The sequence below is a fragment of the Cupressus sempervirens genome, chromosome 11, assembly GCF_028749045.1.
Source record: "Cupressus sempervirens isolate cs-2001-9-10 chromosome 11, ASM2874904v1, whole genome shotgun sequence".
Taxonomy (NCBI): Eukaryota; Viridiplantae; Streptophyta; class Pinopsida; order Cupressales; family Cupressaceae; genus Cupressus; species Cupressus sempervirens.
Window position 1 is genome coordinate 770,429,613 of NC_143128.1, and position 72,089 is coordinate 770,501,701.

Sequence of the window (72,089 nt, forward strand, 5' to 3'; positions counted from 1 at the left end):
CACAAAGATGAAACATTGAACCTTCTTACTCTCTATATATCGAAGAACAAACTTAAAGAAGCCGTTTAAAAAGGCCTAATGTTCTTGCACCCTTTTTATGATGGTTTGCATTTTTCTAATTGGTCCCATAAGCTACTTTAGCCTCACGACATTATTAAAATCTTTGTTTCTGGAAGATTCTCTCTAATCAAATCCATCTTCCATTAGTATTTATGAGGGGACTTTCCTAGAGGGCCCTATTCGTCCATTTTGGAAGGGGAAAAAGTGGGGAAATCATGTAATGATATATATGATCAAATAGATGATCAATTCTAAAACTTGATTTCTAGATTTATATATCAACAATATGATCAAATAGATGATCGTATTTCAAAATATACTAGATAGGCTTCATGTTAAAAGAATTCACGCTGATTCTGATATACGTAGCTTTGCAGGCTTCCTGATACTGGTAGACACATTTTATTTGATTGTATTTTTGCTAAAGAGATTTGGAAAATGTTTGTTATTATTTATCCTATTAATATTACTATTATTGACATTGTTACTGGTCATATCTCTGGTCTTCATAAGGATTTAAATCTTTTTTGGAATATGTTGTCCTCTAACATCCTCTGGTGGATCTGGAAATGCAAGAATAAGGAGAGGTACCAAGGTAAGCCGAGGCTTCTTACTAAGTTTTTTTGGAAACTCACACATTTTAAAATTTTCTTACAGGTCAGGCCACCATGTTGATTGAGAAAGACAAGTTGAAGAGATTCTTGGAAGATGGTCATGTTACCTTCCTCTACTATGAGCTAAAACATGGATATCAATGGAGAAGAACGTTGGATGACCTGCATGCTATTGATCAGGTGTGTAATAGACTGAATAGGGAGATCAGGAAGAATGTTAATGCCAGAAAAGAAGAGCTGCTCATATTAACTCAAAGTCAAGAGCGCAAAAACATTGTTTGGATGGAGGGTCCGCTTGGCTGGACTGCCTAGATGGATATTCATTTTGATATTCTACATTAGTTGGTTGTTCCCCATGTTTTGATGTCATTGTACATTTGATACTCTGTTGTCAGTTGGAGGCTAGGCCTCCTTGTTGATACTCTATAAACTCTCCGGTTCTATTATTTTTTGATCCTCTTGTATTTAATAGAAACAAATATACAACCCTCTTCACACCTAGTTTTAATTTAACATATTTTAATTTCAATCTTAATCAACGACTAACATTTATATTAATATTAGTTCCTGCCATAGGCAGGAATACTTATGCATTCATGTCACTCCTAATATGACATTAACACTGACCAATCAAATCAAAGAATTTAAAACATTATATGAAACTTCAAATGTCTATCATTTTCTAATTTTTCATTATTTTATAAATCACATTTTTCATCCATTCTATTGGTGCATACTATTTTTGGTGGAGGAGAAAATTAATTTTCTTCCACAAAAATACAAATATTTTCTAACTTCATCTTGCATTAATGAATGCATTAATTACAACTTTATCTTTCCACATTTGTTGATAAAAAAAAAAATTCAATCATTTTATTTTCCACCTCACACAACATGTTTAATCAATATTAATTCTCATAACAATATAATTTCAATATGTTATATCTTTGTATTTAAATTTCTAATTTTTTTAAAACTTTGATTTTTTAATAAAAGTAGTTAAATTATTACTATTATTTTACTTTTGTAAAAATAAATTAAGCAATATTATTTTTTAATTATATTTTATAATAGTGTTTGTAATATGTATAATTGATAAGTGTTACAATTTGTAAATTATATCATTTATTATTATTAATATTTTATATTTAAATAATTTATCATTTAGTTTAAATATATTTAAAACTTAAATATATATTTTAATATTAAATTAATAATTATATTTTACATCAAAAAAATATACTAAAGAAAATAACTACAAAAAAGAAATAATTCAATTCTAAAAAATATGCAAATTATTATTAAGTTTTTATAAACTATGTATTAAAATTAAATAGTTATATTCTATTTCTTATTTATTACATCATATTTATTCAACATCAAATTTATATGTATTGATCGTTGAGGGAGTTTTTCCAACTACTTATGGTTATCTAGTAGCATGCATAACATGCTTAAACATATAATGTGATACTCCAAATGCTTCATCACTTCTTCAAGTTCTATAATTCAGATATTGGTATGGATAACTTTCCTCATTGCACATATTTTAAGTTGTCAATGTAGAAGGTGCAAATTTGTCTAAAGCATATGTATTGATCATAGTATGATATTAGGTAGTTAGTGCCATATTGGGTACTTTGGCCTGTTATTCTTGGGCTTAAATACCCAAATATATAATAATATAACATGAGAACTTAATAACAAAATATGAGTCATTCTATCAGATCACAAGTGCATTTCTAGGCAAAAATTAATGCATTCACAATGTTAATTTAGAACTATTTAACCTTATTCTCACTCATCTACACCTCTACAACCATTATGCGTTAGGCAGGAACCATGATGCATCGCGTCTCTTGTTTCAATTAGTTTTAATTAAATTAATTAAGCTGATAGGTTTATATGTGGGAGCTTTGTTCCCGAATTTTACAATTTTTCGTCGAAAAATTGTCAGCCTTTATTGGAATTCATATTTTTCTGACAATGGATCTTTCCTTTAGCAATTTCTATTTTCGACTCCTAAAAACTATCACTTTTATTTCTAATTTAGTCTCTAATTTCTATTTTCTATTCAACTCTTCATTTAATATATTTTGTTTAACATTTGTTTATAAAAACAAACTTTTCAATCAAAGTAGAATAGTTAAATTTTGTGTGTGAAGGTTTTTCTATGGTGTGAGGAGGGTTTCACCTATTTTCAACTATTTCAATTTATAGGTGCAATAATGTTCAAAAATCCTTATAGCCTCATTTATTAGTTTAATAGTGCTGATTTTTCTTGGTTTTTTAATAGATTTTTGAGTTTTATATTGTGATAAATTCTGTGAATCAATTAATCATTTTCTTTACACCATATTTTTAAAAATATGTAGTACAAAAAAATTAGTCAATCATTGAATCATTGGTGCTGGAAAGAAGGTAAAAGAATGTCTGAGGACTGCATATAATTTTTGTGATAGATTATTCATTTTCAATTAGGAAAGAATCTTTTTTATGTTAATTTTTTAAATCAAGAGAGCTATATTTCGACGCTTTATTCTATTTGGATACCATCATTTGATTCAAGTCTATTGAGAATCTACTTTTATTGATTATTTGTGATTATATATATAACAACAATTAAAATTGGGGTGTGTTACTTATATATGCAAGCAATAAGATTTAATAATAAGAGCTTTACTGAAATACATATTACATAGATTTGATATTGAAGACCTTGAATAAGAAAAATCATTTAAAAATCTTCACAAGAGAGAAGTTCAAAAATAAAATGATAAATATAGAAAATAAGAAAAATATACATTTTTTTAAATAAAGAATGACTTAGATTAAAATAGAAAAAAATATAGAAAGTATTTATGCATCTAAATTTTACTTTACTATTTCTTGAAATTAAAATTTAATTTAATTTTTGAATATACATTGATTTGCATGAGGTTTATATTGACATTTTAGAAATAATTTAATTTAGATTAACTTTCTAATATGAAGCGATTTAAAGTTAAAAAGATGAATAAAATAGAAAGATTGCTATATTGTTCATATATCTAAATATTAATTTCTATTCTATTTTAAAATTATAATTAAAATATATTTATAAATATAATATAATTTATTTCTATTTGATAACTATTATAATTAAATTGATAATTTAACATTTCATAATAAATATTTTCCAAATTTAAAAAGCTTGATTTTAATTTAATGAGGATTACATTTTATTAATTTAAAAAGTTTGATTTTAATTTAATGAGGATTCACCTTAGTTCAATTAGAAATAGATAAAATGAACAACTATGAAAATTTATAATTAAACAAATAAAAATTTATACAAATTATATTTTGAAATATTTTTAATTATACTTTAGCAAAAATAAATATATAGAAATGTTTTGTTGCATAAAAAAAATATAGGCTTGCATATGTCTAGATATTATAAATTAAAAAAATTAGTTAAAAATATTAGATTAAAAAGTGTAGATTCATTTTTAAAAAAGTGCAAGTTTTTCATTTGATTTTTATATGAATATTAAAAAATTGTCCTCTCTAATTCACTTTTTTTTTTGGTTTCTTAAATCTTTATTAAACCAAAATCTTAACTTAGATTATTTCTATTAATATTTCTTAAAAAATCTTAAGCTACATTACTTCTATATGGTGGTTAGATATTTTAAATATCTTGTATAATAGATTCTTTCTATTTTCTTGAAGTTTCTTAAATTAATACAAATAATATTTATTAAAGATTTTTTTAAAATAAAAGCTTTTGTGAGTTTGTTGAGTTAAAATCTATTTGCAAACTATGAAATTAAATTTATAAAATAAATTTCCAACATTTGTACAAAGATTATGTTTCTTGCAACATGGTTTTCCTCATGGACTTAATTGACTTTGTAGTTTGCATTTTCATTACTGATTTCAATATAACTTTTTGAAATTTGTGTATGGATGTTAGGAAAATAATCATAAATAGATTATGTTAATTGAAATGAAGTTTACATATATTTTTATTGTCATGAAAAAAATTTATATGCAGAGATTTATATTACATTTAACAAAGCTAGATTGTTACTATGCAAAACAAATATAGTCAAGGTAAACTATGAAATGGTTAGATATAAAAAAAATAAAACATTGTATTTAATGATACAAGGTATTTATAACATTTATTTCATTGTATTTAGATGGAATTATTGATTAAAAAAAATTTAACTACTTATATATTTTTTATTTAGTACATTTTAAATTTTATCTAATTAATTGTAAAAATGAAATATTTTCTATCGGCGCATCGTTGCATGCACAAAAGCATGCGACTGCTAGTTTTATTCAATTATGATATTATTATACAATTTATAATTTTTGAATCAAATCCATTGATCCATGTTTCGTGAATGAAGAGTTTAGAAGTACCTAGTCTCTTATGAAAATGAATGATCTCAATTGCATCTAATCATATTCACGAAAAGGAACATTGTATCTTCCAAAAATTACTATCTATTTATTATATTATTTAATAAACCACTTGTAAATGAATCCATCTTCCATTAGTATTTATGGACTTTATGAACTTTCCTAGAGGGCCCTATTGAAAAGGGCAAAAAGAGTGGATATCTTGTAGTGACAAGTTTCTCATTGGCGAGGTATCATTATCTACACTGCATTATTTTGGTAACTTTTCCCTCGACCCCACATTTAGATGTCGTTCCTTAGTTTCAGAAATTTCAGAGAATAGGCGGTCAATTCCAATTGCTGGATGACACAAAATGAAAACCCACTTTCCCCTAGAAAGCACAAATGTAATTGGATGGTCCGCTGTTAGATGTCAAAACAATTAGGGAGGAACAGACTTCCAAGGTCACGTGGAACCCACGCAGCAGATTTTTCATGATTGGTCATTATCACTCGCAGGGAAAATCAGATCTAAAAATACATGTCACAACTGCCCTCTCTCAATCTGGTGACTAATCAAAAAGGCCAAAAAATTATATATTATTTTTATTTTTACAAGATGTAAACGGTTGTGTGCCTTGTTTAATCATCCAATTTGTCTGGTCTCGGGAGGTCCATCGTCATCTGCTTTACAGCAAAATCCTGGCCAAACTCGCATTAACCCATTTACCAATTAGTGGTACGAAGATTCCGCCTCATCTGCCAATTTGGCCAGGTGTCCCTGTAGTTTGACATGCCTTAAAATTTTTTGTGTTTTCGGTTTTTGGCAAAATCTTCATTGGGGACATGTGAATAGCAGTTTCCGTCATATAGACCCATTTGTTATAGGCATCAGTTTAGTGAAGATCCACTATATATGTTTCAATACACTGGTTTTTAATTTTATCATATCCATTTTCTGACAAGGTCTCAGTACAGATGATTCCTATTATCCCCAGTTTTTGAAACGTTTTGTAAAATTTGGATTCTGATGATACCCATGTCACAAGTTTCGGTATACTAAGGTTTTTTTGGGGATTCTGTCCAAGGATATTGGAAATACCCATTTCTAGGAGGTAAGCCTCGGTGAAGTTAAGGTTTTCTTAACACCAATCTGTAAGGAGGTTTAGTATGCTTGTGATTCTATTATTAGGGAGTCCCTGTAAGAGTATGATTTTGATAATAGCCACTCCCAGTTCTCAGTACAGTTAGAATTTTGGTAAATTTTGTGTTAGGGGGTTCAGAAATTTTCATGTCTGATGACGAGGATGAGGCTTATTCCGCGTTTTGGATACCCACGCCTTTCTGGGTCAGGGCCCTTTCACTGGGATTTGTAACCGAGATTTTCAATTCAGATATGGAGTCGGTGAGCTCATTTTGGCAAGGGATACCAGGGTGATTATAAGTGGGGAAAATAACTTCAGCGTCTACAAGGAAAGGTGAGTTTGTGTCATTTTGTTCTTTTGCGTGTTGGATTGCGAAGCAGATTGAAGCTGCAGTCTTAAGCAAACAAGTTGTTTTTATGGGGTTATTGGTTTTGTAAACATGGGATGATGACAGGCTTAATGCAGAGTAGGAAGCAAAAAACGGTTGTTTTGCGGGGATAGTAATTTTTAAACGTAGGATTATGATAAACTGTATTGAAGGGCAAAGCAGATTTAAAAACCTCCAGGTTTAAAGAAATCTAAAGAACATTCGTAACGTTTTTTATGGTGACATTGGATAATGTCAGGATTAATGCAGACTGAGAAGGAAGATGACTTTTTCGAGAGGGGTATTGGCTTTTAAAGTTTGCATTATAGTAGGATTATAAAGGGAAAGCTGATCTCAGAATCTTGAGGTTGAAAATAATTCTAAAGAACACGGCCCATTTGTTTTATTTGAACGTTATAATGTTAAAAGTTTTCCCTTTTCTTTGATATCCTAATGACGACAAACATGCCTTTGTCTAGAACATGTACGAGGGGTTCGTCTATGTATTCTGGCATCTGCCAAAGTCATCTGTGGCCTGTCACCTTTTGTTTCAACTAATATATCTCCTTTAATATAATCTTCAAACCATAGTCGCCATTAGATATGTGGGTACGGCTATTGAAGGACATGTGAGATGGGGTATATGAATAAATGTATGGCTATCTCACATCTAAATACAGTCCCAGAAGGGATAGAGGGGTATGGAGATGGGGTCCTCGTCTCCGAACTTTAAGGGTCTTTAGTGACTACGGTCAAGATTCTACTGCTACGTGATATAATTGACCCTCAAGTTTAATTGATGGTGAAACCCAGGGCAAGCCCACTAACGTATACTTCAACTATGAACCAAGACACTGCAACTGGCCTGTACCATCTCATAGAAATTTTTCTTCTAAAGCAAGCTAAATGCATTTGAAATGTAAACCTTATTTCTCGAATGGATCTTTATGATTACACATGCTATGTGTATGCAAGAATGAAGGATAATACTTGCTGTCACTGAAAAATGAATGCCTCTTGATGATAGTAAATCTTTACAGGACAAACACATTTTCTGAAAAAATCAATATACAGACAAACATCCTTTTGTCTAGACCATCTATGAGGAGTTGATAGGGAAAACTCTCATATATATTTCCTTGCCAAACATAGTAGAGAGCCATCTATATTTCTGCACAACCTGAACATATAATTTAACAAGATGTGAATCGTGAGTAATAATGCAAAATTTAGTCCCCTTTAAGAGATAAGATGTGTGTCCAAACCTCTGTAGTAGGAATATGGCGTATCTCTATGATAAAAACAAACAGGTAGAGAAAATTCTTATCTGCAAAAGATTCTGTTATATTTAATCTAAATGTCATATTCTTTGAGTGACAGAAGGTGCATCTACTAAAGCAGTATGCTGGAATTTCAATCTTTTCAGAAGTAGAGAAGAGGGCCTGATCTCTAGAGCATGCATCTGATGTCAACAAAATTATAAATCACACTTGGACTCAAACATAAGTTTCACAGAGTATGTTGTGCCTAGGCTCTACCCTTCCAACCTTTGTAAAATTATCCAAGGTCAATTGTGTTCCTTATTCTATTAACTCAGCACCTCTTTGCCTCAGCACCTACTTCCTAGTTACTTAATGATTTCGTAGGCATTTGAGTAGATTTATCATGTTTGAGATCTCCAGATTTTTCAGTTTTTATTTCTTGTTTTTACTTCAATTCTCTAGTTTACCTGCATTCTCTTTGAGGTTGTCTTCATGCTTTCTTACTTTTGGTTGCTTGTCTATGTCACATTTGCCATCTTGCAATTGGAATTAATTTTCCTCTTGGTTTTGAGAGCTAAGGCCCCTATACAATATTTGTTTACTGATTCTAGCTCAACATCTTCTATGATTGAAAATGTTGCGATTTTTATCCTTATCTAAATACTTATTTCCCAACTTCCCCCTTTTGCTGTCTTTTTCTGCATGAAATATATTTAAAATATTATGTCTTTGATCCAAAAATTGTCTCAGTAATCTTGAAGGAGACCCTATATGTTGGAATCAAAAATCTTATACGGTACAATAAATCTGAAGGTATGGTGATATTTGGTAAGTATTGTAAGACTCTCTGTTGTATTTGGTTGCTGCTTAGAGTCACGATTCCAATTCAAAATCTCTATTTACTTTCAGCAGAGTATCAGAGTTTAAACAAAATATCTTCCCAGTTCAATGCAATTACTGTAGTGTGTTTTCTCTTATGATGAAGTAAATTTAATAGTAGGGTACAATGTATTTGATAAGTACTGTATCTCTTTTTGTTTTCTTTGCGTGCTGTTTGGAGTCATTTGGCTCCAACTTTATTCTCTCTTAACTTGCAGCAAAGTACAAAGTGTTAAGCAAAAACACTTGCCAGCTTTATGATTTTTATTAAATTTTTTATAAAGGAGGCTACATCTTTGTTTGGAGTTTGTGCATGCTCAAAAGTTTGCTACTTTTTAATTTCAAATTTATGGAACCATTGGCTTGTGTTTTGACTTTTTGCAAATGCTACTATGCTTATGAACCAACAACTGACTTTTTGAGGCTACGATTGACATATTATCAATTCATAAATTGTAATGAGCATCTAATGGGTTTCACTATCTGCTTGTAGCATTTATTGATTTTTTAAAAAAAATTTTGGATCGATAATGGGCCGAAGCCTAGATTAATTATTAATTATTATTATTTTTGTAATTAATTATTATTATGTGTTTAATTCGAGTAGATTCGAACCCAAGAACTCCCACATGTGAGGCTCACAAGTTACCGTTGTGTTGTAGGCTCTTGCCTAGCATTTATTGAAAGTTACAGTTGACCAGCAGGCTGAATATCTGTTGTAGATTGTGGAAATTAAAAGTTGTACCTCAAAATTTTTAAATTTTTAAAGCTGCATTGAGCATTTTTCTCCTTTCTTTTGGCTCAATTTGGCTTCTTTTCTCTGCTGGAACATTTTATTGCTTTTAATTGCCATAATTAATGAAACAACATGGCAATATATAATGCTCTTCTTATTTTAGAGGACCTTGATATGCTTGATAATTGATTAATGGTTGTGTATTTCTTTGAGAACAATTATCACATTCATTACTTTGTGAGCTTTCTATTACCCTTTAATTGGTGATTGTTAAGGAGTGAAGATTGCAGTAGCTTCTTAAGGTACCATATTTTGTTAGCGGTGCATTACTCATCTTTTTAGATTATTCTTTGATAAACAATTATCAAGGGTGCAATCTTTTTGAGATGTATGTTGGTGGTAACAGTACTTTGTACTTTGTAGTATTCTATTGGGCTGCATATTTATTTTAGGGGTCCACTTAATTTGCAAGTTTACATATCATATCCCTTAACATCAAAGATGCCATTTTGTTATGAACATTGAAATGCATGAGTTAAGGGATTATTTCTTATCTTCCTCAGAAGTATGATGAACATGTTGACAGTTTGATTCACAGTATTAATGAGGTGGAAGAAAGTCTAATGTTTTTCCTTTCAGGATTTCACGGATTTCTAATGTTTTAAATTCCTTTGGTTGTCAGTGGTGAGAAACCTTCTTCCTATGATGGCAGTTTGATAAGCATATTAAGAAATTAGTTCCAAGTTAAGTTTCAAGAAATGGTTTATACGAACAGTGGATCTAGTAAACAATTACAGCGTATTCCTACTCCCAAGATGAAACTCAAGCAAACAAGACTTGGCTTACTTGGTTCTTGATGAACACTTGATAATAACCATAATTCTCTTCTTAGTACTGGCTATGAAGAAATAGATCTTGCCACATCATATGATCCCTCTTCCGTTTTCTCTTGAAGGAAAATATCTATCATTCGTATCTTAACCAGAATGCCATTATCAATTTGCAAGTAAGGGTATTTTTGATGCCAGTGTCTTAATATTCTAGTCACCAAATATTACTACTGCAACATATACTCCCGTAGATTGATATTGAAGGCTAGAAGATAGATTCGTGGATTGGTATTCATTATCAGGACTACTTGTGGATGGGTGGATGGTTGTCCCAGCAATACTTGTGGTCTTGTTTGACAATGTGTGTTGATGGGAAGAGTCTTTTTGTTGCATGGGATTTGTTTGAGCACTTGTTTAGTCTTTGATCCACTTTTCTAAAAAAATCACTTGGCCAAGTCCCATTGTTTTCTGTCTTGGAGTACTCTAGTTGATCTTTACACTTTCTACTTTGCAGTGTCATTTTTAAAATTTTATCACAATTTGCTGCACCCTACAATTATGTATTGTTGTCATCATTCTCATCTTTGGAGATGACATAATGCATACTTCCTTACTATTCAAGTCAAATTTAATTGACTTTTCTATCATTGAACTTTGTACTGCAGTATGTGGGGTTTTAAGTGGCAGTAAGCTTTCATTGACCATGAGTAACTAAGTTTTCTCCCCGATGTCTGTATATGTGAAACATTGATTTATGTTACTTGCTCCCACAGATTGTTCACCTTAAACAAACTGGTTCAGTAAATCTAAATTTATGTAGATAGCATAATTGCGGCGTGGGAAGGCATGGAGTGGGCTAGCTAGCAACCCATCGCTCTCCTTACTGTCTTCTACAAGATGATTGTCAAAGCCTTGGCTATAAATATTTGTCACTTGCTTCCACAGATTGTTCACCTTAAAGAAACTGGTTTAATTAAATCTAAATTTATGTAGATAACATACTTTTGGTGTGGGAAGGCATGGAGTGGGCTAGCTATTCCAAACAAAACACCATTTTTTGTCAAAATTTATTTTGCCAAAGTCTACAACCAAATAGATTGGCCTTTTTGTCACCATGTTTGGGGCTCTTGATTTTGGTCCATATTTTATTCAGTCTGTAAAAATGCTTTTTGGGGATGCTTTGGCTTGTATTGCTATCAATAACCATCATTCTTTAGCCATCGGGTTATATAGATTTGTTCACCAGTGTTTCCCTCTAGTCCTCTCGTTGTATGTTTTGGGTGTTGAGGGCTTTGGTTATCTTTTGGCAAACACCATCTTAGTTGGGCAGGTTAGAGGTATTTCCTTGCCCAAAACACATTCTCAACTTGTTAATCGCCACTTTGTAGATGCTTCTTTTCTCGTCATCATTAAAGATGGGCTTAATGTTTGGGAGGCACTTGAGGGCCTTGATATGTTGTGCTCATCATCTAGGTCGATGTTTCAATGGCATAAAACCTAGTGGTACAAGCAATCCTTTGTCTCTACTCTACCTTGGATCCCTTAAATTTGGTTGAAAGGGATTGGATATGGTGAAGTCTTTCAATTCCTAGTATTGCGTTTTCTTATAGGGCTCTCTTGTGGATCTTTGGAATACGGTCCTTGCCAGAATCTACTCTACTCTACCTTGGATCCCTTAAATTTGGTTGAAAGGGATTGGATATGGTGAAGTCTTTCAATTCCTAGTATCGCGTTTTCTTATAGGGCTCTCTTGTGGATCTTTGGAACATGGTCCTTGCCAGAATCCATAAGAAGTTGGCCTGCTAAATTGCGAAATTGCTTTCACTTGTTAGCAATTTCAGAATTTGCTCAAGGATTCTCTTGACCACCCATGCATATTGTTCTTGTTAGACTCCTTTGAAAGCTTCTCACAATAAATGGGAGAAGCTTCTCAACAACTTTTTGTGGGCTTTTATTGTTGATCATCATGACTTCCATAGAGTTTCCTAGGAGTTCTATTGTCTGCCCAAGAATATGGAGGGTTTGGGCTTCTCTGTAGCTAGTAGCAGGGTGTAGCTCTGTGCGGTAAGTGGGTTATTCGGTTATTTCTAGCAATGAGGCTTTGAAAATTATCCTCAGGCATTGTATTTCGTCTAGATATCCATCTAATACACCTTCTTGAAGGGGATTGACTTTCAAAACCTTCTAATATGAAATATGTTGTCATATTGAATGCACTTGTGTTTTCGAAAGCATTTGGCGTGCTTGAAAGATATCAAACCTTGCCTTTGGTGGCTTGGCTTTGGCTTTAGGGAACACTATTTTTTTTAGCTAATACAATATTTGTTGGTCTTCGCTTGTCCAAATTCAAGGGTTATCGTCGGACTGTATACCTATCATAAGACTGTTGGCCTAGGGTTTTTTCTTTGTGCTTTCATAGCCATGGTATTTGCACTCCTCGAGACTAATTTTCTAGAGTTACCATGAATCTTTGCTCTTAGGAAGATATGCAAACCTAGGTTTGTCTCATTTGACAAAATCGATAGATTTTCGACATGGTTGTGTCAGCCTTTTCTATGAATATGCTATGCAAGTTGGGCATCTATGTGGTCAAGCCACGGTGGAAAGATTGGTGTTGGTTTCCTAATACCTCTTTTCTCTTTTTGTAGTTGGAAACCCAAGCTTTGATATAGTTGGTTTGCTACTCATTTGTTTGTGGTGCTAACTTTGAAATTATGGTGGCACTTGTAGTCATCTTAGGTCATTTGGTGTCATAGGTTCCAAACATAGTAACACGGGGATGCATCCCCCCCTTTTTGCCCTATGTCCAGGAGATGGGGACGTACGGGGGACTTGGGGACTCTGTTCCCTTGTCCCCAGCGATGCCACTAGATTCTGCCACCTCCACTGAGGATGGGGGATGCCCCGGTGTTGACTATTTACGTTCAATGTTCAATGTTCCAATTCAATGCAATGTTCAAGTATTTACTCTTTTACATCTTTATATCTTATATTGCAATTTGATTGCAATACATCTTATAACAACTAGCATTTTAAGTACCATATGTATCGTATATACTATATACAAACCCTTGGTTCCCTGCCATCCTCCGTCGTTGTTCCCAAATTAAGGCCCCTTTGACCCCCTATCTCGGCAACTTGTCCCCCTGTTCCATTGCCCCTCATCCCCTAGGGAGGTGTAACTATGGTTCCAAACTATATGCTTTTCCATTCTAGAGACTAAGTTGGCTCATTTTGCCTTGTGTATTCTTTTTCCAAGGCTTGTTGTTGGGCTCTGTCCTATAGCATTTTTGTTCCAAATCAATGTTGCCCTTTCTGCATGCAACCAAAAACTTTTATACACCTCTTATGATTTTGTTGTCATGCTTAGCACTTGTGGAATTCGATTCATGATTTTTTTTTTGGTCATTTCGGTTGAAGCCCTTTTCTTGGCATATGTTTCTATTGGGTGATTGGCCTTGTATCCCCTTCAAATTTACCCAAATTTGGCATGCTTTCAAGGTTCATATTATGGAATAATAGAAATGATATTTTATTTTCTTGAAGTTCAATTGATGTTAATTTTTCAAACTTTCACATTTTAAGAACGCATGTATATGTAATAATGTGTTGCTATAGATTCAAGTGCAAGCCAATATGGTTGTGTTGGAGTTGACCCACTTGCAATATCTTTTAAAGCATTGGGGAAATGCTCCTTGTATAGTTGTTAGGGTGACTCCTGACTCTTCTACTTCGCGTCATTGGTCTATCCCTCATGGCCATCGATACAATCATAGTTCCTCAGTGCAGTCTCTCTTAGACCTCACCATTCCTTCTTGTCAATCTGGTAGTGGAAAAGCTTTTCAAATGTGTCACTCCACCTCTTCGCCACAGGGGTGCTTAGGCTTTGGGTTGGGTACAACAGGTGCGAGCCCTTCTACTAAATGTGGTAGTAGCTAGCCAAATGCACGAAGTGATAGGGGCTTTCTTAGTGCGGTCTCTTGTAGACCTCATGGTTTGAGGCTCCTTGTTGTCAATTTGGTAGTGTCAAAGCTTTTAAAAGGTGTCACTCCACCTCTTCGCCATAGGGTGCTGCCTTTGGGTGGGGTATGGTAGGTGCAAGCCCTTCTACTGAAGGTGGTAGCAGCTAGTCAGATGTCAGAAGTGAAAGGGGCTGGCCCAGCTCTTCCAAGTCGCTATTGTGCATGGCACTAGTGTATTCACTCTCCCCATAGGAACAACATAAGGATACAAAGGAGGCTGCAAGTGAAAAAGGGTTCTCCCTCCAAGATGCTATCCTTGACCTCACTATTGTATGGGGTTCCTAGGATGACGAGGATTTCTCTACCACTCTCATTGCTCTTGCCACTTAGCATCTTTTTATGTGATGTGTGCTCTTTGAGATTAGTTTGTGTTTCTGTATTTGGGCAGTGCCGGTGTTTTTTTTTCCCTCCAGGCATTGCTTGTTTGACTCTCCTAAGGGATGATCCTGAATCCCCTTACCTTTTTTTAATGAATAGTGTACTTCGTCTCTTATTATTGGAAATTGTTATGATTCACGAAAACAATACGGTTGAATTTACAAATATTATCTTTATAAAGTTAATACATCTTTTGAAACTTTTCTTCATCCTGAGTTCTAAGTTGGATATGTTTGAAAACTTGTTTCTATTGGCATAGTATCAAATTCTAGCTGTGCCTTTGTTATATTCATTTCTAAATGTGTCATGTCTACCTTCTTCTTTATTTTTTCCATATTGTTTAATTGTCATGTCTAGTTGCTGGCTTGAGGTGTTTCTCCTAACTGTATCTTTGTTGCATTGATTTCTGAATACTGTAATACATGATTGTATTCACACATCTTTGATAATTGATAACATATTCCTATTAGGTGTATAAATACATGCCTTTGGTTGTAGAGGCTGGTTATGCACATATACAGCTAAGTTGGTGGTTCGGATTCTGGTACAGATGCGGGTTCGAGATTCGGGTTCGAAATTCGTCCAAATATTTTTTTGGGTTGGGTTCGGATTTGTTTTGGGTTTGTCCGTACCAAAACATATGTTTTTTAATAATGTGTGTGTGTGTGTGTGCGTGCGCGCGCGTTCGTGCAACAACAAATAAGTCCATACACCACTCTGCGAATGGTAAAGCAACATAGGAAAATACACCACCATGTCTATGTTTCAATATAATAGGATATTAATTGCATTATATAGCCATACATACAACATCATACACCTGCTTGGTCACATGCATGGGACATATTTCCATATCAAGGGACAGTTTGAGAATGAAAGGAATCATCAAAAGAAAAGTGCAGTTCTCATAATTTTTTTTATATTGGTTAGAGGATATCTAACCAAGCTAGATCAAAAGTTGAGATTCAGATTTTAAGCCCTGGATTCAAAGAATATATCATAGTTTTTAAAAATAAATTCCTCTATAATTGTCAGTTTGGACTTCACTAATTGTCAATTTGGATTTCCTTTATAAGAAAGTTTTCATTTTCACTCACAAATGCATAAATGACATATAAACCATATGTTTTGGCCTTTTTCGTGGTCAGTTTTAGGGTTGGGAGGATCGAATAAACCAAATTAGGCCAAAAAACTTAAAAAAAAAAGTAAAAACAATTTGTTTTGATATCGAATTCAGCTCGGGTTCGGCTGCTGGGCAGCAAATTCTTCAAAATTGGCCCTGAATTCTGCCCAGATTCCTCTGACAGACTTTGCAGTGAATCTGTGGCTCTCTAGGAGAATTTGACAAGGACCAGACTTTGGACAGAACTGAACCAGACTTTAAGGGTTGCTGGAGAGAATCTGGTAACTTAGGTATACAGCCAACAATTTTATGTGTATGTATAAAATGACAGCATATGCTTAAGCCTTATGCATATATGGAAGTATTAATTGAAATTGAAATTTTGCTTTGTGCATAGTAAACTGCGTTTTCTATACTACATCAATATAAATAAGAGTTTAGATTTTTGTGGAAGTTAAGAAGGAGGAAATTTAAATAGATGAAATTTAGTTTGTTGATTGCAAGAAGTCTTGGAAGTGTAGTGTTCTTAGATCTGTTAAGGGTGGAAGCTGGAAACCCTCGAGGTGACGAGATTTAACTAGCTGGTTCAGACATGAGGCTGGGTATGGGTTCAGTCTCCGTGGTGTGGGATTCTCTTTCTATGATACAGCTAGATTTGGCTGTTGTATATTTCTAAAGATAAATAATGAATTATATACCTAAAAATATTTTAGTTCATAAATATGATTATGCCAAGGCATTATACAGTGGCAACACCCATGGCTGACTTAATTAAAAATAATAACAAAAGGAAAGAAATCTATTCTTTAGGTTTCATGATCTGTTTATAAAGTTGTATTTTTGCACATAAACTTCACTTTGCCTCTTTTAGATAGATTTTTCCCAACATAGGTATGCTAGCTATGCATGTACATATAGATTTTGAAATATAAATAATATAATGATACAAATGCGCGCACATGAGTTAATAGTAGTTAATAATAAATTGGGAAAGGAAAATAAAAGATGAAGTTAAAAGAGTCCTATACACCATGAATGCACCAAGTCATAAAAAATATAGATATGTGATGTAAAGTTTCTGCAAATTTTATGTGATCAGACTGAGATAATAACTTATATTTTTTGTTTGCTGAAGATGATCTTCCTTCTATTCCAGACTTGATGCAGATATGCCAATATCAATTTAATATTCTGAATTGTTTTTGTCTCAGCAAGTATTCGAATTAGGCAGAATTCCTTATAGGAGTAGACTTGTTCTATTTTGTGTGTCCTTTAACTACATTCCCACCCTATATAAATATGCAACCAAAGGGCATGTCCCTATCTAGGTTGGCCCTGATTAGTTTCCTAGAATCGGTGCTCAAGGAATAAGATCATTAGTTAGTGTTTATCCTAACTAATTCGACAAGTTTAGACTTATCCATTTAATCCAAAGAGACACTGATTTCATACGAAGACAAGGCAATCATTTATATAGCCTATCATTAGAAGGGCATAGAATTAATATTCAGATCTGTACAATCTGTATTGTCAGACCAGCATGATTGTGAAGTTACAGAATTAACACTCCCTCTTAACTTAATAATCATACCGAGAAATAACATATCTAGCATCATCAATTAAGATGAATAAGCATGGATTGATACTCTATATCTATCTGAATCTTCTGAGTGTTTGGTGTCATGAACACATGATACTATATCATATTACTATACTTGTGATATGACATATCACTGATACTAGTGATGACAATATTGCAAAGAATACAATATACAGTATAAAATCCAGAGAATAATTAAATTCTTCATTTATCCAAGTTATGACTCATAGGTACTGGCATTCCTATATCACAACATGATCTCGAGTTACGATCTCTACTAGAACACAAGATAAACTCCGGAGAATAATAAAATTCTTCCTTTATCCAAATTGTGACTCATAGGCATAACAATGTCTACATCACAATGTGATCTTGAACTCATCTAAATCTAACAATAGATCTCTACTATTTAGCACATTAGCTAAGAGATCGCAATCTCTCATAATGTCTTTTATAAAAGTGCTCATTATCTTAGAGATCATCACCTCTTAGATAATGAATACAAATGGTGGAGCCCATAACAGTGAATACCCTGACAATAAAAATTATTTTAATAATAGTTTAAAGAATACAAATGAATTACAATTCAACCATACCAAGTCTTTTCCTAAAGTGATCTATCTTCACTCGAGAGAGAGGTTTGGTAAGAATATCTATTGTCTGATTTGTAGTGCAAATGTATTCTAATTTTACAGTATTTCTATCTACCATATCTCTTACATAATGGTAAGGAATTTCAATATGCTTGAACTTGTCATGAAAAACTGGATTCACAGAAAGCTTGATAAAACTCTAATTATCACAATTAATAATCGTAGGATTCATGACTAGATGAAATAGTCCCACAAGTAACTTTCTAAGCCAAATTGCTTTCCGAGAGGCCCTTTGTGCTACTGAAGATTGCTTTTTGCATATCTGTGATATCATCACTGAGCCTAAACTATAACAACATCTTGAAGTGTTTTTCCTGTTAGTAACACTTCCCTCCCAATCTATGTTTGTGTATCCATGTAGATCCAATTCAACTTTCTCATACTTGAGCCCAAGGTTAAGAGTGCCTTGTAAGTATCGCATGATTTGTTTGACTGCAACTAGGTGAATCTCCTTTGGCTCGCACATAAACTGCCTTAAGGCATTAACAGCATAGCAAATATCAGGTCTTGTATTTACCAAATACATAAGGGACTCAATCATCTGTTTGTAAAGAGTAGAATCTATGGAAGGTGATTTTTCTGTTGCTTCCTGAAGTCTATGTAGATTAGTCTCCACGGGAGAAGACATAGGTTTGCAGTTCCACGTTCCAAATCTCTTCAAGATATCTAATGTATACTTTTCTTGATTGAGTATGATGCTGTCAGAATTCTGCCTTACTTCCAGTCGTAGGAAGTAATGAAGGAGTCCTAAATCTTTTATCTCAAATTCTTTGATTAGATCTTTCTTGCATTGCTCTATGAGATTATCATCACTTGTTATTAGTAAATCATTAACATACAGTATCAAAATTACTGTATCATCTTTATCCCTTTTATAATATAGATTTGGATCAGCTTCATTCTTTTAGAGAATCTTAAGCTAGTGAGATACTTATCAATTCTTTCTTTCCATGCCCTTGGAGCTTGTTTAAGCCCATAACAAGCTTTTTGGAGCCTGCAAACAAAAACTTTAGGGTTATGAGTTTCAAATCCTTTAAGTTGCTTCAAATATACCTCTTCTGTAATTTCTATTCAAAAATGTTGTTTTTACATCCATTTGATGTACTTTCCATCCCTTAGATGCTGCAATAGCTAGGACTGCTCTTACGGAGGTGTATTTGGCAACAGGAGCAAAGGTTTTTTCATAATCAATCCCCTCTTTCTTCATAATCAATCCCCTCTTTCTAAGAGAATCCCCTGGCTACAAATTTGACTTTATATTTTTCAATGTTATCGTTAGTAGCATGCTTGATTTTAAATATCCACTTGGAAGAAACAACAAATTTCCCTTTAGGTCTTGGGACAATTTCCCAAATATCATTCTTCATAATGGATTGGTATTCTTTTGTTATTGCAGCCTCCCAAGCTGTATGTTTAATAGCATTTGGAACATTGGTTGGTTCTGATTTAGACAAATCATTCATTTTTGTTGCATAATTAGAAAATCTTTTGGGTCTTTTGCTTTCTCTAAATGTTCTAGATGGTGCAGCGAAGTCTTGTGCTTCCTCTACTGTCTTAATGGCCCAAAGTGGTCTTTTCTTAAAATTTTGAGTTTCCTCAAGATTGAGATATTGAATTTCATCCTCAGTTTTTTCAATGTTCTCCTTATGAGACTCGGATTCAATATTTTCCTCAAAACTAGGTAAGGGAGAGGGATCTCTAGAACTTAGGGCTCTTTTGAATGCTAAATCTTCTTCAAATATTACATCCCTACTAAGTTCAATATTTTTTTGACCAAGTATGAAAATCCTATATGCTTTAGATGTTTCACTATACCCAACAAAAATACCTTTCCCCTCGGAGGGTTCTAACTTAGTTCTCTTTTATTTTGGAACATTTATATGTACTGGGCACCCAAAAATCTTAAGATGACTTATATTAGGTTTAACCTTAGTAAAGACTTAAGGAGTTTTATCTCTAAGGTAAGAGTGAGGACTTATGTTTTGAATATAGACAACAGTACAAGAGGCTTCTGCCCAAAGATAATATTCTAGATTTTGATCAAATATCCATAGCTCTTACAACTTCTATAATTGTTCTATTCTTCCTTTCTGCTACTTTGTTTTGTTGTGGCTTATAAGGAATGATATACTCCCTCTTAATTCTTGTTTCTTTACAAAACTCTTTAAACAAATCTGAGGTATATCAATCACCCATGCCTTTTTTGATACTTCATTTGATAGTGCAAAATACAATACATGATTTTCAGGATCATAGTTATTTTCTTTCTGAGTAATGTTTGTATAGTTTACTTGCTGTTTAGAATTCTTAGGGCAATTAGATCTGTAGTGTCCAAACTTTTCACATTTGAAGCATTTTACTTTGGATAGATCTTTCTTAGGTTTGTCATTCTTTTGATTTCCCTTCTTCTTGAAATGCTTCTTCTTTACCTTTATAAGAATTTGTGTTGAGAACATGAAGTTCTTCGTCTTCAGTTTTCAACTTTTCCACTTTCTTAAGTTTTCTGGATTCTTCTTGAAGACAATCTCCCTTAAGTCTATTGAAATCAGGAAGATTGTCTCTAACACTTCTTATGCGAATGTTTCCCATGAATCTGGTAATCCATTTATAGCCATCAATGTTAGTTCCGTGTCATTAGTTATGGTTCCTATACTTGCAAGTTCATCTCTTAGACTGACAACCCTTAGGAAATAAGAATTCATCGATTCTCCCTTCTTTATTTGTATATGATTTAGTGTCCTTCTTTATCTGTATATGATTTAGTGGCCTTTTTAGTGCGAGAACTCTAGTTGCATTGTGAACCTCATACGCATTTAATAGTGCATTTATCATATCAAATGCTGTTTGATGTTTCATTAGCATGGGTACTATTTCAATTTTCACTCCATCTAATATGATCTATATGGCTTTCCTGTTTCCTTTACTCCATATAGTTTTATTAGGTTCAACAACAGGTTGTTTGGATGCTGAATCGATAAACTGTTTTACATCATTTTCTTCAAGAATGATCATGATTCTGAATTTCCAAGCATCAAAGTGTTCTTTCCCATCAAACCTGTCCTTGGGTCTGATTGTGTATGCCATTGATGATAGAAGAATGATGCTAGATATACAAAGTCTGATTGTTTAATTTGTAGAGCCTAGGTTCGATTACCAGAGCTTTGATACCATGTAAAGTTTCTGCAAATTTTATGTGATCAGACTGAGGTAATAACTTCTATATTTGTTTGCTGAAGATGATCTTCCTTCTATTCCAGACTTGATGAAAATATGTCAATATCAATTTAATATTCTGAAATGTTTTTGTCTCAGCAAGTATTCTAATTAGGTAGAATTGCTTAAAGGAGCAGACTTGTTCTATTTTTGTGTCCTTTAACTACATTCCCACCCTATATAAATCTGCAACCAAAGGGCATGTCTCTATAAGAGACATGTCCCTATCTAGGTTGGCCCTGATTAGTTTCCTAGAATTGGCGCTCAAGGAATAGAAGTATCAGTTAGTGTTTATCCTAACTAATTTGACAAGTTTAGACTTATCTATTTAATCTAAAGGAGATGCTGATTTCTTACTAATACAAGGCAATCATTTATATAGCCTATCATTAGATCTGTACGATCTGTACTGTCAGACCAGCATGATTGTGAAGTTACAGAATTAACATGTGAAAGGAGGACAAGACTGATTTTCAGCAGGGAAAATAAAACTAAAGCTGATGCAAGTTTGCAGCTTAACCAGGGCAAAAGTTTATTAAAGCTGAAGTTTTTATGCAAACAGACTGACTTCGTGCAAAAGCTGTAAAGGTTTTTTCTATGTTTGTACTGAGTGAAGTGCATAATATCTTATCAAGGTTTTTCTGATTTGGCAGGCGAACACTATGCACTTAAACATTTTGCCATTTTGAAATTCACAAAGACTTATTGGAGAAAATTTACAATTTAAAGTTTTTTTCCCTTCTCTGGATTGATCCAGGGTTCATACCTGAGCCTGTACTGTTTTTTAAAGAATATACTCTGTTTCTGCAGAAAAATATTGCGCAGATGAAGAACATTTTGCTTTCTGGAAATTCACAAACATTTACAGAATCAATTTTTACAGGCTTTTGGTGTGTTTTAAAATGTTTTTTTAATATTCTCTGGCCTGGGTTTGCTCTGGGTATGTCAGGGTCCATACCCATGGAAAGTTTAGGCTGGAACCCTTTCCCAGATCCATTCAGTAAAATTATGGCTCCTGAATAAAGTGTACCTAGCAATATAGCTGATTCTCTGGTACATGCCATATCTATGTTGTCCATACATCCTCACAGGTTTTACTCATATTTAAACAATAATGCCTGCAGCACACTGAACTAAAGGAAAATGCATCTGGCTTCTGTGTTTGGGTATTATAATGTTTGTAGAAGCCAGGAGCAAGTGTGCAACAAGAATTGATTCCTAGTTGAACAGACATAATTAGAGAATGCCAAACAACAGAGATAGCTTTTTCAATTTCAGCAGATCAACTTGACATAACATCTCCAGTCACATTAAAATTTGAAGACTTACTACTATTGAGCATTTTACATGCCTGATGAGAAAAGGAGATAATCACTGAGACACTGAACATTCTCATGAGCCAGCCTGCATATCTCTCTGGTGAAACATAATCTCAACACTATTTGCCATGTTAGAATCTTGCACCAGCTGGCAAAAGTCAAAGAGGAATGAATACCTTAAAGCTAACAGGGAAAATATAACATTTCTTCACATAATTAATGTACCTCATGTCTCTTACAACACATGATATTCATATCACATAGGCTTGATAACTTATTTGACCAGAAATGAGTTGCCACCATAATTGACCCTTATTTTGTACCAGAAACAGTTCTGTCTGTGTTTCCATATTGAAATGTCACTTGGCATGTTTTGTGTTGTCTTTTGTTCATGTCTGCCACTTCCAGCAGAGTAAGTCTTTTTTCTTAATATTATATTTAAAACGTACGGGGAGATAGGCTGTGCTACAGCTCTATAAATTGGAAAAGGAAAGTTAGATATCTTGGTAAGCATTAAAAAGTTGCAAATTTTAAATAAAAGGCAGATATATTTTGTATGATTTCTTAATTGTTTATGTTTGTTGTAATATTGTAGTTTCTCACATTTGGTAGAGTTGTTGAATTGTCTAATCACATTTTGGTGAACTTACCTAAAGAGTAATTTCCATTCCTTACCATTTCCTCTATAGAGCATACTTTTCTATTAAATCTGAGATGGATTTGATAGTCATCACTGCTCGTTGTGTTGATGAAAACAAATAAAAGGATGACATTCAGCTCAGCAGCTGTTGAATGTGAGCTTATAACCTAAGTTGTCAGTACGGGTACGGGCACGTGGGTACGGCAATTTTTTGGGAGGGGGTTTGGGTACGTTTGGGTTTTGTCTGGACAAAAAAAAAAAAAATCATAAATATATATGTATAAATGCACATAGTATGAAAAATAGAATATTAGCCATTATGTTATCTACACCAGCCAACAAGTTTAAAAAGCACATTAATATTAAATAATAGAATATTAAACAATAAATAAAAAATTAATAATAATATAATATATTATTATCTATGCATAAAAAAACTGAGAATTTAATTTTAAAATGTTTTAAAAACTTTAAAAACTTATAATATTATATAAATCCTTTATTTTAAATATATGTAGTATTTTAAAGTTTAATACCACTATCATAAATATAAATAATATTTTAAAGTTTAATACTATCTTAAATTTTTACTATTATCCTAAATCATTCTAAATATTGGATTCGAACAGCTGCCATCTGCAATCATTATGGTTTGGGGCAGATAGAAATGAAAGAGGAGGGGCTTTAGCTGTGAGATTGTAGAGTTTTCGAATGTGAAAAGAGGTTTTATATAACATGTCACCCTCAAATTCGTCAGAAAACAAATTTAAAACGCCACATCAACTTTCAGATTCCAAGTCATTGCCATGTCAGGATAAAAACGTCTGGATACAGGTTGCGAAAGTCACATATGATTCAGGCTTTGAAAAATCGAATCCTGTTCAATTCGACAGCAATTTTCCAATGTATCCGATTATGATACATACCATACCGGCATTTGAAGGAAATCTCTGAAGTACCGGTAGCTTATAACTTGTGCCATTGTTGCTGAAAATTGTTAATCATGTAAATATTTTTCCTTTAAGACTTGATGCTTGAAGACATTTAAAAAATTAAAGACTGAAATTCTAATATAATTGCAAAGTTGAAGGTTCGAATCAGAAGTTGGGAAATATTAAAGACACACTGTTGGATGTATAATATTATAATATTGTTTCTGAACTACTACTCCCGAAACATGGGTCAATGAGTTTGACTAAAAAACTGCACAGTAGAATCCTGATAGCAATATCATAATTTGAATAGCTGTGGAAATATCACCTACTTGTAATTTATTGCTCATGATATATTTGACATGCTCCAAATTGTTAAAACTTTTTGGGAATTTAATATATGTTGTTGCTTATTTGATGTACTTTTTGGAGACTATTCATATTAACTTCCTGGACTGAGCTTATGATAATGCAAGATGCTCTTATTGAATTTTGAAATGAATATACAATTACTGCAGTCAATATCATGTGTCTGATGAGCATTTCTGTAAAGTGTTGGACAGTCCTTGCTATGGGAATAAGTACATTTTGAGGAATGGGGAACAGTTAAGTCATGTGCTCAACTTTTAGCTCCCTCGGCTGAGATTATGATAATGAAAGGTGCTCTTATTGAATTTTGAAATGAATATAACTGCAGTGTGATCCGAAACATTGATGCTAAAAAATATATACAATCGAATCCAGAAACAAAATTCAATATTAGAAATGGATTGTGGAAATCTGATATTAATAATATAACTGCAGTCAATATCATGTGTCTGATGAGCATTTCTGTAAAGTGTTGGACAATCCTTGCTATGTGAGTTAAGTACATTTTGTGGGGAACAGTTATGTGTGCTCAAGTTTTAGTATAATTGAGCTACTATGCCTGTTATTTTAATAAAAATAACACTACATTTAATTTGTAATGGAATCAGCCACACTCAGAAATCTACAGCATAGACTGAATAATACTTATTGTTGATTATTTCCTCATCATAAAGATGGACATGAATTCGTTATTGCAGTTTCTCCAGCCAAAAGCATTTTTTATTTTTTTTGGTAATTTTGATATTTCATGCAGATCATCAAGTATATGTTTTTGTTCATGTAAGAGATTTAGATGGTTAAGTTCTCTGGAAAATTTTCATTTTATAGGCTGCTGCTTAATGCTTATTCCCCCCTCTTTATCTTGTAATTTTGCTTCAAAGTTTCTTTGATTTAGTGGTGTAGAAATTCTGTTGTCCATGCTCAACTGGCAACATTATTGTGCTTTTAGGAACAGACAACCGTAATATGCTTTAGGTGCACTACAGACCAGTTCAACCTTAATTTACTTTTAAGAATGTGCCCTAGCCACTAGTGCAATCTGAATGTGCTTTTTACCTGCTTTTGATGGAGCAGTACTATTTAATAACAAACTTCGAAAACTGCATCTACTAACCTACAAGCTCTAAAGTCGTACCATGTTTCTTGGGCAGATTCGTGTTGGATGTCTTGTTTGCTGAGGGTTGGAAGTTTTTGAGAAAAGCTTTTGAAAGCAACTTCAGCACAGATGATTCTTACTCCCGTTTTCTCTAAGACAAGATATCTAAGGACTTAGGGTTCCATGAGAGAGAGCTAAAGTGTACAAATTTCCTGTTGAGGAGTTGTGTGCATGTGACATTGATAGTTCATTTGTCATGGCCGATGAAGATGTTAACACGATAAAAATATTGGGGGATCGGTCCACTAGTGATGTAATTGTCAGATTGAGGACAAAGGATGGGAGAGATGACTGGTTTTATTGCCACTCAGAGGTTCTTGTAAAACATAGCAAGTACTTTGCTGAGCGTCTTTCGGATGATTGGCCCACCTGTCAACTTCTGGATTCTCGAAATTGTATTGAAGTTTATTTTGATGAATCTGATTTTGATTATCATGTAAATATTTTAAGGTGGTTTTACGCTGTGGGCAATATTGTTACAGATTTGTGGCAAAATGTAAAGAATGCTCTTGGCATTTTAAAAGTGGCCACAACACTTGGTTGCCCACAAATAATTTCTAAGTGTGTCCAATACTTAGAGGCAGTTCCTTGGGAAGAAAATGAGGAAGAGGAGGTTATAAAATGTCTTCCAAATTTAGGTTCAGAAGCCATTCCCATTCTTGCGAGACTTCAACCAGTTGACCCAACTGCAGTAAGAAACGTGTTCCTCTCTGCAATGCATGTTGCTATTTCAGCAAACAAAAGATACTTTGACTTGCCGACTTCTCCAGATGAAATCAAGACATCCGCGCAAGAGCAGGTAGAGTATATGCTCATAGAGGATGATGATGCACCTCTTCTTGCAGCAGATGAACATGTAAAATTTGAAGTTAAAAAACACATTGTGGACTTGTTTAGCAATTTTGAAAAGGAAATGCCATCCTTGTTGTCTGTGACAGATGTTATAGAGGACTGTGAAAGTCGTGTTCTAAATTTCTTGTCTGATTTATTATGGCTGTGTCATATTTTACCTAAGATGGATCTGCTTACTGATTTTGTCAGCAAGTGGGAAGAAGCTTCAGATTACATTCTTAGTATAGTTCAGGATATAAGATGTGGCTCAGCCATGTGGGAGACAAAGCTGAAGGTTTTAGAAATCACCGCAAAGGTTTTGGAGGCAGTTGGCTATGGAAATGTTATACTCTCTGCTCCGAGGCGAACACATTTGATGAAGGTTTGGCTGCCTTTCATAAGGGAGACAAAGCCAAAGCTTGACTTACAAAATTTTCATGAGAAAATGCCTTACGAAATGGATAACGACCTTTTTCAGAGCATAGAATCTGCAATCATTTCACTGGTACTGGCACTGCCTTCTACTGATCAAGCAGAAATTTTGGCAGATTGGCTCAAGACGGAGCAAGCAAGATACCCAGATTTAAGTGAAGCATTTGAAGTGTGGTGTTACAGATCCAAAGCAGCCAAGAGGCGACTCTCATTAGGTTTAAATGGTGTTAGCAGCACCTCCACTGTGAGCAGTGTTGGCCATTAACGTTAATATGATCTAATTTAAACTTTGATTTTTGATGGTGTAAAAGTAAACAATCTAGCCAACAGACACTGGTTTTGTATTGTAGAGGTCAAATTTATGTAGCAATACCAGGGGGTTTGCGAACAAATTCAAGCTCTTCGTACCACCGCCTTCTGCCTATCCCTCTTTACATTCACCAAGAAAAATATTAAAGACACTGTTTCTTCCTCATGAAATAACTCGTGGACAAGAACTGTTGGCAAGAAGTATTTGGTTGGAGCCAAGATTAGGGCTCTATTGAATCCAGAAGTCTTTTTTATCAAAACATTTATGAAGCTCTTAAATTATGTGGTATATGGGCTGCTAAAAATGTATCCAGTACAACCATGGTAATGACTTATTATTTTTTTTAAGTAAAACACCTGGTCTGACATTTACCATTCATCCATGTAAAATTGCTTGTTTCAACCCTATCAACTTGAATGTAACGGCAACTATTTTCTTTTAAGAAACCCGTTGCCAGTATTCTAAATATCAAAATCTCTGCAGCCATTTACAAGAAGTCTATGAACTGCGTGTATATCTGAATGTGTTTTAAAAAAAAAAAGTTCTAAAGTAATTTTAAGATGTACTTGTACGGCCAATGAACACAAAAATTAGTAGTGAATGCTTTCCTGATAATTTAGATGTATGAAAAAAGGAAATTGTGATAAATATTACTTAAAAATATATAAAACAGAAATAATAAGAACATCTATAAAAACAAGTATCTTTTTCTAGATGAGTATTTAGGAAAATCCAATTTTCTAAACCCAGTTTTTTTTAATATAAGAAACTAAAAATATATGGTAATTGTAATTATTTTATTTTATTATTTATATTTACAGGTGTCATGTAGTGGTGAGTATATTTATAAAGCATTATAATAATAGTATGTATTTGTTCTATGGAAGATGTGTTTTGACATACTAATTCAAAGATAAAGATGAGAGTGTAACAGTAGTTGGGAGTCAAAAGAGAGAAATAGATCGAGTCAAATAGATTATTAGAAGATTTATAATTGTTGCCGAGTGACATTGTTTCAATTTCGAGTCAATTGGTTGTAATCACAAACAGAAGTAAATTTATTTGTTAGAATCATATTTGATGAATAAATATTTCATGAAGAATTATAGAATGATTTTGCAAGAAAATCAAAGATAAGAAAGTATTAAAAAAGTATTAGATAATCTTTTTAGAAAGGGTTTTACCTATCAATTGTACTTTAATATATGCATTTAATTTTATTATTAGTTTGGAATAGTTCTAATAGTTTTTTGGTAAACTTTTTAATGTGATTGGTGATGTTGGCATGAACTCTCTCTAGTTCCATATGAAACACTTTTTGACTCGAAGCTATGAATTGATGAGGTCACAAATGGAGGACATTGTACCCTATTATTAAAGTTGAAGCTCAAACCTTTGAGCAATAAAAGCACAACTTTGGTATCATAATGTCTAGTAGGAGTTCAAACTTTGGTTGCCATAACACCCCAACCTAACCAACACTTAATGGAAATAACTTCAAGTGGTTCATACAATATTTCTAACCTTGCCACTTATTTTTAATTGGTTTTATAGAGAACCTATGATTCCGTACTTTTGTCTATTGGTTTTTTTGTTTTGTTTTTGGATTTGCTTAAAAAAACATGGAAGTGTCATTGTAGTTAATTTTTTTTTTTTTTATAACGATAGAAAGTGAGTATTGTAGTTTTTCTTTTATCTTTTGATAATTTTTAATTTTCTTATAACAATAGAAAATGAGCATTATAATTATGGGGGGAGTTTCAATTATACAAGACATTGGGGTAGCTAATCCTTATTGGTCAAAGTTGAGGTTCAAACTTTCGATCACATTAGATAAGTAGGGGCACTACCTTATGATATAATGCACATTAGGGGCTTGAACCTTGGTTGCCACAACACAACTTAACCAACACATTATAGAAAGAACCTTACAATATTTTAGCCTCGTCTCTTTTAATTTTAATCGACTTAAACAAGGATTCTATGAGTCCCTTTTAATTTTAATTGGTTTTAATGATCCTATGATTCTATATTTTTTGCATTTGATATATATTTTGCATATAGTTAATTTTGTTCTTTGGAATTGCTTAAATAATTACAAGATCTCATTGTATTGTAATTTTTTTCTTTTCCTTTTGGCAAGTATTTCTAGGGGAGTTTCAATTACATAAGACAGATTGGGGTAGGGGGCTGCAAGTCATTATTTTTAAGTGCCTCTATCTTGGCTTTCTTGGTGTTTGTTTGCTAATCATGGTAGAACTCAGACTACTAAGCTCCTAAATCAGAAACTAGAAATTACTACAATCTTACATAATATAACAAATATCAAGTGAATCCATTAGCATTCAATGAGGAGTTCAAGTGTTTTTTATAAGAGTAATTTTAAATGAAGTTACGATGCTCATGAGATTAGATGTTTTATAGTTTATTATTTCATATTGTAAAGCGCATAATGGTGAAGCATGATAAATCTTAATGAATTGTACAACAATTAGTGGATAGGAGTCAAAACTTTGCTAAACATTTTGTATTTTATAATTTTTCATTATAAGACTAAAAAATTAAAAGAGAAAAATTCTGTATTATTTTTTTAGAATGGTAAGTATCTATTGAACTACAATTCTTTAACCTTAAAGAAATTAAGATTATGCGATTTTTTTATAATAATAATAAAATTACTATTTATAATATTTAAGTTTAACCAACAAAATTAGTATTTTAATTTTTTTAATATCAAATTTCTTATGTTCTATTATAATGATCTTAGATGAGTTCTTTAACAATGAACCAATATGATTAAAGAGAAAGGATACACCTCTATATAATTGTACGAATAATCAATTATATAGAGAATTCAATGCTAAGGTTGAGCATGTGAAAGATGTGAGATTATTGTCTAAATAAACATTTAATACAGCTAAAATGCTATAACTACAACCTAGATAATCTATTAGTTCAAATACATGTGATATTCAATTAGACATAAATTTGAATTAGGTTTTCTTTACTTTTACAATTCATATTTTAGTTTTCAAAATTGACATTTCTAGATTTTCTTTAATAGATTTGATAAAATATAAATATGTTAATTATATATATATATATTGATGAATAGTCCTTTTCTATTAATAAATAATATACTAAGATTACAATTCACAAAAAAGGGTCGTGGGATACAAGATCACACTTCAAAACTTCACACGGCCAAAGCCAGAATCAACAATTATAATTTGATCAAATTTCAGTTTTCAAAATAAACTTGTCCTCTTATTCATGGCATTTTAATTTAAATTTTTTTCCAAATTTGTACTCATCAAAGATTCTAATATCCATATATTCCAATTATGAAAACAAAAACAAAGACAAAACTACATTACACAAAGAATCGTCTTTAAAGAACTGCAATAAAGGAATCAAACAAGACTAATTATTGAGTAATTCAAGGCTGTAGTTTATTATTGATAATAACAAGACCTTGCATCATAGATTGATGAATTGTCACATGATCAACATTAAATAAAAATCCAGGAGCAAAGCTCTCACAATAAGCCTATCGACTTAAATAATTTTCTTAAACTTACAAAATATGTTACAAAATGAATCATTGCCTTTTAAAAACAATTGAGATTTATAAATTGTTGTGTGATTGGATTTGGCGTACTAAAAAATAAGAATGATTTTCGTAAGTAAGTAAGATTATCTCATCTTCAAGACTTTTAAAAATTTATCATTCAATATTATTTGGATTTATTATTCAATATTTAGCCAACATCTTTAAATTATCATTAAATCTATAAGCATCATTAGAAAATATATTAATTTTTCAGTCAACCAACACCAAATATACCAATCACAAAAATTGTATTAAAAAAATAACAATAATTAGTTTAAACTATAATGTTAAAGGAATTATCAATTAATTTTTTTCATTTTTTTGATTGATTTTCCACATAACTCTAATATAACACTTTTTACACATCAATCAAGATCATCTTAAAAAAATATTATTTAAATTACATTGTAATTATAATAATTTAACAAATATTAAATGATTTAGAAACTCTTGATGAGATTTCCAAAAATGTGGAGGATTACTCTTCTACTGCTGCTATTTTTTGTTTAAGGGGTTTCTGGCCCTCTCTTCCAGATTTAAATGCTTGGATTTCCAAACATTGGTAACCAATCATAACTCATACAGTTTAGATTTACCCTATGGCAAGGGTTTTTTTTAATTGTGAAATTTGCTAATGTTGTAGATAGTAAATCCATTTTGTGTAACAATTGTTTCTCTTGGGATGAGAGGTTTCCTTTGATGGCCAAACCTTGATATCAGGGATTTGATTTGGCAACTGAGTCCTTTAATAAGATACCTTTATGGGTAAGATTACCGAATCTTCCCCTTCGCCTTTGGCTGGATTAAGTCTTGGAGCCTGTAGGGGAGGCCATTGGAGATTTTTAGATGGTTGATATAGATTCTTTTGAAGTGTTTATAACAACGTATTTCATTCCAAATTTATACTCATATCAAAGATTCTAATATCCATATATTCCAATTATTAAAACAAAAAAAAGAGACAAAACTACATTACACAGAGAATTGTCTTTAAACAATTGCACATAGAGGAATCAAACAAGACTAATTATTGTGTAATTCAAGACGGTAGTTTATTATTAATAATAACAAGACCTTGCATCATAGATAGATGAATTGTCACATGATCAACATTAAATAAAAATCTAGGAGCAAAGCTCCCACAATAAGCCTATTGGCTCAAATAATTCTTTTAAACTTACAAAATATGTTACAAAATGAATCATCTCCTTTTAAAAACAATTGAGATTTATAAATTGTTGTGTGATTTGGATTTTGCCTACTGGAAAATAAGAATGATTTTGGTAAGAAATTAAGATTATCTTATCTTCAAGACTTCTTTAAATTTATAATTCAATATTTAGCCAACATCTTTAAATTATCATTAAATTTATAAGCATCATTAGAAAATATATTAATTTTTCTGTAATACCCTGCTCAGAGATCCTTGGAACAAGGATGAAATACAAGCCAAGATTTTTTTTTTTACAAGTATGAGTGTACACAACAACATCATATAGGGATCACAAATATCACAATGGAAGACTTGACCACCATCCTGACAACCAACGACTCTCCAAACGCCACTACTCGAATTGACACACACACACACACACACACACACACACACACACACACACACACACACACACACACACACACACACACACACACACACACAAGAAAGGAAAACCCAAAATGACAACAACACAGAGAATCTAAGATCTATCAAAGCATGGAAAATTAAGTAAACCCAATGGGTACTTAAAACACCAATATTTTATCCCCAAGAACCAGTGGAGATGCTCCCTATTTTTCATGCAAAGACAAACAATAGACATAAATCTTGTGCGAGGATGTGCAACAAGCCACATGAGAACATACCTTTCACACGAGGAAGTGCACCAAACAACGTGAGGAAGTACTTGACCCAACAACCAAAGTACCCTAACATTGTGGGGTTTCGTGCGAGAGCCATGTGAGAAAAGCCAACACACCATGTGAGCTTTTGCAAGACGAGAATGTACAATTTTGTGCGAGAATTCAAAACAACACACCAGAAGACAAAAGGATAAAAATATAAGAAATGAAGTTCCTCCACACTGGGGAGTATCGGATCCATAGTTCGAGGCATATACGCTCAAAAATATTAACTACTAGATGCAAAAGGCATTTAACCATCTAACACAACAGTGAAGGGAAAGTACATAAGGTAACATCGTAGTGTACTAAAACATCACAATAAACTGAAACAACATTGCAATATATAGAACAACCAAACTAGGTATGCAATTCCTCCCAACCATAATAGCATCATAAGACCATCGTGGGCACTAACCATCCCCCACACGTAACATCCAAACTACCGACCAGATCATTGATGCTATGTTATGAGGACGTCACTACTAAAATGTGCTACAACATAACTATAAGGAAATCTAACATGCTAGAAGTAAAGCATAAGATAATCCTACAAATCAAACTCATCATCTAACATATGCTAAACATCATAATAGGGAAATGCGTCGATACTAACATCACCTAAACATGATTTACAAGCATTCCAATGAAAACATAAATCACAAGAAAGCATACTCCAGAACTCAAAGTACCAAGTGAAAACATCCAACAATGATCACACTGGGATAGTAGACTATCTCTGTACATCGGTTCCTAGTAGTGGTGAAGGTAGCTACGCCTCCCAACCATGTGGAACCTGTAGGTCCACTCCCGCCATGCTGATGGAGATAATGATCCAACCACAAACACACATAAAGCAAACATCCATGGCTAACACTCATGCTAGATAGTATGATGACTGAAACCAAGATCATAGACAATGCATAAACTATAGGTCCTAGTTAGACACTCAATGGGCTACTAAGAAGGAGTTGACATCATGGAGAGTCGCTTGGCATCGACAAGCCCAAGCTCGAATCTATGCAGACTCAACTTCCCAACAGAAGGCTTTCACACTAAAGCATTTTTATTATCTTAAGTTATATTACCACCTAGTGTTTTATTTAGTTATCACTTACTTAAAACTTCCTCTGATAACCCTATGGCACCATAAACACCAAGCTGCGAGATAGAAGCCCCCTCCATATGCTACCCTAGTCTACCCATGCTCATTGAACAATGAGTGCTGATATGCATGCATATTCCCAACCCAACCTCAAATAATCATAACTCCACCAAAGTACAAATAGGAGATTGGGCCTCATAAGTCACCCAACAATTAACATGAACATACTCGTGGTGCACCACCATCACGAAGATCATAATACAAAGATTGGATGAGAACATAATGCAGAAAATCACTCAACTAAAAACAACTCGAGAGGACGGATGTGACACACATCCCAATGAAACATAAAAGTGCAACAAAGGTTCGACTAACTTCCAAACGGATCCTCTAGGTCCAAGACCAAACTCATACTAAGAAAACCTAAGAAAATAGGGCGACGCACAAAATGAGGTAAAAACCCCAAAAATTGGAAAACTTCAAAATTAAAACCCATTTGATCTTTGAGCACAAAAGATTTGAAAATCAAATAATATTTGGGTTCAAACATCGTATGCAAAAACAACCAGCATAACAATGCAAAACCCTAAACCCCCATCCCAAAAATAGGAAAAAATGTTCATATCCAACCAATCGGGTAGAACCAACAAACAAAAATGGAGGGGAACATTAGTTCTCAGCCTCCTAAAAAACTGATACCAGAAATAGAAGTTGAAACAAAGTAGAAACAAGAAAATGGGAAATCCCTACTTGTCAACAAAAGGGTTGAAACTGTAAACAACATAATATAATAAATTACCTGCCGAAACTACCAGAAATCATTGCAAAGAAAGGTCTATCCAAGCCGGATCCAACAAGATTGACCTCATGAAGATCCCACGCTCATAGCTCTTGCAACGAACAAAAACACGATCCTCCAGGAGAGAATTCTCAAAAAAGCTCTCAAATTTGTATTTTGAAAAAGTGAGAAGTGAGAAAACAAATCCCTTTTTCAATACTTATTCACTTTTCGAGTGAATAATTGATTAGGGAAAATAGCCAATTAGACTAGCTAAACTCTGAATCGACCCAAACAAAAACAAGTTATCCCTTGTAATAGGAATTCACCTAAGGAAAAGTTGCCATAAATTAAATTAAATTTAAAGCCCAAAAACCCAAAATCACATAAATTTGCTTAATAACTTTCGCGACAATGTGAACCTCTAATGCACAGACATGCTTATTGGTCTAATCACTTAATGCAAATGAGTTTGGATTTAATGATCACTGAAAGGTTTAATTTAAACAATTAAATAAGGATACATCGAGCATATAGGGACAACATTTGTAAAATATGAATACCTGAATCACTAACTCCATGTGCCACTGCCAGGGATATAAATCCTGCATGCTGAGACACACGATCAAGTGCAATTGCATATCATAACATAGCCGAAACAATAAATGCATTAAATAACTAATTTAACCATTTATTCAGTTATACCTAATTAATCCATTTACATCACTCACGTTTGCATAAAGCATAAAGAGTCAAGAATGAAGTAAATAACCATAGCATAAAGTCTATCACATAACATAATCAGAAATATGTCCAAATACAAGATAATCAGATATCATCATAGACCTATTGTCATCTCAAAATGTCATCAACATGCAAATATGATAAACTAAATAGCATAATAGTAAAGCATCTATGGTACTGAAATCAAAGTATAACATCCAACCCTCAAGTCATCTCAAAGTACATAGAATAAGAGTATCGAGTATCTCTCGAAACAAAATGAACAAGGTACAAACTACAAACACGAGAGGCACTACATTTTCACTCAACCAACACCAAATATACCAATCATAAAAATTGCATTAAAAAAACAACAATAATCAGTTTAAACCATAATGTTAAAGGAAGCATCAATTAATTTTTTCATTTTTTGATTAATTTTCCACATAATTCTAATATAACACTTTTTACACATCAGTCAAGATCATCCAAAAAAAATTATTTAAATTACATTGTAACTATAATAATTTAACAAATACCAAATGATGTAGAAACTCTTGATTAGATTTCCAAAAATGTGGAGGATTACTCTTCTACTACTGCTATTTTTCATTTTGGGGTTTTAGGACCTCTCCTCCAGATTTAAATGCTTGGATTTCTAAACATTGAGAACCAATCATAATTGATAAAGTTCATATTTACCCTATGGCAAGGGGTTTTTTTATTGTGAAATTTGCTAATGTTGTAGATAGGAAATCCATTTTGTGTAACAATTATTTCTCTTAGGAGGAGAAGTTTTCCTTGATGGCCAAACCTTGGTATCAAGGATTTGATCTAGCTACTGAGTCCTTTAATAAGATACCTTTATGGGTAAGATACCAAATCTTCCCCTTCACCTTTGGCTGGATTCAGTCTCAGAGTCTGTGGGGGAGGCAATTGGGGATTTCTAGATGGTTGATACAAATTCTTTTGAAGTGTTTAAAATGACGTATGCTTGCATTCTTGTGGAGGTTGATATTTCTAAAGGTCTCCCTGAATAGATTACTTTGGCTTCTCCAAATGGTTCTTGGACCTAGAATCTTGATTATGAGGGTATTCCTTTCAGATGTAAGAAATATCACAAGACTGGTCATCTTGTTGTGTGGTGTTCCTCTGATAAGGCCAGATTGAAGAAATCACCTTCTTGGTGGTTGGGGGTTTTAGACCATCATTATATGGTTTGAAAAGTTTCCAAGGAAGGGGATGAGGTGGATTGCTTATCTCAACATGATATTTCTTTAGGAGATGATACCATTGTTATCTTTGATGATACATAAGTTGTCTCTTTGGCGGCTTTGGTTTAGAATGTCAAGGTTGTCCCTTCTTTAGTTGTTGGTTCTATCCAAAACATTGATGTTGGAGATGGTTCAACTTTCTTATCTCATGTGGGTATTGATGCTGATGTTTCTTCTGTGAGGGCTTTGGGGGTTAGCAGTGGTGCTACCCCTTTCCCTTCTATGGATACTCTTGCGGTCTTCCCTAGTGCTTCAGGGTTATCTCTGAATTGGCAGATGGCTACTGGAAAGGTGGAGGAAAGATGGACGTCAATTAAGGGGAAAAAAAGTCAAATCCTCCAAACCTTCATTTGATATGTCTTTACATTCTCAAAAGACTAGACCAAAATGTAAATCTTGATGGTCTTGTTTTTTTTTGGGCTAGTTTTTAGCCCTCTAGTTTTTTGGGTGGTGCTCCATAGTTGTGTTATGATCCTTCATTGCTATATCTTTTTTTTCTCTATGTACAAGGTTTCGGGTCCTGTCAAAACTTGATTTTACTTAATCAAAACAAATACTAAATGAATAGATTTAGGGACAATCTTCAAATCATGCATAGACCCAAAATTAACAAAATAAAATATCAAAACAATCATTTAATCAACTCTTGTATTGTTTTTTATAATAACAATAAAATTAACATACAAGAAAATAACTACAAACAATATATTAAAATATAAAGTAATATAATATTGTAAAATGATAAAATTAGAATATTTTAGATATTCTTAAATTTAATCTAATAATATGATAGTAATATTAATTTGATTAAGAAAAGACACAAACCAAATATAAACTTAAATGGACAAGATATGAAGATCAATATCTAACGATTCTATTTTTCTTTTCTCTTTTTAGTTTACAATCTAATTTTATTTTCTATTATTTTTACTTTCAAACTCTAGTTTTATTTTCCACTTTCTAAATATAATTTTATAAATAAATATGCTTTAACAACTATTAATTTTAATATAGAAACAATATAAAGGATAGAAATGTAAAAATGTAACCTATCAAAAAAAAAATGTAAAAATGTAATACTTAATTGTAAATGACTTAAATACACTTTATAATTTATTTAATAAAATTTAAATTGTATTAAAATTAAAAATTGTATTAAAATTAGAAACTTTTATAAAAAGATATTCTATATTAAGTTCCTACAAACTTACTAAACTTTATAACTTTTAAACTTAAAATCCAACTTTTTTAAAAGGTGAAAGATAAAAAAGAAACATCAAATATAATTAAATAAATTTAAATAAGTCATGAAATGTTGATGTAATTTTATGGATGTATAAAAATGAATATTTAAGTTAAAAATTATTTGTTAGTTGTATAGAAGATAAAATTTAAAAAAAAAAATCTAAATAATCTAAAAATACCAAAAAGAAACTCTAAAATAATATGAATCTCTAAACTAATTTGAAATCATATGTAAAAACTAAAATTTGTATGAATAATTGAAAGATTAAAATCAAAGTAAATGTATAAATGACCAAATAAATAAATAAATAATGATCTTATTGAATAACTAAAATAAAAAATTTCAATCAAAACATATACTTGCAAAATAAAATCAATTTAAAAAGTATTTCATAGCATAGAATATGAAAGTAAATTTTATTTATTTAACAACAACTATAAATTCTAATTCTATTTAACTCACACTTTTTAAAGTCCACATCTAAAAAATCAACCATCATGTCTAAAATTGAAATTATAAACTTCTAATTTAAATTCCTGTAACTAAATCAATGAATTCAATAATATTCATGTCTTTCATAATTGTTGTTAAATCTCAAAATATATTAGCATCATAAAATGAAATCACATTGAAGATCGAACAACAAAAATCTAATAAAAATTTGAAATTATCAATGAAATGGATACATGTACATATTATATTGTAGGAAAAAACAACTAGAATGACCAAAATCTAATAAAAACTTCAAATTAACAATCAAGTGCAAGATACAAACACATTTCTATTCATAATAGCATCAATCTACCAAATGTGATTTCTTTATGCAATCTCTTTATTCATTCAGCTTGACGTTGATATATTAAAGTGCATATGAGATAGAAGAAGAAAATAATGAAAAATAAAGGGAAAAGTGACTTACAAGAATTCTTATATATCTCTATTACTTGATAATCTAGCTCGTGAAAAATTCTTAAAATTTGTGAAAATGATAAGATAATGGATTTGATATCCATATACTTGTATTTATATTTTCTATTAAATTTTTTTATTTTTGATTTATTGTGATATTTGATTTGAAAGTTTTAGATTTTTCTGATTTTCCACAAGATGAAAAATAAAAATAAAATAAATATTAAAATAAAAGGTAACTTACTATTTAAAAAATGACTTTTGCTATTTTTCATTCAAAAAAAGAGTAAAGACAAACTCAAGTATTTTTTACTTTTGAAAAAGAAACTATCGGAAAAAGCTCTTACAACTTTTCCGTCAAAAAAATAATTTATGAGAGCAAAGCTCACACATAAAGCCTATCAACTTAATAAATCTCAAATCTTCCAACTTGAGGTTGATTTGGCAATACCATCTCTAGATAATTTTTCATCATTCATTCTTTTTTACAAAGTAAGAATGAATTCGTCACAATTTACAGTATGTGGACAAGAAAAAAAAAATGATAAGAAATTTATTATCTTTAATTCTATCAAAATTGGAAGTTGAATTTGAGAAGCTTCCATCTACCCTTTATTCTACTATTATTGCCATGTGGAGTGAATTTGAGATGCCTGCATTTTATTTATGAGCATCATATTAGGGAGCGTGCCAAGTTAACTTAGATGGATGCCCTTCTAATTTTTATGATACAAGCTTTGATGACTCAATTTTCCAAGGTTAGAGGTAAAAATAATAAATTTATTATTGTGGGTAGTTGATCATGAGGCTTGTTTGTGTAGTTTTGATGGATTAAGTTTTCATTAAGTTCTTCCCTTATATTACATGCTAATTCATCAAGAAGGCTTTGACCTGAATATTTTAGTACAATAAATATTTTTAGTATTCAAATACATAGGATTTGGTGATTGGTCATTATAGGATTTCATGCAGAGAGAAATTGTTTATCGAAGTTGTACTCTTAACAAACATCATTCATGATCCCTTAAAAAGGGTAATATTAAGTTCATGCAAGGCATTCCTAGAGTTGGTCCATAGTGATTACATCTCATATTTTACTCATCTAGTTTTAGGGGTCACTTGTATGCTCACCTTACAACATTGTGATTCCTACCATTTTGAAGACCTCCAAAGTATTTGTGAAGAAGTAATAAGGCATTTATCTTCAATAAATATATGAGGGAGTACATGAACTGAATGTCTCAAAAAAATTGTCCTAGGCATCACATTCAACATCAACATATAACTCTACACTTCTTAATCGAACGTATCCAATAGAAAGAAAAATACCTTATGAGAGGGCCAAGTTAATGTCTCAATCTAGGTCTCATCTCACACCTAATGTTTCCTTCTTTAAAGTATTTGAAGTTAGGCCAATGCATTTGTTTTGGATGGTCAACATAAGGCAATAACGAAGAAAATTCAAACTTTAATATTTGTTGGTTATTGTGAGGATGTGAAGGCTTATAGGTTGTTTGAACTTATTGCTTGAGATGTTTACTTTTAACGAGATGTCCATTTTGATGAGTTATTCACATAGTTAGATACTCCATACCTATTCATCACAACCTGGGCCAACTTCTTCATCCCTCAGAAATGTTTCCTTTTCTCCAGGATTGATTTAGAAAATGGTCTTGATTCGATTCATCTTAGAGGTTAATCTTTGCCTCATTGTGTTCACAATATTTTTAAGGAGGTTAGACATATTGTTGGTGATACCATTAATTCTCACTATACTTATTCACAAACTTTTAGTGTTAGTGTTATATTATTCACTTTCAGTTGATCCTCAAATTTTTTAGATGCTTTAAAATTCTTGATTAGGATAGAACTATGGTTGAGGAGTATTGCACCTTGATAAGGAATCATAGATGGGATCTTATTCCTCTTCCCAAGGGAATACAATTAGTTTGATATAAGTGGGTGTATTGCACCAAATATGCAACACATGGTTTTATTGACAAATTTAGGGTACACCATCTTGCGAATGGATCTTCTCAAGTAATGTATTAAATATTCAAGGATATTTTCTCATGTTAAAAAGATTGGATCTCAAGGATGGTCAATTTATCAGATTGATGTGAAGAATTCTTGTATAATGATCTTCAGGAGGAGACCTACTTGGAGAAAACTCTTAGCTTTGTACACAACGTTTCCATTTTTCTTATAAGCTTCCCTATTCATTGTGTGGTTTTAAACAAAGATTAATGGTAATATTAAAGGATATTATTCACATAATAATGGTCTTAGTGAAGAGCATATAAATCTTGTAATTAGAGAATTTATTGAAGAGTTTGCATATATTGTAGTAGTCAATAGAAGACCTAGAATTGTACCATTGTTTTTTATACCAATTAAAATGTTTATGGAATATAGAGATGAGAAGATAACTATCTTATGTGAAAAAAATGGATACAAATTACAAACGTTATTTAATGTAAAAGTAAACACAAATATCAATTATGAATCAATTCACCTTGCTAGAAATTTGCAAAGAACGTGATAATTTATAAATGTTGAAAGACTAGAAAGTTCAATTTAATCAAATTTTTAAAAAATAAAATTTGCAAACCCCTGAAGTATTAATTCTATAGAAGCATCTCAAGAAAATGGATGATGATTTAATTTTAAAGAAGGGGTCATTCATACTTCTTTGAGTCACATAGAAGAAAACACAGAGCCATCCATGAGTTCAAAAGTATAAATTGGTTGCCTCCTATTTCATTATCATTAGACAAGTAGTTTATTAAGTTAATTACAATGATGAGGGATGAAACTTTCATAGTTCAAGCTAATCTTGTTCTTCTTGAAGTAGTTTACAATATGGACTCATAGTCTAGGTAAATACATGCATTCTTACTTCAAGGTTTTCAAGAAATGTATCAAACTCAAGGATCATTTTCTTTAGATACAAGTGATCATGAAAGCATATAAAATGTGTGATCTTGGTATATTTGATACAATGCAAGGAAACATGATTGATGACTTAGGATGATATCAAAATGATTCAAGAGTCTTCCAAGATCTACAATATATGGCTAAACATATATGATGCATTTAGAGAAAGGTTTGTATTTCAATATTTCTAGATCTCTCATAATGAGTGTAAAAAAGTAATTGGGTTCATAGATGCTTCATGGTACAATTCATTTTTTTTGCACTAGTTCCTCTTTAAAATAAAATGTGCGTTCACATGATATTCATGATCAAGTTATGTGAATATCTAGAAATTGTTTGGTGTCTTTTGTAGTCTTGGTGAATATCTTTATTTCTTAGTTAATTATTTGTTATTGCTAAAGTTTCTTTGTTCCCCTACAAATGCCATGCTTCGTATCAAATTTATAACTCAAATTATAATACAATGATATTTTCTTAATATTGTAGGCTCCTTGTTTAAAAGACCCCTTACTGAAGTTATAGAGAGATTATATTGTTCATCTAAATCATATGTGGAGTTCCTTTATTGCCTTAACTTGGTCAAACCAAATATATTGATGTTTGTGACATTAATCCTAATAAATAAATGTTGTTAGTATGTAATAATGTCATCTTGTTATCACATTGAAGTAATTAATTATGGTGATACTTGTAAGTAGTCAAATTTAATCCTCTTCAAAGTGTCATATGTGTTCAAATATTGTCAACATTATAACTAAAAATATGATTAAATAAACTTGATGATAGAAATATGAATTTCTAGTACAAGTTAATATTCCATCATTTTGATTCTCTTGCATTTACAATGTTTGCATCCCTAATAGTCATTTCTATTAATTTTGTATGTTTGAGTCTAGCTTCTTTAATGTCACTTAGTGGGAGCTTGTTGGAGCTCAATGATGCCTCAATTTAGAAGTGATAAATATTACTATCCTTACACCCTTCCCCCTTCAAATTCAAAGCTAACATGTCCTTGGATTGAGTCTTTCTATGTGAGTGTGTCGGATACTTCTCCATTTCTAGGTATTTATTGGTGGTCCATGGATTCTTGATGTCATTCTTCAGAATGTTGTTTGTGGGATTTTTCTATGTAATGCTATATGGGAAATATTCTTAGAAATTTTCTATTAAGTCTGTTAATATCATGAAGGAGGGGCTCTCCCCCTCCCCCAAAGAAAAAATATGCTATTGTTGAACAAAACTATGCTCGTGCTACCAAGTTTTTTGCTTCTATTCCTCTCTTAAGGAGAAAACTCAAATCCTTATGTATGCTAATGATGCAGGGGCATCTGAGGTTCTTGAAGGTTCAAGAATTTTCAAAGGAGTGGTGCTCGATCACTACTGGCTATGTTGTGGCTAAGGTGCTCGGTTGTCATTGGTTTCTCGATACTTATTATGCTCGGCAGGTGTTGGTTGCTCGATATGCACTGGGAGCTCATTAGTGCTTGGGAGTTTGTTGATGCTCGGCTTGGTCTTTTTGATGCTTGACTTGGTCTTGGTTCTCATTGGTGTCAATTTTTTTGTGAGTTGAATTTGGGTATTTAATTTGTGTTGTAGCTGACTTGTGGCTCAACATATATTTAATGTAAGGGATTATTTAATTTGCAATGAATTAGGCTGACTTGTGGCTTAGTTGGGTATAAGTAGGGGGTTTTGTGGAGTCTTTAGTGAGGATGATCCATCTTGGAGAAGAGGATGAAAAATTTGAAGGGCTAGTAGCTGCGGCTTAAAAACTAGGAGATTGGTTGGTGGGCTTGCGAGCACAAGTTAAGATTTCCTTGGTGGTTTTCTTCTAGAGTGCAAATCTGGACTAGTTGGGAGTAGTATTTGAGTTGGATCTTGTGGGATCTTGCAAAACTATTTTTTAATTGCTGTTGTATTTGGCCTTAACCCAGAAGGCCTTACAACTAGGCATATTGCATGTAAATAGTTGTTTTATGAATAACGTCTTATGATTTGGTATTAGATCTTGCATTTTTGTTGAGTTTCTGCTATTTGGTTATTTGCTAGGGGCTCAGACATCTCCTTTAGGGATTCTCCTACCTTGTACTACATCAGATGGTATCAGAGTGAAGGTTTTCCTGAGTGTGTAGATAGATCACTGAAGTGAGGTAGTTTGCATTGGGACTAGGGTTGAGAGAAGTTGATCTGAGAAGATCTTTATCTGGTGGTGGATTGTTCTTTTTGGAGTCTTGGATCTCTTGGTTGTGAGGTGAAAGATCATGGTTCTAACTTGCAATTGCAGAGGACTTGTAGATGGATCGATGGATGCGAAGATGGAAGGTTGATCTTGTTGAGGCATGATCACACAGATTTTATAGATTGTAGATCTGTGTTCGTGGACTTGTGATTTGGTTCCCGATTATTCATGCAAGGTGGAAAGTTACAATATAATTGGAAAACAATTCACTTTTATCACAAGCAACATGGGAACAATTTGTTGTAGAGGATTTGCAAAGATCTTGGGAGATGGTTCTGAGAGGATTGGACCTTGGGATTATTGTGAATCTCCATGATGTGATGGAGAGGAGGTTTTTTGAGATGTCTTCTTAGTCAGTTGAGCTTGACATGGAGATTGTAGAGAACTTAGTCATGGATGATCTGGTTGATATTGGTTGGCAAGTTGTGTTGCAGAGAATCTTGTTGTGAGCAATGAGATTGTTGGTGTTGTGAAATTGTAATATGTATCTACATATTTCTTCTTATGTGGAGTTTGTTGTTGCTGGTGTGGACTCACTAGTTCTTGATGTGAATGAGGTTTTACTGATGAAACATTATGTTTAGTTTTTTATTGGGAGTGAGCATGTTGATTGGATAGTTGAGATTCTAGTGTTTGACAGAATGATGCAGATGTGGATGATTTGCATGTTGGTTTTCTTGTCCTTGTTGGAGTGGAAGCCTTTGGTGAAGATGAAGATGGTTGTGGATTTTTCATTGGGCATCAAAGTGTGGTACACACTTTCTTTGTACCCCGAGAGTCTGATGTGGGGGCATCTAAGGTTCCTGAAGGTTCAAGCATTTTTATAGGAGTGCTGCTCAATCACTACTGGCTATGTTGTGGCCAAGGTGCTCGGTCATCGTTGGTTTCTTGACACCTATTATGCTCAGTAGGTATTGGTTTCTTGGCTTGTATGGGTTACTCGACATGCACTAGGAGCTCGGTAGTGCTTGGGAGTATGTTGATGCTCGGTTTGGTCTTTCTGACGCTCGGCTTGGTCTTGGCTCCTATTGGTGCCAAGTTGTCTATGAGCCAACTTTGGTTATTTAATTTGTGTTGTAGCTGACTTGTGGCACAACATATATTTAATGTAAGGGATTTAATTTAATTTGTAATGAACTGGGTCAACTTGTGTCTTAGTTGGGTATAAGTAAGGAGTTTTGTGGAGTCTTTAATGAGGATAATTGTCTTGGATAAGAGGATGGAAACTTTGATGGCCTAGTAGTTGTGACTTAAAAACTAGGAGATTGCTTAGTGGGCTTGCGAGTACAAGTTAAGATTTCTTTGGTGGTTTTCTTCCAGAGTGCAGATCTGGACTAGCTGGGGTTAGTGTTTGAATATCCTTCCAAGGTATAATATGTATAGGTAAAGATGTATACAATCCCACATTTAGACTATTGTCTTTAGAAACTTGAAAAACTTTGCAACACCAAACAAATTTCATCACATCCTTTTAAATATGGGGCTAATAATACATGTTTCACTTACTAAACTCACTATCTTGTGAAAATTAAATTATCTTGAAAGCCCTCCACTATTTTCCTCCTTAATCAAATCATCCCTAATTTATTCTCTAAGAATTCATAATTGAACTCCTATAAATAACATCTTGAATAAAACTACCCAACCACTTCTTCATGTATAGAAGGTTTCTTACAACATTTCCATGGTTCTAAAAAATTAGGGTTAACTTCATATAGAGTCTTCATTTTATCAAAACCAAGTACTTCCACTCTCATCTCTATCAAAAAATTCCTTCTCACACTCAATGTATTAGCTATCCTATTTGATCGTCTGCTCCTATATATTTCAACACAAAAGTTCAAGAGCTCCACCATCTGATGTGTCTCTGGTTCAATTTACATTGACTACTCAAAACTACAATGCTTTATGTATTGAAAACAATTGTTCAATTGTATATTATCTTTGATGTTACAAAAAATGTCAAGTCTTTACCAATTAGTGTTTTCTAAGCTCACTTAGGCAATGAAGACAATTTCTAGTGTCTGCCAAGCATTTCGAAGATAATCAAGTTCACAAGATGACAGTGTTTGTCGAATTCACTCAGACACCAAAGAGAAGTTGGCCAGGAACTAGTGTTAACTAAGCTCACTTAGTTAAAAAATGGAATTTAGTTTAGGATGTCATGTTAACTAAGTTCACTTGGTTACCAAAGAAAGTCTTTTATGAGTTAGTATTGACTGAGATGGGTTGGTCGATGAAGGATTTTCTTGAGTCAACATATTTAGTTCAATGAATTTATTTGTTAAGTCTAGCCAACTTAAATGATGGATATTTAATATTTGAAAGTGTATTCAAGATGACTTGACAAGGTAAATGATATAAGTATTGTATGTGTGAATATGTAGCCACTACTAACACACACACTTCAACACAGTCTTTATTTGTGGATTCATCCCGGATTGAACATTGGATTGTTCATTCGAAAATCAGTCAGCAAGGCGACCCGTTGCCTTCTATCTAAAGGAAATTGCTTGTTAGATATCCTCATATTTGAGGTGTTAAGCAACCAAACCCTCTAAGAATGAAGGATTTAAGAAATGAAATTAATCTATATGATTATGCAAATTAATTTAGAATGAGAAATGCATTCTAATCTAAGAACAAGTAAAGGAAACTAGATTAATCATATGCATATTATGTTAAATGAAATTAAGCTAAGGATGCAAATGTATGTAAAATATGAGAAAATGTGAGCAAATGTGAGTATGAATTCCAGTAGCAATTTGATGCAAATTCCAAATTCATCCTCTCTCAAAATGAAGAGATGAGGGTCTCTTAAATAGACTTTCCTGGAATCCATCAACGGTTGAGATTGATTTCAATCAACGGTCAAGATTGAAGATGAAGTTCAGTCATAAAGAAAGATTCCCAAATTAAAGGGAGTTAACTGATTTAATTTGAGTAGAATAGGGAGTTAACTGATTTAATTCCTTTTTGATCAATAGTGAACTGGAAATTTCCCTTTTTGAACTGAAGAGAGATTTTGGTGAGATATTTAATTTAATAAAATGAGATATACTCTCATAATTACCTTTTCTATTTAATTAAATAATCCTTTAATTAATTAGAGACAGTTGTCTTATTTAATTAAATAACTTCATTTAATTAATTAGGAATGGCTTCCCATTTAATTAAATAACTTTGTTTAATTAATTAGAAGTAAGTACTCCATTTAATTAAATAATTTCGTTTAATTAATTAAAATAGGCACATTTATTAAATTAAATAAATTTAGTTCCATAGTACATTAGCCTTAAGATATAATTTAATTTAATTAAAGTATAAATACTTAGTAATTAAATAAAATATTAATCAATAGGTTTAATGTGACTAATATGAGTAAATACTATAGGAATTAAATAATAAGCATGATGAATGCAGATTAGGGTTTTTTGCATCTGACAATTAAGTCAAGTAGCGAGTAGCCAAATAAGAATTTGCCTAATGGAATAAGACTTTAGGATTGATCATAAATAGACCAGAATTGGTTGAGATGGCAATGAGCCAATTTTGGGGTATTACATTTTGCCCCTCTTTGAATGAATGTGCGAGCAACATGTTCAATTCAAAGATAATCAGAAAACATGTTGCTAAGATGAGATTGGTTTCGAAGATGATGAAACGAAGACCAATTGATAAGCTTTTAAGGACTATCTGTAGAATAGAGCTTAATACCAAGGAATCCAAGTAGAGCACTTAGATACCTAAGATTGGTAGCATTTAAAAGACTATCTCTAGAATGGAGTTTAATCTTTAAGGATCCACACAGAACACCTAGATACCTGAAATTGATAGCATTTAGAAGATTATCTCCAGAACGAAGCTTAACCTTCAAGGATCTAGATAGAACACCTAGATACCTAAGATTGAAAGCATTTTAGAAGACTATTTCCAGAACGGAGCTTAACCTTCAAGGATCCAAATAGAACACCTAGATACCTAAGATTGATAAAAGATAACAAGGTCCAATCATGAGTCATAGAATCATCCCCAGTACAAGGCTTGATCCTCAGGAGTCAGATTTTAGACTATCCAATACCTATCCATCAAACTCTGAGAAGAGCTGTTATAAGGTTGATCAATTGATGAAAAGATAAGATAGATAGCAAAGATGCCAGATAGAAGGAAACAAGATGCCCCGAGTGATGAGATGCCCCAAGTGATAAGGACATAAGATGGGAACCAGATGCCCCTAGCAATAGGTATTTAATGATGTTAATCATCCTACCCCCTCGGGAGTGAAATCGAAAGATAAAACACCAGAAATATGATTTGAAGCAGTATATCATGAGATATAGAAGAAATCTGAGATTCAACAAAATATAGAAGAGATCAGAACGATCGAAAGAAGATTCAAGGTTGATTTGATATGATTGCAAAGTCGCAAAGACCAAGTTTGACCAAAAGTTGATCAGATTTAGCCACGGTTCACTTGAGTTGACTATTTCAAAAATGATTTTTGAAAATATGGAGAATGTAGAGATGAAAGGATTCCAAGAATCACAAAGTATCAGAAAGATTTGGGCTGCACAAGCGTTCGATCGCGTCGGTCCCTAAAATTTTTAAATGCATTTTTGAGGCTCTTAAGTGTGTCAAATTTCGAATTTGATCCCAAAAATAGATCCAAAATGGTCCAATTAACCAGGGGTGTGATTTTTGTGCAAATCTAAGCACTTTGAAAAATTTGGGTCAACAACTATATACGGGCTCGAGGGGTCATTTTCAATTCATTTGTGCTTTTTTTCTTCTATTGATTTGAGCTCTGAGAGAGACATGGCAGTTAGTGTGAGACATCATCGATTTGAGTGCTCCAGACGTCACAGCCGCTCAATAGACTACGAACCACTGGTGAGTCATCGATTCCCCTCCTTTGTACTTTCATTTTTACGCATTTTGAGGTCATTTATTGCACGTTTTAGCTTGTTTTTAGGGGGTCAAATCTTTCTTCGCACGAGACCTATAGGCTTTTGCATGAAGATATTCTTTCTTCATGCAAAGAAACAGGGTTCGCTGTTTCTTCAGATGCGGCAGGGAGGATCTTCGCGCGGGAGACATTATGTTTCGCGCGAAGGAAAAGATTCTTCACGCGAGGCGATTCGTTTCTCGCACGAAAATCTCTTTTCTCCCATGGGCAGTTATTTCTTCGCACGAGAAGCTCTTTTTTCGCGTGAAGGCATGATTCTTTACGTGAAGAAATAATGTTTTCGCGCGAAACTAATAGAATTTTGTGCGAAATTTCATGACAGTTTTGTGTAAAAGTTTGATTTTCGCACTCAAAAAAATTGCATTTGATTTGTTCTGATGCATCGTTTCGACTTCATATTGATTGTTTCTTTTGTTGTTTCTTGTTGTGCATGCAGGAGGTCTTTGGTGACGTTGCATTCGGATCACACTATCCGCCATATGGAGAGTTATTGTGGAGTCTTTCGATTGGGTTTGTCTTCTTTGTGTCGGATTCCAGCCATGATGGTAAATCATGGCCTTTTCACTGCCTTGGTAGAGCATTTCCATTCAGAGATGAACACATTCCATTTTCTGATGGGTGAGATGACCATCACTCCAGAGGACATCTGGAGGATCTTGCGGATTCCCTTTCATGGTGCCCGAGTCATCTATGACACAGTGCCTCGAGCAGGGATAGAGGCGCTATCTATTGTGTTCGAGAGAGAGTTACCAAGGGGCAGGGCCATCAGTTGGGATGAGTTGATGCACACATATGGACCCACACACAGGCTAGCATCGGTGCTGGCTATATTTTTGATCTGTTTCCTATGTCTTGACAGAGGGCAACATGGTTTGGAGTGCGGGTGGGGTGCCATGTTTCGTAGGATGCTAGAGGCACCTGAGATTTTTGGGTGGGGTTAGTGCATGCTGGCTCACCTTTTCGATGAGATGCACGAGGTTGTCTTCCACGAGAAGAAGACCATGGTAACTTGAGTTTATGTATTGCAGATCTGGGCCTGGGAGCATCTTCTCGTGCAGGCCAATTTTTGAGGATACCAGAGAGCCCATGGAGCCCTATATTTGTAGATATCGAGGGCATATTACCCAGGCCCACCTGGGTAAGACAAAGCAGTGGAGGATACATCTTGATGACCTGGTGTTTGTTGTGTGGTGACCTTGGTGAGAGACAGAGGACTAGGATGTTGCTCCCAGAGAGTTACCATGGATGTTCAGTTCTTGACCTCTAGTGGGCAGGACGACATCTGTGATGGAGAGATTCATGATCTCTTGAGTGTGGCAGTAGTATGGATGACCATAGGATATTTCTCCTAAGTTTTGCACCTATGCCAGGTTAAAGAAGGACATTGAGCGGGGGTGGCCAGCATGGATGGATCCAAGGCGATCCATGATAGACATTCATAGCTTAGCTGCAGTTCAGTGGGACTACTTGCTAGAGGTAGCAAATTCCAGGATGATGCTTGCATATCAGGCATTTTTGATCAGCCATCTGTTCCCACGTTTTACAGATGCAGTGGGGATGGCAGCGCAGGTAGAGAGACAGGCACCTCAGCAGCAGCAGGCACAACCACAGCCGCTAGTTTAGCCATAGTAGCAGTCACGAGTCCAACATCGAGTTCAACAGATGCAGATCCCCCCATATCAGATGGGATCTGACCTAGGTGTCGAGGATAGTGGGATTGGATAGAGTCAGCACCGTAGGCAGAGGACAGAGGAGGAGGCCCCTCAGCAGGAGGCTTCACAACAGCAAGTGCCACCATAGTTGTAGGCACCTCCACAGCAGTAGGCACCAAAGATGGTAGATGAGGACATGCCAGATCAGCCAACAGGTGGGGTGGAAGACATGGTATGGCGGTATTGAGAGCGGGTTCGTCAGGCCTCCTGATAGTTGGGAGAGTTACAGATTGGAGTGGTAGTCTAGGATGTGCAGCTGGTGGAGCGATAGTGGGACACTAATCTTTGGAGAGAGTGCACTGAGACTACAAAGTGAAGATTAGAGCTGGCACAGGATGAGATCCGCTTCCAGTGAGCTTGGGCAGTGTACTATTATGTGGCATATACGAGTGCAGTACCTGATGAGACACTTTAGGTGCAATGATTTTCTTTGTATGCGTGAGAGTCTGGGGGCACATGACATCCTATCAGGCTAGATATGCCATCGCCACCTGCTGCCCCTACTCCTCCTGGAGGTGAGGGTTTGGGACAAAGTTAGATGCTCTGTGCCTGATCTTTGATTTTGATCCCTGGCTATGTATCGATTGGTGTGCCAGCACCACATGTATCATTTTTTATCAATTGCGCTCGAGTAGCGCCCATTTTTGTACTGACCCATTCTTTTGATATATATATATATACGAGATCTTGAGCTGAGTATTCTTGTGTACATGTCATTGTCTATTTTGTTTTACTTTGATGTACATGAGATGTATGTTGTACTTAGATAGAATGCATATGTATGAACTGACATCTCATGTAGTGTTGCATGTTTTTTCTTGACAGTCACAAGTATTCCATTGAGGAGCATGAATCGACGAACCAAATGCTTGTACAACCATGGAGGAATCTGATGCATGTGGAGTATGAACAAAATGACCATCAAATTGTGTGCTTATGCAAATGAAGTATGTAATGCAAGACTATGTTAAATGCAACCCTAGGTTTGGTTACTAAGCCTCAATATTTAATCATCACCGGATATAAAATAAAGATCGTATGTTATACAATTCTCAATGACATTGCAATCATGGAAATATGAATATAACATATGTTATTGGTTTGTCAGGATTAAATGTAAGCATTCAAGGCACAAGAAGCCAGAATGACTAGTAAATTTGTCCCTTTTAATGTAGCAAGTTAACATAAGCATCAGAGCATAAACGCTAGGATGACCTGAATGTTGCTTGCATGACAGGCACACCAAACACACAGGAGATCCCTCTTATGCTAAGTATTCAGTATTCATTCTGTCCGCAACAAAATTGTGTTCGTAACCTGAGACAGAAGTATGCTAGATATACTCGCAGTGACCCGTATGTTCACTTAGCAGGATGAGTATTAGTATTTACTATAGCATGAAGATTTTACTCCAACAAACAAGGAGAAGAACCAATGTTATTGGCGTATTTGTATAAAAGGAGTCAAGGTACACATGGCCATCCAATACGAGATGGAGGCTCTTATAGAGGACACCTCTTTTATAGGAATGTATCAACTTGTTGGAACTAAACCACAGACAGAAAGCAAAGAAAAGATCATGCCCCCAGTCATCACTTCTCTAGTAAAAAATGACATCATCGAGTTGTTCGAGGAGATATGATAAATCAAAAAAAAGAAAACAAAGAAAATGCTCAACATATCCAAACAATTATATCATTTTTGAGTTCAATGTTTTGGGATTGATGTCAAGTGTCAATGTCTAGAATACATTTGAAAGAAATCTCTTCAGTAGGGTGACAACAGTAGGCAGACGTAGTCAGAACGACTGGTGACTGAGGTCAAAGAGGAATCTTCACGATGAAGAACCTAAGAAGGACTGAGCGATAATAGGTAGACAAAGCCAGGATGACTAGTGACTAATGCAAGAGAGATCTTCCATAAAAGAACCTGGAGACATAACCCGAGCAACGGTAGGCAGACACAGCTGAAACAACTAGTGACCATTGCGAAAGAGATTCTATGAGGAGAATCTTGAAAAAGTGACACTTGCAATAGTAGGCAGACGCAATGAGGACCATTGGTGACTATCACGAATGAGATTGTATGAGGAGAATCTCGAAAAGAGAGTGACACTGGCAATAGTAGGTAGACGCAGTGAGGACCACTCGTGACTATCGTGAAGGAGATTCTATGAGGAGAATCTCAAAAATAGTGACACTAGCGACAGTAGGCAGACACAGTGAGAACCATTGGTGACTGTTGTGAAGGAGATGCTATGGGGAGAATCTCAAAAATTGTGATACAAAGGGGGAATGCCCCTGAGCTGTGACAAGACTCAATCTATGGATACACAAGTAGGAAAAGCAGGAAAGCAAAAGCATGAAAGCGACTGTACAGAATAGCCAAAAGATGCACTGCAAGATGGAGCATTGGGAACAAGAGGTGCCTGTTTACCAGGTTTTCACCTTCTTGGAAAGATTTTTCTTTTTTTGCTACCATGATGCCTGTTTCCAGGTTTTCACCAAGGTGCTTTTCTATTTTTCAATTTTTTTGTATTTTTCTCTTTCTTTTTTTTTGGACTTTTTTTGCTTTTTAGATTTATTTATTTTTTTTGGACTTTTCTGATTTTTAGATTTTTTTTTAGGACATATAGATATGTACAGAGAGCTTTCTGAGATTAAATCAACTGTAAAACCGCTTTAGGTGGAGAGTGTTGACAGGCTCTTTAAGCACTTCTCCTTTGGTTGTGGAAAGTTGATAAGCACTAGATCCATATATTGCGGTGATGATGTATGTACCTAGCCAGTTTGGTTCAAACTTTCACTTTTGCATTCATTGTTCTTGATTCTTAGGGTTCTCTCTTAGGACGAGGTCACCCAGTTGGAAGTCACGTGGCCTGATCCTTCGATTGTAGCTTCGTGCCATTCTTTGTTGATATGCTCATAGATAATCACATGCCACTTGTCGTCATTCATCCAGTAACACAAGCTCTTGAAGTTGAGCTATCCTGTAGTCATCATCAGTGATAAGGCCTTTCATAGAGATTCTCAAGGTAGGAATCTCGACCTCTATTGGAAGCACAACATCCGCCCCATACACCAATGCAAAAGGAGTCATTCCTGTTGGAGTTCTAATGCTTGTCCTATATGCCCACAAGGCTGGGTTAATCTAGAGATGCCAATCTCTCCCTGATTTACTGACTGTGCGATGAAGAATTTTGAGGATCATCTTATTGGATGCCTCAGCTTGGCCATTACCCTGGGGGTAATAAATGGAAGACCAATGTTGTGTGATCTTGAATTTCTTGCATAGTTCCTTGAGATCTTTATTCTTGAACTGTCCTCCATTGTCAGTAATGATTGAGGATGGTACACCATATCTACAAATGATGTAGTTTGTGATGAAAAGTGCTATAGTTTTGCCATCAGTAACTATGAGAGGGACTGCCTCTACCCATTTTGTGAAATAATCTATAGCCGTGATAATGAACTTATGTCCATTGGAAGAGGTTGGGTGAATCTGCCCCACCAAGTCGAAGGCCCATTGTTGAAATGGCCATGTTGTAGTAGAGGGAATCAGCTCTTTGGTTGGAGCGTGAATGAGATTCTCGTGTAGCTGACATTGCTTGTAGGACCTAGCATACTTAATAGCTTCTTGCTCCATTTTAGGCCAGTAGTAACCAGCATGAAGGAGTTTGCGAGCTAGTGTCAGGCCATTGGAATGAGATCTGCAAATGCCTTTGTGAACGTCAATTAGTACGTGTTTGGACTTGTCGAGTTCTAAGCACCTAAGGAGTGTTCTGTTGAGACCTCTCCTATACAGATCGTCAACAATAATGACATAATGTGAAGCATTACAGATTAGGTAACTTTTCTCATTCCAGGTGAGACCTTCTGGAATGGTTTGATTACAAAGGTAGGAATAGATGTGATGGTAGTGGGATGATTCTTGTCCTATAATAGAACAGATCATCTTGGAATCAGGTGTGTCATAGGTTGGGTAGTGTAACGCTTCCACCAAGAACTCATGTTAGAGATCATTTTCTGGCATTTGTAGCAGGGAGGCTAGAGTGGCCATGGCATCAATTGCTTTATTATCTACGTGTGGAACTTGTTGGAAGGTGATGTGTGCAAAATACTTCATCAAGTCATCAACCATGCATTTATAAGGAATTAGTTTCTCATCCTTTGTTTGATACACATCATTTACTTGGTTGATAACAAGCTGAGAGTCACCGAAGATGTCCAACTGATCTATTCTCCATTCAGCTACAATTTTCATACCATTGATCAAAGCTTCATATTTAGCAATGTTATTTGTACAAGGAAACATGATCTTGTACGCTTTGGGCAATGAGTATCTCTGTGGTGCAATGAAGAGTAATCCAGCACTTGATCCTTGTTGTGTGAAGGACCCATCGAAGAACATAACCCATGTATGGTGTGTGAGTGTCAGAATTGACTCATCTGGGAAATCAATGTTCATTGGTAGAAGAGTTTGTATGGGTGCCTCGGCCAGCTGGTCTGCAATTGCCTGTCCCATTATAGCTTTGCGTTCAACATATTGGATGTCAAACTCACTTAGTATCATGACCCATTTAGCCAATCTTCTTGTGAGAGTTGCCTTATTGAGCAAGTACTTTAATGGATCTATTTTAGCCACAAGCCATGTAGTGTGGGCAAGCATGTAGTGTCTCAACTTCTGGAAAGCAAAGACAACTGCCAAGCAAGCTTTCTCAATAATGTTGTAGTTTTTCTCGTAAGAGACCAATGTTCGACTCAAGTAATAAATAGCTCTTTCTTTGTTGTCATTGTCTTCCTAAGCCAACAGGATTCCTAAAGATGTTTTAGTGGCTGAAATGTATAAAAACAAAGGCTTCCCATGCATAGGAGGCATTAGGATTGGTGGATTGACAAGATATTGTTTGATCTGTGTTAAGCTCTGCTCACAATCGTGGCACCAATTGAATTTCACACCCTTATGTAAGGTCTTTGTGAAGGGTTGTGATCTATCCGCCAATTGTTAAATAAACTTGCGAATAGATTGAAGCCTTCCCTGTAGTCCTCTCATCTGACTGATGTTTCGAGGTGGTGGCATGCCCATTATTGCTTGTACTTTTTTTGGATCTACTTCAATTCCCTTTGTAGAAACAATATATCCCAACAATTTCCCCGATGTGACACCAAATGCGCATTTCTGAGGATTGAGCCGAAGACTGAATTTTTTCATACGATCTAGGATGGGACCCAAATCTTGTAGATAAGTATTGCGTTTAGCACTTTTGATCAAGGTATCATCAACGTAGTCCTCCATGGTTCTATGCATCATGTCATGGAAAATTGTAGTAATAGCCTGTTGATATGTAGCACTAGCATTCTTTAAACCAAATGGCATCACATTCCAACAAAAGGTTCCCCATGCACATGTGAAAGCCGTTTTCTCCTAGTCTTCTGGCGCAATTTTTATTTGATTGTATCCAGAAAAACTATCCATAAGTGAGTACATCTCATAGCCAGCCATCATGTTTACGATCATATCAATATTAGGGAGAGGAAAGTCATCTTAGTCCATGCCAAGTTAAGATCATGGAAGTTTGTACAAACTCTGATAAATTTATCGTGCTTGGAAACAGGAACAATATTGGATATCCATTCAACATAATCAATTGCACAGATGAAACCACCTTTAGAAGTTTCTCCAATTCGGCTTTCACGAGCAATGCAACATGAGGGTGTATTTTTTGAAGCTTCTGTTTAACCAGTTTGATGCCTGGTGCTATGGAGAAGTCATGCATGATAAGATTAGGATCCAATCCTGGCATGTCAGAATATGTCCAGGCAAAATTTATTTTCTTTTCCTTGAAAATGCAATGAATTGTTCCTTCTCTTCAGGTGACAATGACTGCGCCAGATGTATCACATGAGGATGTTGTTCTGTGCCTAGGTTAATTGGCTACATCGACTCTATTAACACTGATGATCTCTCCTGAAAGTGACTAGGAAGGACATCAAATATCTCATCCGCGGGCGCCTCAGAGAGGTTTTCACCCTTGGATACATCTTTTGTTTTTACTTTTTTGGGATTCGACACTGCCACAATGTGGTTTTCGCCATTGGACCTCTTGCATTTTTTCTTTTTAATTATGTGATTGAGATATTTGATGTTGGCCTTAGTCATGTTGATACTCTACTCATTGGTGGAAGACGTTGCAGGTTCAATAGCGTTTAGGTAATAGGCGAGAGCATAGTCATTATGGAACGTGGGGACTTTGTTAGATGCATTAGGGTTCCAGTCTATAAGCTTAGGATGTGCGAGTGAGAGAGTAGTGGCTAGTTCGATTGCGTTCACAGTATAGTCATTAAGTGCATGGACTAGAAATTCAAGACCTACGGTGACCTCATCCACAGGTGTATTCAAATTCCTCGAAATACTAACATCAAGAATTGAAAACTCTAGGACACTAGTTGGATCATACCCCCGTGACCTAACCCTAGACGTTTCACCCACTTCGATTCAATTTTCATAAACATGTACTTGGTCAATGTCTTTATCAGTAGTCACTTCTAAAAGAGAGTCAAACTCATATTCATGAGAATCGGTGCCACATGGTGAGAGACTATAGAACTCCCCAAAAATGATAGGGACATACTCTCCTTCAGCCTCTGGATTCTTACAAAAATATTCAATACGACATGACTGACTAGATTCTCCCTTTTCTGAATGATATTTGAGTTGCTCAGTATTGTCCTCAGAAGAATCACTAGTATCATCCACAGTGCTAACACGTGGCACAAAGTCATCTGGCTCAACAAAGAATTTAGCGAGATCATAAGGAATAGGATGAGGGTAGGAATTCTCATTATCTGATTCTTCCTCTTGAGTATCTGACTCAGCTTGTAACTCATTTTCAAATGAACTTTCAGGTTTGGGGATGAATTGATTTGATCCCAAATGGAAAGGGACCTTCTTAAACCCTAGGCCTGTTGTATCACTGTTTCTTTGAGCTTTTGCTTTGATAGGATCAATTAGGCCATTGTTATTACACCCAATAGGGCCAATTCCCTTGTAACCAAAACACTTCATAAGCCTAAGACCAGGTCCATATTTCTTAGGAGTTATTTCTCGAGCTTGTTCTGTTAGGTCCACTGGAGCCTCTTCTTTGTAAAGCCATGCAGCAATGGCTCTATTTTTACTTTCATCTTCTAAGGGAACTGTAGCCTTAATGAAAGCGCCATTATACTTGGTCTGAGGTGTCAGCACGAATGACTTCTTTGCCTCTAAGGGTCTCCCAAAATGTCGAGGGGACTCTGGGAGAGACATTAATGATAGCACTGGTTCAATGTGGTACTCTCCCATACTAGTTTCTTTCAATTTGAATGACTACTCAATTTTTTTTAGCTTATTGTCGTGACAATCGGTAGAATCACGGTTAGCAGGGACTAAAGTTTTAGCAGCTTTGAGCATATTGCAGGTGTAGCTAGTAGTGGCAGGAATAGTGATTTTGGAACCATGAAATGGGAATTTGATGCATTGGTGGTATGTGGATGGCACAACGTGCATCTCATGTATCCATGGCCGTCCCAATAGAATGTTGTAGGCTAAGGGAATGTCAAGCACCTGACAAGTGACATCCCTTTCGATAGGACTGACACAAATTGGTGAAATCACAAGACCTAGTGACTTTCGTTCCAATTCATCGTATGCTTTAATAGTGATCTTTCGTCGAGGATTAACAGAGTCCTCAAAATAATCCAATTGTTTAAGCAGAGCAGCAAAGACAATATTTAGGCCAACACCATTGTCAATGAGTACCTGAAAAACACATGTCTGGTGGATCATAACCTCAATGTGTAGAGGTTGATTATGTGGATGATTCAACAAGTTATCATCCTCCTCGGAGAAGGTCATAAGATAAGGTGAGGTCAAGTGACCTACCATGGATTGAAATCGCTCAAGATCAAGATCTTGAGGAACGTTTGCCTCAGTGAGGGCTTTGTCCAGAATTTTCCTGTGAGCAGGCGAGATTTTAAGCAGCTCAAAGATGGAAATCTGAGCATTAGTTCATTTCAACTAATCAAGAACACTATAACTGGTTGCAGTCAAGTTCTTTGTGTGTTTTGTACCTTTACCGGATGGACTAGCAAGGGCTTTATCTTTGTGTTGTTCAAGATTTGAAGTAGGAGGTGCAGGGCCTTTGAGCACCAACTTCACATGAGAGCAAGTAACAACGTTAGCACAGTGTTGCAAAGACTCATTATCTATCTTATTGGAAGTAGGGCCTCTCAAGACAAATGGTGTCTTGGGTTTGTCGTTATCTTACTTGCCCTTTATGGTAATAACGTCGTAGTATTCAGAATCTATAGGTTCAACCCATGTGAATGACATTGTCATCATTGGAATATGTATAGTTGACCTTATTGTAGGGTTCTGGTTTCAAAGTCTCTCCTTTTTCATAAGCTGGAAAAGACTCTTTGAACACCTTGTGGTCCAAGTTTTTGTTATGTCCATCTACCACAAGATCACCAGCATCAATCATGTCCTAGACTTTATGACGCAAGTTTATATAGTTACTGGTTTTGTGTTCCTTGTTTTGGTGATACACACAAAATGAGGTCTCATTCCACCATGGTGGACGTGGTTGTGGATCATAAGGATGAGGGTTATCCATTGGTGAGATAAGCTTGTGTTGTAGGAATGTTTTGTAAACCACATCCAAAGGTTCTCCCAAAGGCGTATACTCTCGCTTGGGTCATGTTGTCCATGAGTTTCTCGATTTTTTCCCAGACATCTTGTTGTCAGGGGGAGGCTTCTCAACATTTTTGGTCGCTTTGAGGCAGACTATGATATTAAATGTCATTTTTGCAAGTTTGGGTGTGACATTGTCAACAACCCCATCATGTACAATTGCTCGGTTCTTGTTGACATGTTTGGTTTTATCCCTATTGGAAGTGGAACCTTGTTTTGTGTCTCTTTGAAGAGTGAGCTCACCTTTCTTGACCATAAATTCTTCCATACAGATAGCCTATGTAATCATGTCTTCAAAGGTACGTAGACCTTGTAGTTGGACTCTATACCCGAAATCAGGTAAGAGGTTATTAGTGAAAATGTCAAGCTTCTTCGTTTTTGGGATTTTATGGGAATACTTAGTGTATAGTTATCTCCACCGTTGGAGGAAAGTGAGAAAAGGCTCACCAACCTTTTGTTTAAGGTTGCATAGATCTCGAATATTTACAAGATGTTGAATGTTATGAAAATATTGCTGAACAAATGAATTGGCAATTTCGTCAAACGTCTTGATACCAGGAGGTAAATGTGAGAACCACTCCAAAGCTTGACCACCTAGGCTTCTAGGGAATAAATGCATGAGGTATGTTTGATTGTGTATAAACTCCATAGACAAAGCACCAAATTCCCGCAAGTGATCTTGGGGATCAGTAGTACCAAAGTACTTGTCATATCTAGGTAGTTCTACGCCTCGTGGGAAAGGCGGCCTGTTTATACTTTTGTCAAATGGAAATGAACAAAGAGTGTCCAATGTGTATGTCTTTGTGGGTTTCTCTTTCTCTTGCATCATCTGAGCCAATTGGTCTTGCATAATTTTCAATTGTTTTTGGAGTTTGAAAGTCTCAGTTTCTTCTTTAGTTTTGATAATGGTTTCTACATTGAAATGAGAAGGTAACTTTTCTCCCTCTTGGGAAAGTTTGAGAAAGTATTTTTCTTTCTCTTTGTTGATTAGGATTCCCATGACCTTCTAAAAGTTTTTGTCTCTTCGACATTTTGCTATGTGTTTAGGGAGGATTTCCACCTCTTCCTGTTCCTCATCAATGTCATAGTCTTTCTCTTTCTCTTTGTCATCCTTAGGTGGTTCTTGATATTGACTATGACTACCATGTTCAGGTTTACGATTAGTCATTATAGGAACGTGTTCAGTTTCTGTATGTTGTGTTTCAAAAGGGTCTCTAAAGAAAGGATCATACATTATGTTTGGGAATGCAGGACCTCTACTTGTCTCAGTATCCTCTTGGTAAAAAGGATTCCTAATTGGTTGCAAATTTTTGAAAAATGTTTGTTGAACTCAAGATGACCTCGCAAGTGAGGGAGATCGTGAAGATGCCTCATTAGCTGAACTGGATACAGATTTTGTAACGAAAGGTAAGCAACCTCTGCCACGGTTACGACCCCTAGCATGACCACATTTAAGGTTATAGGGATAAAACACATTGCCGCTTCTGGTTGTGATAGTCATAGACAAGGACAAGAAGCTAGAACTTGGACAAGGACTACACTAAGACTGAGTCTCAAAAAGGACAAGATAATAGTAAGAATGTTGTTCACTAAGGCACAAATGGTATGATTTAAAGGCTAGAATAGCAAGAGATTATGACCAATGCGACACAAAGTATGACAAGCATTAAGACAAAGACCAAAAAAAATTACTTATGAGACGAGACTAGTCAAGGTGTAAGACACAAGTCTTTAGCTAAGCGAAGTGTCACTATTTCAGGACTGTTTGCAAATAGGGAGTGATAAACAGACGCAGAAAAAGATGGCGTGCAGGCCGTAGACAGTTAAAAAAGACCCAAATTGGTAATGCTGACACAAGATCTCATGCGAAAAACCTTTACATGCCACGCAAAAAAGTTTCACAGACCACGCGAAGAAGTTTTATGCCTCGTGCGAAGGTCAGTGACAGTAATTTAATTTCACGCGAAGAAGTTCATAGGGTTGTGCGAATACTCATAATAGCAGTTTAATTTCGTGCAAGAACAAAATGATTTCGCGCGAGGACCAGATGATTTCGCATGAGACCAAAATGATTTTGTGTGAGAAGGTTGACCAGTTTTACAATAGCAACTAGATTTGACAAATTTTCATTATTTCAGTAACTAGGCAGATAAACAGGCACATAGAACAGTAAGCAAGTGATTTCAAGCATGTCTAAAAATAATGAGCAAGGGCAAAAGCAACCTTGTGCATGAACAATCAAGTGACTTAGTTTGTGCTAATCCCTAGGAGAGCTATTTATGTATGTTTTCAAAGATTTTTGCAATCATTGCACACATTCCTAGAAAGTGAAAAGTTTGGCCTCTCTAAGGTTTTTAGTAATGTTTTGACTCTACAACTTTTATGACTCACAGGGGTGACCTCCAATCCTGGTGCACCGAGGTTTCAACACAGTCTGAGAACTTAATCTTCAAGAGCTGCTGGGGAGATCTGACAACCCACAATGAACCACACCCGTAGAGATTTCTTCCACAAGGAAATTTATATAGCGGTTGTCACTACCATGTCAAAAATGGCTATTACCGCTCGAGGGTCTATCAACGCAGTTTGCCTTGTAGAGGGATTATCTGCTACAATTAACCCTCTCTAAAAGTGACTAACTCACAATAGTGTACCACAAGTGGACTTAGATTCCAGATTCAAAGTCTTGACACCTTTTCACTTTTAGCCCAATCAAAGGAAACAAATTAATCTGACACGCTAAACTAAAAGTATCTCTTAAAAATCTATGATATCAACTCCCACTGATCTATCAACCTCTCCAGAGAAAGGATGCCTCAATCAACAAGTTGAAGATTCATCTATCTGTGAGATGCTCAAAGTATCCTCCCCACCTACAAGGAATCCGTTTTAGAGAGGAGTTTCACTAGGAACCCACTCCCTCAAGATCCACGAATAGTGTTCATGGGGTCTAATTACTATGTGTGTACAGATGTTAATTCTTGAAAGCAAATCTATCCAAAAGTAGTCAAAGAGCACAAGGTGGTACACTTAATGCTTTAACTAATGCGAGGTGAGTCCAAAGATGTGGAACATTTAACCCCTCACACAAGCCAAAACGAGTCCACAACTCAGAAACTAGTGAGTTCTAGAAAGCACAAAAAGGTTTCTAGTGGAGCATTTAACGCTTCTTTCCTGTAGACCCCTCCCCTTTAACGTGGTGTTGATCTTGCAACCATAGGGTGAAATGAGGGGCCGACGGATTAGCGAGTCCAATAACCCAAGATAGCTAATTAGATCTATCATTAGTAACTAAGCCTGCTAGATGAAACTAATAGAGATCACAACCTAGTATCAAATTATGCATGTGTTGTAAAATGAGAACATGGAAGGAAACACACACAAGCTTGACACAAGAGATGTTCATTTTAGGTCCAAATGAAGTGTTATTAGTCAAAGAGAATTACCTAGTAATCCTCGCAACGCGCTTAGTAGATGTTTTACCTATTTTTAGCAACTTTATCACGCTTTTCCAATTGTCCCAAAAACCATTTTTATGCTATTCCAAAAAAATTAGAAAACACAGAAAAGTCAGAAACAATGAGCAATTAGCAGAAAAACCAAAAAACACGAAAATCAATGCAAAAAATACCATCTGTCAGCAGAGTCTTGCACAAAATTCCTGATAGTCCACGCGAAGAAGTTTTACAACCCACACAAAATTCTATTACGGCTTGTGCGAAGAAACAAGTGCCACATGAAGTTTTGCGTGCTTAAGCACTTTCTCGCGCGATACGAAAAGAATCTTCACGCAAAGATTCTAGATCCTCGCGTGAAAATAAATAGTCTCACACGAAGATTCCCAAATCTGTACGAAACAATACGGACAGAGAACAAAAAAATGATTAGAAAAAATGCAGAAAGAGGACAGAAAAATTAATTTTCTCTGCCCCATGGTGGGCGCCATAAATGTATGCATGAATATGCGTCCTTTGCTAACACACACACTTCAACACGGTCTTTATTTGCGAATTCATCTTGAAATGAACATTGGATTGTTCATCCGAAAATCAGCTAGCAAGGCGACCTGTTGGCTTCTATCTAAAGGGAATTGCTTGTTAGATATCCTCAGATTTGAGGTGTTAAGCAACCAAACACTCTAAGAATGAAGGATTTAAGAAATGAAATTAATCTATATGATTATGAAAATTAATCTAGAATGAGAAATGCATTCTAATCTAAGAACAAGTAAAGGAAACTAGATTAATCATATGCATATTATTCTAAATGAAATTAAGCTAAGGATCCAAATGTATGTAAAATATGAGCAAATGTGAGCAAATGTGAGTATGAATTCCAGCAGCAATTTGATACAAATTCCAAATTCATCCTCTCTCAAAATGAGGAGATGAGGGTCTCTTAAATAGACTTTCCTGGAATCCATCAACGATTGAGATTGATTTCAATCAACAGTCAGGATTGAATGAAGTTCAGTCATAAAGGAAGATTCCCAAATTAAAGTGAGTTAACTTATTTAATTTGAGTAGAACAAGGAGTTAACTGATTTAATTCCTTTTTGATCAATAGTGAACTGGAAATTTCCCTTTTTGAACTGAAGAGAGATTTTGGTGAGATATTTAATTTAATAAAATGAGATATACTCTCATAATTACCTTTTCTATTTAATTAAATAATTTTTTAATTAATTAGAGACACTTTTCTTATTTAATTAAATAAATTCATTTAATTAATTAGGAATGACTTTCCATTTAATTAAATAACTTTGTTTAATTAATTAGAAGTAAGTACTCCATTTAATTAAATAATTTCTTTTAATTAATTAAAATAGGCACATTTATTAAATTAAATAAATTTAATTCCATAGTACATTAGCCTTACGATATAATTTAATTTAATTAAAGTATAAATACTTAGTGATTAAATTAAATATTAATCAATAGGTTTAATGTGACTAATATGAGTAAATACCATAGGAATTAAATAATAAGCATGATGAATGTAGATTAGGGTTTTTTGCATCTGACAATTAAGTCAAGTAGCGAGTAGCCAAATAAGAATTTGCCTAATGGAATAGGACTTTAGGATTGATCAGAAATAGACCAGAATTGGTTGAGATGGCAATGAGCCAATTTTGGGGTATTACAAGTATAAGGTGAAGTTGTGGGATTGAAAAGATAAACCAAGGAAGTGAATTGGAAGGATGACCTAGTAGCTAGAGTTGACCAAGCTGCAAAGTTTTATTTGATCAAGGAGGATCAAGTATTCAAGCCAGAATAGAGATCTAAAATCAAAAATATAGTTGCATTAGAAATAATGTCGATCAAATCTCTTAACAGAGTTAGCTTAATAGCTATTTGCCAAATCCTCTAGCAAGGTGACATTTCTAGATTGAAGTAGCTAAAGATCTCTAACAAGGCCACTCCTAACAGGGTGATTTAAATCCTTTAATAGGGTCATACCTAACAATGTGTTTTATAACCTTTAATAAGATTGGCTCCTAATAGGGCTCACTTCAAAAGAGTGAAAAAAAGTAACTAGTTGCAATTGGTGGTTTTCCCAAATTGAGTTTCCACATTAAATTGTGGTGTCATATGTGTTCTTGATATTTTCTTAATGTTTTTGCAACTAAATTAATTAAGCGTAATCACATTTGATATCATAAGATCTACATGTTCAGTGTTAACTGAGTAAAAATGCATATATTCAGTATTAACCAAGTTACCGTGTTAGCAGAGTGATTCAGTGCTAATCGAGTTACATTAGTATTTTAGTTTTAGTAGAGTTTGATTTTTAATTTTGTTGACATATTAAGGGATATTGGATTTTTTTGTGGTAACTGGTTCACCCCTCCCCTCATAGTTACTCCTCTCATATTTCCAACAATTGGGGTCAGAACTTTTGGTGCTTGCAAAGAAGGTTTCAAGGACCTAAGCTAAAGATCAAGATGTCTTACAGAAGGGAAATCCCCAAGATAAATAGATATAACTTTAAGGCATGGCAAGAACTCATGAGATTTCATTTGGAAACCACTGGAGACTTAGTCCTAAAGTACCTAGACACCAAGTATGTGTCACCTACTAGAACTATGATTGTTAAAGAAATTACAAAAAAGAAGAATCATAACATTATGGTGATTGATATTGCTTCAACTCTCAACTACGTTGAATTTGCTGAAGTCAAAGACTATGGTACTACTTATGAGATGTGGATCAAGCTGAAAGCTATCTATGGAGGTGACGAAAATGTAAGGAAAGGTAAGATAGAAAGTCTCAGAGGTCAGTTTGATCAAATGAAGATGAAAGAAGATGAAAATATTTTAAAATATAGTAAAAGGATCAAAGCCAGTGTGTGTGCAATTAGAGCCTCAGGAGGAAAGATGGATGATGAGATAGTGGTAAGCAAGGTACTCAAACCACTTCTTCCTATCTATGCAATTAGAGTTTCAAAAATTCAAGAAATGAGATGCAATCACAAGAATGATATAACACTGGATGCCCTAGTGGAAGGTTGACAACATTTGATTTAGATAACTATGATAACTTTTTTTATAACTCTAGAAAACTTGAGTTTGCATTTCAAGCCAAGCTATCACTCAAGAAGAAAGATGCAAAATCTAAAAGGAAATCTAACAGTGAAGATGAAGATGGTTCTAATGAAGATCTTGAAGTCATTGAAGCATTACTTGCAAGAAGATTCCCTAAGGACAAAAGGAAGTACAAAGGCAAAATTCCTTTGATATGCTTTTCTTGTGAAGAAGTTGGTCACACTATTGCAAGGTGTCCAAATAGAGAAGGAAAAGAAGAAAATAAGCATGACAAGTACAAGGGAAAGAAGGACTTCAAAAGCTACGAATATTACAAGAATAAAGGTAAGAAATCTTGTTATATTGCTAAATATTCTAAGAGTAGTGAAGAAGATGAAATGGTTTGCATTGTTGTTAAGGATGAATCAGATGATGAGAATGATAAGATGACCCTTATTTCACATGTTAGTAAGAATGTTACATGGATTATTAATAGTGGTTGTTCTCACCATATGAATGGTGATAAATCTAAATTTGAGAACTTGGTACATTATGATGGTGGAAGTGTTAGTTTGGGAATGCTAAGCTATGTTATGTGAAATGTAAAGGTTATATTGCACTAACCAATGATCTCAGATGTGACAATGCTTATTGGGTTGAAGAAGTGAAGCATAATCTACTTAGTGTGGATCAATTGAATAACATTGGATTCAAAGTAGAATTCATGAATGGAAAGGCCAATTTTCTAGATAGGAAAGGAACTCTAGTTGGGACTAGCAAGCAAACTAAAGGTAATCTATTCTACCTAGATCTAAATGTAAGTTCATGTTTCATAGCTCAAGTAGAATAAAGTTGGTTATGGCATAAGAGGTTATGTCATGTGAATTTTGGTAACTTGGTCAACATAAGAAAAAATAGAAGAGTGAGAGGCATTCTAAGCCTCAAGAAACCTGACATGGGCACATGAAAGAATTGTCAAATTGGTAAGATGAGAAATACAAGTTTTAAGAGCAAAAAATATCACTCTGAAGAAGTGTTGGAGTTAGTTCATATAGACCTTTATGGACCTATTGGAAAAAAAAGCTACTATGGAGATAAGTACTTTATTTTATTTGTTGATGATTATTCTAGAATGATGACAATGATGTATTTGAAGGATAAATTAGAGGCTTTTCAAAAGTTCAAATGGTATCTGAATAGAGTGGAGAAGGAAACATGAAAGAAAATGAAGGGTTTAAGATTAGATAGAGGAGGAGAATTCATTCTAATGAATTCAATGAATTTTGGAATGAAAGAGGGATCAAAAGGCAAGTGTCTGCACTTGGTATACCTCAACAAAATGGCATTGCTGGAAGAAGGAATAGATCAATCATGGATTGTGCAAGGACCTTGATGAAAGAAAAGAACGTTGCTATCAAATATTAGAAGGAAGCAATCAACACTATAGTTCATACCTTGAACTAAGTATAGCTAAAGAAAGATTCAGAGCAAGCACCTTATGAGTTATGGTATGACGATAAACTTAGTGTTTGTTATTTCAAAGTATTTGGAAGCAAATGTTATATTCTAAAGGAGTCAAGAAAAGGAAAATTTCATGTGAAAAGTGATGCAGGCATATTTCTTGGATACTCCAATAAGAGTAAAGCATACAGATGTTTGAATCTATCTACTCATAAATCTATAGAAAGTGCACATGTGAATATTGATGAGTTTGTAGAAAAGAGTGAAGAACAAAGTAGTAAGGAACTGGAAAACTACATAAATTTTTTTTACTATGAGCTTGACACTTTATCCAATGCAATTGAGAATTAAAAAACTTCACCACCCGAGTCCCCAAAATCCCTAGTTCAACCTGAGTTGTAATTAGTGCAACCCGAGTCATCTAAAAGACTTGAGTCACAATTAGAAGGACCCGAGTTTTAGCAAGTAGGAATCAAGTCATAGTCTGATGGACCTAAGTCATAGTTAGTAGGACCCAAGTATGATTCAAAAGAGCATGGTGAACCTAGTGAATTTAGAAAGAAGGAGCCCAAACTTGCTAGATATGTTAGAAGGCATCATGCACCCAAGAAAATCATTGGAGATCAATCAGTTGGTACAATGACAAGGAACAAATTAAAAGGTACATGTTTTCTTACTAAATTTGAACCTAGATCTATCAAAGATGCATTAGAGAATGAAAGATGGATTGAAGAAATGAATGAAGAATCAATTATATAGAAAGGAATATAACTTGGACTCTTGTTCCTAGACCTAAGGGATAAGAATGTAATTGACACAAAATGGGTATTTAGAAATAAGTTGAATGAAAATAGAGAAGTTTCAAGAAACAAGGCAAGGCTAGTTTGCAAAGGTTATGCTCAAGAGGAATGTATTGACTATGGAGAAACTTTTTCTCTTATTGCTAGACTAGAAGGTGTTAGAACACTCCTTGCCTATGCTGCATACAAAGGATTCAAAGTATATCAAATGGATGTAAAATCAACATTTCTAAATGGAACCTTAGAAGATGAAGTCTACATTGAGCAACCAAAAGGTTTCATTGATCCTAGAAAAAGGGACATGGTTTGCAGATTACGCTTTTGTATGGTCTCAAATAAGCCCCCAAAGCCTGGTACAAAAGGTTACATAATTATCTTATAAAGATTTATTTTCAAAGAACTAATGATAGCAACAACCTATACATCAAAGAAGGACCAGATAAGAAGATTGTGTTGGCAAAAATCTATGTGGATGATACATTATTTACTAGAAATTAGGATTTGTGCAAATCCTTTTCTAATGAAATGAGTAAGGAATTTGAAATGTTAATATTTGGAGAGATCAAATTCTTTGTTGGCTTGCAGATTCAAGAAAAGAAGGATAGTATCTACATGACTTAATTAAAGTACATCAAGGAGATACTGAAGAAGTCTGGAATCGAGGATTCTAGACTAGTTGGAACACCTATGTCTACTGGACATAAAATTTCCAAAGATGATGATTCTAAAGAGGTAGATTAGACTACATACATATGAATGATTGGAAAAATTCAATAGGTAGTGTATAAAAGACCTAATATAACATTAGTAGTTGAAATGGTGGAAAGATTCTCTACTAATCCAAAAGAAGATCACATGATGGCAATAAAAAGAATCATGAAGTATCTAAAGTGTACTAAAGATTATGGTTTGTGGTATAAGAAAGGAGACAACTTTGAATTGAAAGCATTCACTGATGTTAATTGGGTAGGAAACATTAATAATAGAAACAACACTATTGGTAGAGCATTCTTTCTCGAAAAGAGGCTAGTATCTTAGACAAGCAAGAAGAAAAAATGTGTCTCTCAGTCAATGACAGAGGCATAATACATTGCTACAATAGTCAATTGTTCAAATATTGGTTGGTTCAAACAACTATTGAAATGTATGAAGGAAGAAATCAAGGATCTAGTTGTTTTTTTGTGATAACAACTAGTATGATTAAAATTTCCAAGAATCCTTTGATGCATACCAAAACCAAGAACATTGCAATAAAGTGTCATTTCTTGAGAGAATTGGTGCAATAAAGGAAGTAAGATTGCAATATGTGAATACAAAAGAAAAAATTGTAGACATACTCACTAAGACATTACCTAAGGACACATTTTTGTATCTAAGAGGTAAGCTAGGGGTCATTCCTCTATTTGAAGCTCACTAAACAATGTTTAGTAATGCATCAACTGAGTATATGAAGATCAGTCAAGTTGATGTAGTATTGTAAAGGGTAGATTTCATATGAATTAGTACATCGGGTACATGGAAGTTCATTGAATGCTATCTTTGGCATGAGATGTCAAAGAGTGAGAGTTTGTTATCATATACAGCAATTTTGTGATTGTTTATGTTTTTGGCATGAGTTATAAAACAAGGGGAGTCTTTTTACTAACAGAGGGAGAAATTGCAACTAGAGTAATAAGAGAATCATTCCAGAGGGAGAGTTTGATGTTAGAGGAAGTTCACACTGATAGAGGGAGGTCTGATGGATGAGAATAAAAATGGAACTAAGGATATTATCCTTACTTTTATTTTTCTCTAAATTTTCATTGTATTATGACATGTTGTGTTTCTATCAATGCCACAGAGGGAGATTGTTGAAAATAATTATTTAATTGTATATTATCTTTGATGTTACACAAAATGTCAATTATTTACTAGCCAGTGTCTAGCAAGCTCACTTGAGTGATGAAGACAATTTCCAGTATCTGTCAAACATTCTAGAGATAATCAAGTTTGCATAAAGATAATGTCTATCGAGTTCACTCAGACACCAAAGAGAAGTTGGAAAGGAACTAGTGTTAACTAAGCTCACTTGGTTAACAAAGGGAATTCAATTTAGGATGTAGTGTTAACTAAGCTCACTCGATTACCAAAGAAATTCTTTTGCGAGTTAGTATTGATCGATCTAGGTTAGCTAACGAAGGATTTTCTTAAGTCAACATATTTAGTTTGATGAATTTATTTGTTAAGTATAGCCAACTTAAAGAATGAATATTTAATATTTGAAAGTGTATTCAAGCCAACTTGACAAGGTAAATGATATAAGTATAAGATCAAGTTGTGGGATTGAAAGAGAGAAACATGGGATTGAAAAGATAAACCAAGGAAGCGAATTGGAAGAATATAAGAGTATCCTGAGTTGACCAAGATGCAAAGTTTTATCTGATCAAGGAGGATTAGGTATTCAAGCTAGAACATAGATCTGAAATCAACAATATAGTTGCATCAAGAATCAAGTCATATCATTGTTACTGTCTAATAATTGTAGCAGTGTATCAAATATCTTAATAGAGTTAGCTTAACAACTATTTTCCTAATCCTCTAACAAGGTGGCATTTCTAGATGGAAGTGTATAAAGACCTCTAAAAAGGCCACTCCTAACAAGGTGATTTAAATCCTCTAACAGGGTCACACCTAATAGGGCTCACTTTGGAAGGGTGAAAAATAGTAACTAGTTGCAATTGGTGGTTTTTCCCAAATTGGGTTTCCATGTTAAATCCTGGTGTCATATGTGTTCATGTTATTTGCTTTATGTTTATACAACTAAGTTAATTAAAGGTAACCACACTTAATATCATAAGATCTTCATGTTTGGTATTAACCAAATAACAATGCATATATTCAATATTAATTGAGTTACTGTGTTAACCGAATGATTCAATGCTAATCGATTATAACAATATTTCAGTTTTAGAAAAGTTTGATTTTGAATTGTATTGACATCTTAAGGGATCTTGGATTTTTTGTGTGGTAATTGATTCACCGCTCCCCTCTCAGTTACTCCTCTTATATTTCCAACATTGTGATCAAAATGCAACACAAAATCCTTTGGCAATAGGTAATGTCTCCACTTCTTCAAAGCTTGAACAATAGCATAGAATTCTTGATCTTAAACTAAATAGCTCCTCTTGGAATCATTAAAATAATCACTCTATAAAGAAAATATTTTACCTTGTTGAGTCAACATTGCTCCAATTGTATTTCCACTTGCATCACAAGCAACTTGAAGTGCCTTAGTGAAATATAGTAATGCCCATACTAGTTACTCATTAAATTTCTATTTTAATCATTTAAAACTATTGTCAGCTTCATGTGTCCACTTGAAATCCTTCTGATCCATATTCATAGTCTTTTTCATAAAGTTACAAGCTAAACTATAATTCTTGATAAACTTCCAATAAAAACTAGTTGATCCATAAAATGATCTCACTTCTCCCACATTCTTAGGTATAGGCCATTCAAAAACTTCTTTAAATATCTATGGGTTCATCTTCAATTTATCAGTTAAAATCATAAATCCAAGATACTATATCTTCTCCTTCAAGAAAGTACACTTTTTGATGTTAACCAACATTTTTCATTCTTTCAATCTTTGCAATATTTGTCTTAGATGCATTATATTCTCCTCCCTACTCTTACTCAAAATTAGAATATCATCAAGGTAAATAATCACACATTTTCCTAATAATTTCTTTAGTACCTCAATCATTAGCCTCAAGAAAGTACTATTTGTATTAGTTAGATCAAATGACATAACCAATTACTCATACAAACCTTCATTGGTCTTGAAAGAAATATTCTATTTATCCCCTACTTTGATTATGATATGATAAAAACCACTCTTCAAATTAATATGAGCAAAATATGTTGCTCCA

At 34.3% G+C, this 72,089-nt stretch overlaps 1 protein-coding gene across 3 annotated transcripts; it reads left to right on the forward strand.

Moving 5' to 3' along the window:
• Positions 1-5,684: 5,684 nt before the first annotated feature.
• Positions 5,685-27,765, forward strand: LOC149531880 (BTB/POZ domain-containing protein). 3 transcript variants are annotated; one of them, XM_089811702.1, is made up of 3 exons: positions 5,685-6,184; positions 6,344-6,547; positions 25,689-27,765. In XM_089811702.1, the coding sequence occupies exon 3, from the start codon at positions 25,890-25,892 to the stop codon at positions 27,219-27,221; it is 1,332 nt and encodes a 443-aa protein (XP_089667828.1). In that variant the 5' UTR covers positions 5,685-6,184; positions 6,344-6,547; positions 25,689-25,889; the 3' UTR covers positions 27,222-27,765. The 3 variants fall into 3 exon arrangements, with proteins under 3 accessions (XP_089667828.1, XP_089667829.1, XP_089667827.1); XM_089811703.1 differs by having other exon boundaries at positions 6,353-6,547; XM_089811701.1 differs by having other exon boundaries at positions 5,685-6,547.
• Positions 27,766-72,089: the final 44,324 nt, after the last annotated feature.

Bases quoted from the DNA above. Each gene is read 5' to 3' on its own strand.
- LOC149531880 (XM_089811701.1), top strand. From the start codon at position 25,890: ATGGCCGATGAAGATGTTAACACGATAAAAATATTGGGGGATCGGTCC.